The sequence below is a fragment of the Rhamphochromis longiceps genome, linkage group LG18 (genome assembly GCF_057381845.1).
Source record: "Rhamphochromis longiceps isolate RC_006_pf linkage group LG18, R_longiceps_female_GT1.1, whole genome shotgun sequence".
In the NCBI taxonomy this organism is placed as follows: Eukaryota; Metazoa; Chordata; class Actinopteri; order Cichliformes; family Cichlidae; genus Rhamphochromis; species Rhamphochromis longiceps.
Window position 1 is genome coordinate 25,453,268 of NC_140574.1, and position 68,284 is coordinate 25,521,551.

Here is a 68,284-nt window from a genome sequence, read left to right on the forward strand (position 1 = left end):
ATCAGTTCAGTAAAAGATAAACAATTAAAAGACAAAGCTCCAGAAATATCACAGGACAAACGCTGCCAGCACCCTTTTCTATGTTTTTACTCAGTTAGTGAAATTCCAAACAATAACACAAACTAGTTTCTTTTTTTCTTTTCTTTTATTTACTTCATCAGCTTTTCTTTATGACATATTAAAACAGACATATTATGAAAATTGCACTTCACCGAGCATATACTGTGATGTTTGGCGCCACCTGCTGGTTTATTAGGATGGAAACGAGGAGCTGTGGCTTGTCTACAAACTACATCCAGTCAGATACATACACTGTTGGACAATGACACTTTTTTAAAAAATGTTTTGCATCTGTTCACTGTCACAAAGGTGGCATATAATTTTAAATAAAAGTGTAGACTTTCATCTTTAATCCAAGGGGTCTAATCAGGAATTACTATGAGGTGCCGTAAGGGACATTATTACTGAAACGCTCTCACACACACAACTGAAATTTTAGCTCTCACACACACAACTGAAACGCTCTCACACACACTACTGAAATTTTAGCTCTCACACACACTACTGAAACGCTCTCACACACACTACTGAAATTTTAGCTCTCACACACACTACTGAAACGCTCTCACACACACTACTGAAATTTTAGCTCTCACACACACTACTGAAACGCTCTCACACACACTACTGAAATTTTAGCTCTCACACACACTACTGAAACGCTCTCACACACACTACTGAAACGCTCTCACACACACTACTGAAATTTTAGCTCTCACACACACTACTGAAACGCTCTCACACACACAACTGAAACGCTCTCACACACACTACTGAAACGCTCTCACACACACTACTGAAACGCTCTCACACGCACCACTGAAACCAGAGGCATTTCTGCTGAACAGGAAGTTGTTTCCTGACAAGGAAACTGATGGAAAAAGTGGTATATTTCAAAACACTACAAGGATTTCTACTCAGCAACCTGCTAGTACAGCAGTCCCCAACCTTTTTTGCGCCACGTAAACAATATAAGAAATAAAAAAACGATAAATACCATGAAAACCATAAATAGAAATGTGTTCGAATTTTTGTGGAGGAATAAAACCCATTACATAGAAAGATCTCAGCTTGTGAAGGGATACAATAAAGGTGGTATCAAAACTCCAGAATTGGAATTTATGGTTGGCACCCTTAGAATTAAATGGTTAAAATCTTGTCTGTCACAGCCAGACTCTACTTAGCTCCACATCCCATGATTCTTGTTTAATAAAATAGTATACAGGATTAGACTTTATTTTGAAATGTGATTTTGCGGCAAATAAAATCCCCATAAAGATATCAAACTTTCCAAAACAGACGTTGCATTTTTGGGAAAATGAGATTTACCCACAACTTCTCCCCATAATTCAACCTTATGGAATAATAGGGTAATAACACTTAATCAAAAATCAATTTTCAAGAGTGACTGGTTTGAACAAAAATATTATATTCATAACAGATTTGTTGGATGATAACGGTGTCATTCTAAGTTACACAGACTTTTCAGAAAAATATTGTCTAAACTGTTCTCAAAGAGAATATAACAAATTTTGTGAACTGGTCCCACTGCCTCTGCTTCATTTGATTAAAATTTTTATGATATACAATAATTTCTCATCAGTGCTCCCAAATTTATTGCTAGGGCAATGTCAGCTGTTTGATAAAAATGCAATAAGAAATTTGTTAGTAGTTTCTTCAAAGACAAAATATTTCATAGTTACAACAGAATGGTTACATGGCATGGTTCTAATTTAGTTACACTGGATAAAGCATACTAAAAATTTATGAAATAGCCTATTCTACCTAAAGTTAAAGAAACACACTTTAAACAAAACTAATACTGTGGCAGAATTTCTAAAAAAAGAGATTTGGCTTTGAGGTGGATCAGTGTTCTTTTTGTACTGATGAAAATGAAACCCTAGAACATCTTTTTTTTTTCCTATGCCCTATCACACAATGTATTTGGTGCAACTTAAAAAATTGGATTTCCCTAAATATTAATGATGTGCCACTGTTTGAATTACATCATAATTTTTTTATATGGATCATCTAGCATTGGATGTCTCAGACATTATTAACATCATCATACTTTTGAGTAAATATCATATCCATTGTGCTAAATGGAGGAACGCTAAGCCTTCTCTCCCTGGTTTTATTGATGATTTTAAGATATTTTTCTTTGCTAAAAAAGACAAAAAACACATATGCCAAAAAAAAAACCAGGATAATGCACGTCTCCCGCTATTCAAAATTTTGACTTATGCTGAGGCTAATATATTGTTAAGTAATGCAGCTGTCTCACTAAGGTCCAGAATCGATTTGTTCCACGATTCGATTCAATTCAATTCGATTTGATTATGGGGAATTTTGACAGTCAGAAATATTATAATTCAGATCAGTACATTTACATATTTTTGTATTTAAAAAAAGGAAGCTGACACACGCAAGACTTTATCAAAGGTGTGAGCATCACAGCAGATGCCTTTGTGTCAAAGTAGCTGAAGATAAAACACATAAAAACATGAAGGTGGTTTTCCTGGCCTGGGATTTTATAAAAAATATTCTGCAGTACATCAAAAACGAAAGAAAACCATATGAACGTTACCTCTGACGTTACAGCGGTTTTATTAGAGACACGGCTAACGTTTTGCATTTTGCATAATTTTAAAAAGTTTAAATTTATTCAGTATTGAACGGCAGAAATTAGGTTTTCTTTTCGGAAGTATGTAAAATGAAACAAAAAAAAAAAAAACAGCGGCCGACTGCGCTGTAAACAACAGTAGACTTGTGCATAACAAGCAAGCGAATAATACAGAAAACAGATTTTTAGACGGGAAACTGTTCTTGAAGTACAGAGAGAGAGAAAGAGAGAGAGAGGGCTGTGCATGACGTGCGATTTTATCGTGGTGGAAGCAAAACAGTTAGGGAATTCATGACGATGTTTATGTGAAGCGCAGTTTGGATCTTCTTTTGCTGCTGGTTCAGTCAATATTGTTTGGAGAGAGATAAAACTAACAGCTTTAGAATCGGCGCAAAAACGGGGTGAAAACAAAGCGCGGACCTGCCGACAGATCAGAGTCAGCGAGCTGTCGGCTTTCAGCCCCGACCGTGTCCGTGCTGTCGGGTGAGAAAGGCGACATCTCACTGATTCTGATCCGCGGGTCCGCGCTGTGTGTTTACGTCTTTGTGCAGAAGCCGTACCTGCTCTCATTTACTGTCTTAGCTGTTTGGTGGTTGTTGAAATTTTGTGAGGTTTCACCAGAGATTCTGGGATTTCGGGTAAAATAAATTTATATTAAAAAATCGATTCAGGATTTTAATGAATCGATTTCACGTTATCCAAGCCAGAATCGATTTTAATCAATAAATCGATTATAAAAACCCACCCCTAACTAACAGGTTGCTGAGTAGACATCTGTGTAGTGGTTTGTTTGAAATCTAACACTTTTTCCTTCAGTTTCCTTGTCAAGAATTAACTTCCTGTTCAACTGAAATGCCTTCCTGTTTAACTGAAATACCTTCCTGTTCAACTGAAACGCCTTCCTGTTCAACTGAAACACCTTCCTGTTTAACTGAAATGCCTTCCTGTTCAACTGAAATGCCTTCCTGTTCAACTGAAATGACTTGGTTTTTCAGTTGTGTGTGTGAGAGCGTTTCAGTAGTGTGTGTGAGAGTGTTTCAGTAGTGTGTGTGAGAGCTAAAATTTCAGTAGTGTGTGTGAGAGCGTTTCAGTAGTGTGTGTGAGAGCGTTTCAGTAGTGTGTGTGAGAGCGTTTCAGTTGTGTGTGTGTGAGAGCGTTTCAGTAGTGTGTGTGAGAGCGTTTCAGTAGTGTGTGTGAGAGCTAAAATTTCAGTAGTGTGTGTGAGAGCGTTTCAGTTGTGTGTGTGAGAGCGTTTCAGTTGTGTGTGTGAGAGCGTTTCAGTTGTGTGTGTGAGAGCTAAAATTTCAGTAGTGTGTGTGAGAGCGTTTCAGTTGTGTGTGTGAGAGCGTTTCAGTAGTGTGTGTGAGAGCGTTTCAGTAGTGTGTGTGAGAGCTAAAATTTCAGTAGTGTGTGTGAGAGCGTTTCAGTTGTGTGTGTGAGAGCGTTTCAGTTGTGTGTGTGAGAGCGTTTCAGTAGTGTGAGTGAGAGCTAAAATTTCAGTAGTGTGTGTGAGAGCTAAAATTTCAGTAGTGTGTGTGAGAGCTAAAATTTCAGTAGTGTGTGTGAGAGCGTTTCAGTAGTGTGTGTGAGAGCTAAAATTTCAGTAGTGTGTGTGAGAGCGTTTCAGTAGTGTGAGTGAGAGCTAAAATTTCAGTAGTGTGTGTGAGAGCGTTTCAGTAGTGTGTGTGAGAGCTAAAATTTCAGTAGTGTGTGTGAGAGCGTTTCAGTAATAATGTCCCTTACGGCACCTCATAAATTACAGCCACATTCAGAGGCTTAAAATTAACTGGAGGTGCAGTTTCCTGGCCTGGTGACGCCAGTTTCATGATTATTCCATGCATTTGGTATCTTTTAATTGAAACTCACAATATGATGAATGTCAAAAAGAAATGTTGATTAAAGTGAACGACGCTGTAATTGGGCGTATTTAACCAAGTCAAGAACACTCTTGAGGAGATGAGTGTATCAGTGTCGAGGTCTACAATCATGAGGAACCTTCACGGATGTCAATACAGAGGGTTTACAGTGAGGCTGAAACTACTGGTTACACTCAAGAACAAGAAAGCCAGATTAGACTTTTCCAGAAAACATCAGAGAATCTTTGGACAGATGAAACCAAGATGAACTTGTACCAGAATGATGGGAAGAGAGACGTGTGGAGAAGGGGAGAAACGGCTCATCTGATCTGAAGCTCACCTCATTATATGTGGAGGCAGTATTGTGACAGGCGGATGAATGGCTGCCAGTGGAACCGGCTCACTAGTGTTTATGATGATGTGACTGCTGATAGAAGCAGCAGGATGAAAAACAAGGTGTTCAGGGCTATACTCTCTGCGCAGATTCAGACAAATATTGTATAGACAACACTATTGTGTGAGCTGCCAGGGACCATTTTGGTTAATTCTTTCAAACTCACCAGGCAGCGTTTGAAATGGATGATGACTCAGAAGCATTCTGCCAAAGTAACTCAAAGAGTTTCTTAAGGTAAAGAAATCAGATATTCTTCAATGGTCAAGTCAGTCACCTGATTTTCAACCCAGCAGATGATGTTTAAGGACAAACTCGCAATCAAGCAGTAACTGAAGGCAGCTGCAGCAAAGGCCTTGGAGAGGGTCTCAAGGGGAAAACATATTTATCCATTTGTTCTACAGTATTTTCATCCAAGTACTAAAAACAATTCTTGTATTTAAAACTATGTGCTTTACTTTGGACCCGGCATTTCAGTCACATATTGATTGGTTTTAAAATCCACTGCGGTGTCGACAGAGGTAACACAAAAGAGACGGCACTTTTAAAAGAACTTACAAACGTACACAGCGCATACTTAACTTCACCTAATCTTCATTTTCACTATCACTAATCCCAGCTCGCATAGGCGTGATGACGCGCATTCTGGAATAATAATGTGGGCATTCATCGCCAAATTGAAGCTTATCACAGGAACATGTAGCAGATACTGACACACGGCACAAAAGCGAGTGTTCATGCTGTAGTGCTGTCCAGTAAACATGAGATGGATGTTGTATTCATTTTATTTGGATGGCAGAGAGGCTATATGTGGTTCAGTACAGACTTAACTCCTTCCTTGTCATCAGATCAAACATTTTTTATCAAGAGCGAGATAGCTTCTATCAATGCCCCTGAAAACATTTGTCATACGTACAGTTTTTCTTAGACTTTCAGTGCTGCGAGTGCCTTTGACAAAAGAAGTGTGTCTCTAAGCTGAGGCCTCAGACTATGAGGAAAGACTACACTGTGAGCTCTTCTGAATAATAACTAGTTCATCACAGGTAGCCGCTTGCCATTGCTACCTCCACATTCATACACATTTTACATCCTCACAAATAAACAGTACAGCGTTTACAAAGTCAAAATTAACCAAATGTAAAAAGTCATATGAATGAACATATAAACTTATTATAGTGTAAATGCAGTTGATAAAAAGAAATATAAAAGATAAATGAATGTTGGCAGTTGGCGAAACTCAACCCTCTTTGTCTAGGATGGCTTTCACATCAGCGAACACCTGGAATAGACAAAAAGCAACGTGTTAGAAAGCCTGAACTACTGGAAGAGCTGCAGGTGAAGCTTATCTCGCCGTCCGTGGCTATGTATTACTGTTTTTAAATGACAGGTGCAACAAAAACTCAATAAAAACTGGAAATCCAGTAAAGGTCGCCTCTTTGACATGCCTGAGCGGCTGTTCCGAATACTTCAATCAATCAATCAATCTTTATTTATAAAGCACTTTTCATACAGAAATGCAGCACAAAGTGCTTTACATGGTTAAAAGCAGCCCACCCCATCCCGCCCTCCATTTCACTCCCCACACTCTCATTAACATAAGCGGTCATGGATACACGCCCCCCCCCCACACACACACATTTACACTCGAAAAGTAAAATTGGGCAAAATTAGGCTGGGCACACATGAGCCAGGTGAGGAAACACTATAACAGGGAGCCGTCTGCACCGGGAGCTGGTCACAGACCGCAGCCTCCAGGCTGGGCACACAGCAGGAGGGAGGCAAAGAAGCCCCCCAGCCAGGCTGAGAAGAGCCACAGCAGCCACGGTCGATCACAACCCCGGTGCAGAGAGCCCCCTCCGAGGAAACACTGGAGATATGACCTAATAATAGTATATACAGAATAAAAAGATAAAATACAATAAATATTATGTAGAACCTAATTTAATAATATAAATAGATTAACAGGATAACATAGAATAAATAAACGCTAAGTAAAAGCTAAATTAAAAAGGTGGGTCTTGAGCCTGTTCTTAAAAACATGTACGTTCTCTGCGGCCCTGAGCTCCTCCGGCAGGCTGTTCCACAGACGAGGACCATACCACTGAAAAGCTGCCTCTCCGTGAGTATGTGTCCTGACTTTAGGAACAATCAAAAGGCCAGTACCAGAGGACCTCAGGGTCCACGAGGGTTCGTATGGTAAAAGCAGATCTGAGAGATAAGAAGGCCCGAGACCATTAAGACATTTAAAAACCAATAAAAGAACTTTAAAATCGATCCTGAAACACACGGGGAGCCAATGCAGCGATTCTAAAACCGGTGTAATGTAGGCCCGCCCTCTGGTCTTCGTCAGCACACGAGCTGCAGAGTTTTGCAAGAGTTGTAAAGTTGAAATATTCTTCTTAGGAAGACCAGAGAGCAGGGCATTACAGTAATCAATGCGACTGGTAATAAAAGCATGCATCAGCATCTCCATGTTGGCCCGAGAGAGAATAGGCGGGACTCTGGCTATATTCTTTAGATGATAAAATCCAATTTTGGTTACATGTTTAATATGTGGGATAAAACCAAGCTCAGAGTCGGAAATAACACCCAGGTTTTTCACTTGTAGTGAAGGACATAGTGAAAATGCCTGTAATTTAGACTCTCTGAGCCTCAGGACCGACGATTAAAACTTCAGTTTTGTCCTGGTTAAGCTGTAAAAAGTTTTCTGCCATCCAAGATTTTATATCTAGCATACAGTTAAAAAGGGCATCCATTGGTCTGGTGTCATCAGGAGACACGTAGATGTACAACATCAGCGTAACTGTGGAAGTTCACTCCATGCCTTCTGATGACACCGCCAAGAGGGAGCATATACAAATTAAAAAGTACAGGGCCTAAAACCGACCCTTGGGGCACACCACAAGTCATTTTATGGGCACTTTTGTGTCTGCGATGAGTGCTGGATGTCCGTCAAGTGTGTCCGAGTGGCAGATAAAAGTGGATGATGTCACATGGGTAACAAATCTTTGGATGCAGTAAATGACAGACATGCCAGGTAAACCCAGGACAGGTGGCCAGTCTGTCAAAGGGCTAATGTATATTCAAATAATTCTAAAAAAAATTTAGTTATTAAAAAAAACCCCTAAAATGTCTTAAACTCTCTGATTAGTGTGACTCAGATTTGGGTTTGTAGCATGAGAAATAACAAATAACTTGCTCCAGCACTTTTTTCTTCTTCCACTTTTAAAAGTGGAAAAAGGTCATTTTGTGCGCATGGACACGGGTACACCAAAACACTGTTTGGAAATTTGTGCGTGCGTGAAAAAAGTGTAAGATTTGTGTCTAGGGAAATGAATTAGTAGACTAAAGGTCATGACTATTTCATGAACTGCTGCGAGACGGTGTTAAATGTTTACGACAGGAGAATAGAAAACGCTGGGATGAAAGATTCCTCCTCTGAAAAGTTGAGTGAGAAGTGATGAGATAAGCTCTCATCACCAGCGATGATTTTCTCTGGGAAACTTTGGGCCCAATGTGAAACTGCAGAAGAGGCCTTATCTAAAAATAGTGATGCAGAGGTGCACAAGGAAATGAGCCTGAAAGGGAGATTGGTGGATTTACTGAACATCACAACCACCATATGATGGCAGCCTTGGCACGAAAACCTGTCAAAATACCTGTTTGCCCAAACTACCAGTTCCCCCCGACAATCCCAACAGCATTCGATCTAAAATGTGAAAAATTACAACTTGAAAACATCCTGGGTGCATGATGGGGGACTGAATCTACAAGTAGCATTCTTCACATAATCTCTCTCATATATCAGGGCTTGTTTGCCTTAACTGGCCTTAACTGGCCTCTATGGGAGGCATTCCTGAATGTTTTCCTGCAGCCGACGCTGTTTACTCACCTCATCCACTGAGCGAGAAGCATCTATAGTGTGCACCTTGCCTTGTTTCTCATACAGATCAATGATTGGTCGTGTAGACTGCAGGTAGGTTTGGATTCTGCAATGAAGAAAAATATGGCATGTTATCGGGGTCAGATGACACAAGGGACTCCAAGCAGACATAAATTAGGTCAAAAACATTTGTGCAGGTATCCACCAGTAAGTTAAATGGGGCAGACAAATCTATAGTGATCAGACATGCATGTTTTTCCTATAGAGGGGAAAAAACGAACACAGGAAATGGACGACTCAGTGGTATATTATTAAATTAAAACAGATTAAAGGTCTGACTCCAGATATTAGTTCCTCAGTAGAGAACTGCACCTTTTCTCCAGGCTCTCCCTGTTGTCATCTGTTCGCCCACTGCTCTTTCCTCTTTCTAGACATCTGTTGATGCAAACCTGCAGACAGAAGAGTCAAAATCAGTGCAAAATAACTCGCAAAACATCAGCTCAGCACAGCAGAACCACATTTCCACCAAAAGTACTTTTAAGAACTTTTAATTCCAGGATGTTTTTTCCCCACTGAAATCTAAAAACTTAAGATGATTTGCCAGATGTAAGAACATGCTCTTTTTACACTTTAGTTTTGTGGGTGACTACACAACAATTTGACATCACTCTACTTCAGCAGGTGGTAGCAATACAGAAGATGAGAATGAAGCAAATAAATGTTAAATGATTTCTCTGTATCCTCATTTAAACAGCAATCCCTGCTGTGAAATGGACAATAAAAGGTCCATGACTTACCTCATTGCTGCAGTCAAAGAAAAGCACAAATTTAACATCAGCTTTTCCATCCATGACACTATTCCACCCCTGAAGGTTGTCCTCGTTTCGGGGGAAACCATCGATGAGAAACCGGAACTTATTCTCGTTTTCCTTCATCGTCGCTTCCATGGCCTAACAAAACGGGAAGAACAAACAGGAAATATTTTGCATTTGAGATTTTTTTTTTGCATCTGTAACAGTTCATATCATGATGCTGACATACTTAAAATTAAAATTAGTCTCTCAGTGCAGCAAACAGACCACAGTCATCCAAGAAAGTGATTCTGAAACACTACCAGTAAACTCTAGCAGAAGGTATCTAACATACAACTACAATACATTTTTGTCTCTTTAGTTTAGAAAAACAAAGCAGTATAACCTGAATGATAAACAGAAAGAAATCATTCACATTACATTCAAATGACTAAAATGTCAGAATCAAAGTCGGGGTTTTGGAGAAAAATTTAAATATTAAAAGTTAAAACTCAGTTTTGTAGAATTTTTTTTGTTTGAACAAATAGTGTAAAAGTGTAGTTGAAAACAGGTCTGACCTGCAGGATCTCTTTCCAGGCGAACCAGATTTACAACCTGTATTGAATACACACCTTCCTGAGTAAGTTGATGGTGATTTCCACTGGGACGATTTTGCCCTCTTTGATGTAGTTGGCAATGAGCTGTCCAAACTCTGACTCTTCTCTGGCTCGCTCTTCCCTGAGTAAATCCCCAGCTGACAAATGGGTGTAGCCATAACTCTAAGAAACACACAAATTTCTAAATTGAATCAAGTAACAGTGATGAGAATCGAAAACTATTTTCCAGGTGTGTACATTTCTGTGAACACTGCGACAGCCTTTACAGACAGCATAAATCTTTCTAACTCGCAGGCTGAGCAGAAAAAAAGAGTCAGTCCTGAATGAAAGGAGCCTCTATGCCTCTAGCTGCCACAAGGCCCGATCGCTGCACTTGAAGCATGGCAGCCAACACCCAGTAACATCCGTGAACAAGGGTAGCTATAAAGTCTCTCTCTCAAAGAAGCTGTGTCTGCCAAACACACATCAAAGAATCCACGGCGGCCCCCAGTAGAGCTGCAGCTTCAGGAGCTTCAGACAAACATCAAAGCAGCAGCCTCATTACGAGTCCTGGCTTTGCTTTGCTGACTTTCAGGATGATCTGATGAAATAAATAAAATAACTTTTTGTTCTGGCCCGACTGAACAAATAAATTATGGGTTAAAGAAAACTTCCAGTAATATACAACAGCCTCTTTCCCCCAATACTTTGATTCTTTTAAAAAATGTTTTCTTACTACATTCCTGACAACAGATATTACTGACATGTGTTGACGTGTGCCTTGCCTTATCAGCAGGATGGGGTGATTAGTTCCTTGTCCAATACCTGTCTATGTCTATGTCATTATTTGTTTCTGATCGTTCAAAGTCAAGGCTAGTGTGGCCAAGTGCACTCCAGACTCGCACTGACATTACATAACCCCATCTGCACAGATAGGATGACAGCACTGAAGAAAAGTCAATACACTATCTCCTGTTTGTTCTACGTAAACAGGTATTATTTAGCCCATTCATCCAGTCGCAGGACTCCACAAATACCTTATTCTTTGCTGCTCTCACTCAATTGTGAAGAATTATTCTCATCGAGTCTCCTTGAAGAAATAAATATATTAAAATATAGCTCCTGCTTCTCTTTCGGCACTTAATCTGGATATCCTGTGAGGTGAACAAGCTAGCTGCCTGGCTAACGCACAGGTTCGTTTTAGAGGACAACCGGAAGTGACAGAAAACTGGGATACTATCCTATAATAAAAGATCCTACTGAAGTCGCAACAATAAAAAAAAAAGAGGCATATCCCCCTGAACCACATTTGCACCACGTCATTCACAACCCTGCTCGATGAAGAGGGCCGTTTTCATTGCCCTTTCTCTCATACCTCCACGATTTTGGAGCACTGAGTTCCTTTGCCGGCGCCAGGCCCGCCCAGCACGAATACAACCTGCGGCTTCATCACCAGCGACACCCGGTACAGCAAACTCGGGACCTTCTGCGACAAGTTACCGAACAAACGGCCGATCATAAACTAGCGCCACCGGCTGCGGGTACGACCCGGCGACGTATGGATATATAATGATAGTATTAATAAGCCGAGCTGGCCGGTGTATGCGTGTCAGTGAGAGTTGATGTCAAACGACACTACTTCCGCTATCGAGCAAATCCACCAATGGCGTCCCACTCTAGCGTGACGCATGCTCGTAGACACGCCCGCGTGCACTTGTTATTTTTTTTTTCAATGCAGAGGTCGGGTGACGCCCCTCCCTCCTCTACCTCCACACAGCATCAGCACCTCGAAACCGAACAACTCGACCCTCCGCGGGAAGAGGATGCTCTCCGGCCCGTGAGGCTGAGCGGCAACAACGAGATCGATAGCCTGACGGTATAGTCGCTGTTTCCCCGCCTGCACGTTTATGCCGCCTCGCTGCCTCCATTCATATTGCACCATTCATGCATCCCCAAGAATGGAAACTCGCTGCGAGGAAAGGGAAAAAAAAGAGAAACATTAAAATAACCCTCTGCGGCCCCGGTGGCTCGCTTTCGTAAGACATCGTCCTCGCTCGTTTTTTACTGAAGCTTCCTTTTCATGGCGGGCTTAAAGTGATGAGGACCCCCGATTCTGGCTTGTGAGGGCGCCTCGCGAATGTAGGGCTAGTACGGGAAAAGCCGAGCAAACAAAAGGCATCCAGACCCCCTCCTCCTCTGACGCACCTGGCTGCCCTGTCGCCACTTGACATGACAGCGCAGAGCCGGGAGCAGAGCAGCAGGATCAAGGGGCACCGACGTGCGGCCGGACGTGCGGACACGACGGGGAACACAGGAGCCTGCGGACGCTCGGCGGAGAGGCAGCAGCAGCAGCCCAGGGGAGGCCGGATTGCAGTTTCTGGGGACGAGCGCCAAGGGCAGTGCGGCAGTCAGCAGGCAGACCGGGGGGAGGAGGCTGCGAAGATCTGCGATACTTCCCCCCAAGTCAACACTGCTGTCTCACCTCCATATCATCCTAAAGATATTATGGTGGAAGTTTTCATTTTTCATCAATGGTGACTGTTGCTTATTCCCCTAGCTTTTTTTCTTCTTCTTCTCGCCCCTTTCTTCCTTTATCCAATCAGTGATTATGTGCAATTAAAGGATTAGATCTGCTCTTGAGGCAAGGGTGGAACCCTGAGGGGACTGATGTGCATACTGGCCAGGTATCATCGGCTCCCGTCTTCTCTGGCTTTGCTCATTCTGCTTGTCGCCTGCACTATGGGCTGTATTCAGAGCATCGCATGCAAGCCCCGCATCAGACGGGAGAACATTGTAGTGTATGAGGTGTCCGCCTCTATTGACCAGTGTCCCACCATCATTGAGGAGAACTCACCGATTGTGCTCCGCTACAAGACACCTTACTTCAGGGCCTCAGCGGGAGTCGTGATGCCACCAGTGCCCCGCAACGAAACCTGGGTGGTGGGCTGGATCCAAGCTTGCACCCAGATGGAGTTCTACAATACCTATGGCGATATTGGCATGTAAGTGTGTAGAAGACGCCATCAAACCTCTCTTGCTTACTGTGGGCCTCTAAGGTGTGCATGTGATTCTCTCACACACACACATCTAGACCAAAACCCTGTACCTGGCACTGCCACACACACACACACACACACACACACACACACACACACACACACACACACACACACACACACACACACAAACAAAGTCTCTCATCCTCTGCTTCTCTGTGTCCTCTTTTGTCCGCTGCTGCAGGTCCAGCTGGGAGTTACCAGAACTGCGAGAGGGTCGGGTCAAGGCCATCAGTGACTCGGATGGTGTCAGCTACCCCTGGTACGGCAACACCACAGAGACGGTCACCCTCACCGGCCCTACATCCAAACCGTCCCGTCTGACGGTCAGCATGAACGACAACTTCTACCCCAGTGTGACCTGGGCTGTCCCCATCAGCAACAGCAACACACCCATGCTGACCCACATCACCAGGGACCAGAGTTTCATCACCTGGTTGGTGGCCATGAACTCTGTCACGAAGGTAGGCCCGAAACACAGCGATCCTGCCTTTGGCCCACATCACGATAAGATGGGGGGAGGGGGGGAGAAAAACAGCCGTATATCTTCAGAAACCACTCTCCCATTTCACACTGGCTATGATGTAATCACTTTCTCCTGCACTTTCCCAGTCTGGTGTAAAGTTACAAAATATCTCATCATTACCTTCAACTCTCCTGATGTAGCAGCGGCATCAGAAGTCAGTCCAGCACAACATGTGAATCAGGATGTGTTGTCTTTTGAAAGAGATATTTTATTAAAGAACACGAGGAAAGCACGGCTGTTTTAGTTTTGTGTCAGCAGCTTGGTCTTAAAAGATCATCAGCAAGCACATCGACCATATTAACACGGTGGCTCTGTCTCCTCTTCCAGGAGCGTATAGTGTTGCAGACGGTGCGGTGGCGGATGCGGGTGGATATCGCCGTGGATCCAGACATGCCGCTGGGCTCTCGGGCCTCACTGGTGGGCCGCCCCTACCAGGAGCAACCGCACATCCTCAACTACCAGGAACCCATCCCTCCCAACGCGCTGGGGAGGCCGAACGCCAACGATGCCCAAGTGCTAATGTGGAGGCCGCGGAGAGGGGCGCCGCTCGTCGTCATACCGCCAAAATAAGAGAGTGAAATGTTTGCACACACAAAAATATGATTGTTCCCTTTTGGAAAAAAAATAAGTGGAGGGGGGTGTAAATGGATAGGAAAGTAAGCCCAATGGTTGGCCCCCCCCTCCACCCCTCCGTGGCTTCTTCTTCCTGAATGATTCAAATGGACTATCGCAATTAGCCGGTACGGATATTACATCTGGGATCTGACGTAGCACAAGAAGTCCACAGCAAACTATTTGTCAAGGACCTGGAGCTGCATCAAAGCTTGTTTGAACCCCCTCACATGCTTTGGACTGGAATATAGAGTTATGCCTGCCTTTTAGCTGAGAAGGAAAAGCTGTTTTTAGATGTATCGCAGAGGTATTAGACCACAACAAGAACTGCATCCTGCATCCTTATGTAGACCCTATTGCATGAGAATGAGAGGAACACACAAAAAAAACCTCTCCTTGGAGAACTTTCGAATAGCATTTGTTTTGTATAACTTGTTACCTGAAGACATTTTGATTGAAAAGTCAGCCAAAAAGAAAACAAAAAATACAGAGGGCTGGTAAACCTCATCAGTGCCAACAAAGGCCTTCAGCAATCTCAGTATTAAAGGATGTATACAGATCATTTAAAAGAGACAAAGTATTATACAAATCTTTTTAGGTGAAGAATAAACTCGTACATCGACCAGATTGTAACAACAGCACCCACTTGGCATAAAAGTCTGGGAGAAGAGAAAAAAAAACAGCCTGCTGTAGTTTTCACTTGAGTTCTGCTAATACACCAAACGTACGCACCCAGCATAGTTTCTTGCCTCAGTTGTGCAGCTGATGCTGTTTTGTTTTTTGTTTTGTTTGTTTTGGATGGGTGTCAGATTTGTCAGAGGGATGAGCCAGATCTGTTGCTACCTTAAATAAATAATGTCAGCTATGCGTTCAATAAGTGCAGCGTAAATGACTTGGAGCAGTGCCGGACAACAGATTTGAAACAAGAAGGCGATAGCAGTCGGCACATATATCACAGGTGGAGCGAGGCCAAACTGTCCCGAGGCTACATTTGATGTTGCACTACAATCCAGGGAATAGAAATGTACCCGTGATGGTTTTGCCGGTGTGAAACTAAGCCAGACACCATTTTAAAAATGGGTTTTATTTGGATCCGTGCCAGCGCTGCTTCTGTGACGTCATACTGATTATTTGTCCGGCAGATTTCTGCAGATAAACACGCAGATGAAGACTTTCACTGCGTCGTGGCCACGGCCCGTCCTGGGCCTCCGTCCAGGTCCCTGCCTGCCACTCTGCACAAGTCACATGACTCATCTTCCATCTGTGCTTCTCTCCAGGTTCACGCCTCACCTTCCCATATGCCCGCTCTCTTTTCTCCCCTGGCTGCACACCTCATACACGCAGGCTAGGGCCATACCGAAGTCACAAATCCTTTCTGAGATCCACAACTATGCAAACATTGTCTGTGTCTGGAGTAAAACTGCTGGAAACACTGCAAAATTAACAGGAAAATAGGCTAAATGAGTTCTCCCACCAACGCCCTGCCATCTTATTTTATGCTGCTTTTATCTGCTGGGATCAATGTTGAATAAAAATGATTGTTGCTACCAATTAAAAAGTACACAGAGGTTAAAATAGGTCATATTAATTCAGTGTATCTTCATTGGTCACAGCACCTCGGCTCATTCAGCCATCTGTTGCTATAGAGACCAGTTTGGTTTTCCTGAGTGCACTGCAACTGGAACTGAAAAAAAGAAAAAGAAAGAAAACGAAAAGAACTGTTCAAAATATTCATGGGTGTGCCGACATCTGTGTGCGAGGATTAGAGAGAGTGTATGTGTGGGGGCGCTCACACACACACACAGACGCAGGGAGACTTTGATGTAAGATGAGATCAAGGCAGCGCTGGTTGTTTCAGCATAAAAAAAGAGTTTAATTTATTCATTTGTTGTTACATAAAGAGCTTTTCTTTTTGTTTTTCTGAATTTAAATAACTCTAAAACGAGCGCTTTTGATATACATGTTCAGACTGTGAGTAGCAAGGTCAAAGCAGTCGTTTCAGTTTTATGTGAAATTTCATCTCTTATTTTTTTTTAAAAAGGGAAAAAAGGACATTCAGCATCTTTGGACAGAGGTAACCCCTCCTCTTTGCAGCACGTTTACTCCTCCTTCCACCACTAGATGGAAGTGCTGTCAAGGATTCGCCTCCCGTTTGCTTTGTAAATGAATACACAGTATTTCTTATCGCAGTTCTTTCGTTCCCAAACAATGTTTTTATTATTACTTAGAAAACCTCCCACTAATGTCAAAGAAAGAAAGAAAAGTACCAAAAACCACACGAGCTCCTCGTACTGATAATACAAACAGCTCTTTTGCCCTTTCAGAAAAAATGTTCAAGCATAGGAAATAAAAATGTTTTTGCCCCTTCAAAACAAACTGAACACCACATGGACGACAAGAACTGGTTATTTAAACAGACTAAATGACTGACTTATAGAAAGTTTACGAAAGGTCCCAAAGTGCCCAAATGTTTTTTCTTTGTGATTTACAATATATGCTTTGGTTTGTTTGTTTGTTTCTGAACGAAGACGTTATCTGTCTTATCCAGCATGTAACATCTGGTTTATGACTGAGGTTCTTTATTGTTTGCCATATATATGTTGTTCTGTATGAAACAAAAAAAACAACAAAAAAAGATGAAGTCAGTCTGACCGCTTCGCAACATATTTTAATTTTTCTACGTGCTTGGCAGTGTCTGGAATATGTTAAATGTAACCCATCTTAAGCGTACACTCAGCGGCAGCTTCATTAGGTACACCTGTCAGACTGCTCGTTGGATATCTACGATCATCCAATCACATCGCAGCAACTCTGCTCATTAGGACATGTAGACTTCAGGATGAGATGCTGAAAACTGAGTGTGAGAATGTGGAAGTACAGTGATTTCATTGACTTTGCACAGGCTGGTCTGAGTAATTCAGAAACTGCTGGTTTATTTTTACACACAACTATCTCTACAGTTCATAAAGAATGATCCAAACAGGTAAGAAAACTGTGCACAGTAGTGAAAATGCCTTGTTGAGTTCAGAGGAGAATGATCAGACTGCTTTGAAATGACAGGAAGACAACAGCGACTCGAATAAACACTTGTTACAGTCAAGGTAGGGAGAAGAGCATCTCTGAATGCATAACACATCGAACCTGCTGTCAGCTAAGAAACTGGGGTTACAGTTAATACATGATAGTTTTAGAGGTATTTTCCTAGCACGCTTTAAGCAGAACACAAGCCCTTGTATGTATGACAGCCCTGAGTATTGTTGCTAAACCTGTCTATCCCTTTACGACCCATCTTCTGATGCTTCCAACAAGATAATCGACCCTATCATGAAGCGCAAATCATGTCAAACTGTTTGTTTGAACATGAGAGCTCGCTGTACTCAAACAGCCTCCAGTAGAGCACCTTGGCAATGTGGTGGAGGATCCAGACAGATTATAAAAATCTGATATGACGCGCTCCTTTGTTATTATTATTTTAGCACGTGCTTGTGGGGATCTAGTAAGTGCAATATGCTGTTGTGCTTTTTCAAAACTTCTCTGCTGATATCTAAAGAAACACTTTCCATTTGCCCCCGCGACCCTGAAAAGGATAAGCGGAAGTGAATGGATGGCTGGACTTTCCATTTGCACTAAAATTATGTGCCACTTCTTCAAAAGACGTGATCATTTTAAAATTACAATTCTTTAGCAACCCAAAGCTTAAATGTAGCATCTGTACCTCCTGAGGTGGAACGTCACAGTTCTAATACTGACACACGTGAACTAGTTTCACATTAGTTTGCCAGCAAGGATATGGTTTGCTTATCATGTCCTCCTGTTCGCCTTACGCCGTTTGCTTTTCTGTAGTGTTAAGTTTACCTGACATGCTCAAAACAATAGCTTTCACATGAGTCACTGCTAACATCCATTTTGCACTTTTTCAGAGAAGGCCCACTTCCAAAAGACTGTATTTCCCAGTAACTTGTCTTTACTTTTTCTGTAATGAAATTGTTCATGTGGCAAATTCCTGGTCACAGTTCGTAGAGCCACAATTCACGCAAGTCTCTGATTACACTTTGTTGGTGCTGCTGCTGGCAGGTTTCTGCTCATAGCCGTAAAGAAATGTGGCAGCAATAACCAGCACTGCACCTAGAAAAAATACGCTGAGAGACACAGAGAAAAAGAAAATGCATTAAGTTGGAAGCACAACACGTGAGGCAACTTGTGTGTATGACAGTTATCACTGTTACTATTACTAGTTCTGTGTGGAGCTTTGCCAAGATTTTGAATACAGTGCCTTTCAAAAACATTGCTGCTGATTAGTAGTTGCCCTCTTCAGGATTTCTTTCTTGTTATGTTATGACGTGACTTAATTCTGATTTTCCACATTGTTTTTGGAAAGCTGACATGTTCAGTATATTCATCACACGCAGGCCTGATTACTGCCAGACCAGCTGAATTGAGAAATCCCTTAAACAGAAGCTGGATGGTGAAGTGAAGTAGGCTAAAAGATCTCAAAAAGTCATCTATTAGTCTGGAAAGGGGTTACAAAGCCATTTCTAAGGCTTTAGAACTTCAGTGAACCACGGTGAGAATCATTATCCACAAATGCAGAAAACTTACAACAGTGGTGAATCTTCTCAGCAGCAGTTATCCTACCAAAATTACTCCAAGATGATCAACGGTCACAAATGAACCTAGAAGACCATCTAAAGCAGAGTTAAACAACTCCAGGCCTCAAGTGCTGGTGTCCTGCAGGTTTTAATGATTAGTTTAGTGCCAGGCCTCTGGAGAACTTCAAGACATGTTGAGGGGGTAATTTAGCCATTTAAATCAGCTGTGTTGGATCAAGGACACATCTAAAACGTGCAGGACACCGACACTTGAGGCCCGGAGTAGCCTACCCCTGGTCAAAAAGAACTGCAGGCCTAACTTGTCTGACTTAAAGTCACTCCACAAGTGAACAACATAAAAGAGACTGTGCAAAAATAGCATCAGTGTGAGAGTCTAAGGCAAGAACCAGTGCTGGCCAAAAGAACATAAAGACTCATATTATATTTACCAAAAATATCTTGATGACTCCCAAGACTTTTTAGAAAATATTCTGTGACGAGACGAAAGGTGAACTTCTTGGAAGCTTTCATTCCTGTTACATGCATCTCCTAAAAGAATTTCATACCAGCAGTCAAACATGGTGGTGATGTTCGGGGGCTGTTTTTCTGCTTCAGGAATTGGACAACTTGCTGTTCCCTGATGGAACCATGAATTCTGCTCTGTACCATAAAATCCTGAAGAAGAATCTCCGGCCATGAGTTTATGCCCTGAAGCTCAAGGTTTCTCGGCTTATGCGGCATCACCATGTCTTGCAGTCCTTGCAGATTGCTTCTGCCGAAGGCGGCACAGCCACTTATTACGTTTTAATAACTAACCCAGTTATTTACTTGGCTTATCTTTTCTAATTCTAAAATTCGTTTGATGATCTGAAACATCTAAATTTAACAAATATGCAAAAAACTACAAAATCAGGAAGGTGGCAAAAACTTTTCACTGCACAGTTTAACATGTTTGGAAGCAAAGACTTGCTGATTAGTATTAAAATAAGGCAGATTTTTATTAGTTAAAACCAAAAACGCTAAACTGGAGTTTGTGATGGAAGAACTATTTTTTAATCAACACAAAACCTGATGAAAATCCACAAATGTGAAGGTGGTCAGCGCAGTCAGGTGACTGTTAAAAGACATCTGGATTCTGTTTTAACTGGTTTCCTGATAATCAGTGTCAATTGCTGACACACAGGTAGGTCCAAAAGTTTTTGGATAATGATAGTTTTTAATAGCACGCCTCGTTACACCACCACAGTGGATTTTAAATCATGATTGTTTTCTGTAAAATAGACTGTGGTGGAGGCAAGAGGCAAAATTACAAACAAAGTTTCTTTGTCAGAAACTTAAGGACCTAAATGTATTTCAGCCTGTAGTAAAGCTGCTAGATCTAAAAAAAAAAAAAAAAAACCCTCAAGAATATCATGTTTTCCACTGATAAAGTGTTAGCAAATTAATATTTTTTTTATTGTGCATAAGCGCGCTTGTGTTTACCTTGTGGGATTAAAGTCCTTCAACAGGAAATACGACATGAGTGTAGACACCATGATTGATAGAGAGGTGGCAAATCCTTTGAGGATGTTGTCAGCATATTTAATGACTACAGCCACGATCAGCCCGCCGAGAGCCTGAAGACATGCAAACAACACAAAGGCAGACATGAACAACTCCACAAAGACTGCCATAAAACTCATGGAAGTCAAATGATGTACTGTAGTGAAACACGATGGCACAACCTGTAAGACGACAACTATGCAGGTAATAGTGTTGTATCCCTGGAAAATCCCCTCCTGCTTCAAGCTTTCGCCATCATACACCACCATGCCTGTCAAGCCAAACACAAAGCTGAACAAACCTGAAAGAGACAAGAGAAAGTGATAAAGATCAGGTCCTTGCTGGGACAAGTAAGACAAAGGTGGTGTTTTAACTAAGGAGCAATATAAGGCAAGAAGAACAAAAGGAAATGAGCCATAGCCATGCTGTCTTAAAGCAGACTGCAGTCCTAAGATGCCATCAAGTTTTATCAATATACAGCCCATAAACTCACCTTGAATGTGCACCTCCTCAGTTCAATCTTTATTGTTATACACATAGAACAAAATATCCCAAGAAACTCACATCCATATGCCAAGAACAGTTTTACTTGCCAAATCACCAAATCAGTCTAACGTTGTGCTTGTACAAAGGTATATATGTATATATATGTATATATACATATATGTATATATATGTATATATACATATATGTACACACACACACACACACACACACACACACACACATACATATGTATATATATATATATATAAACACCCAGCACGCCCCTGCGGGCGGTTTATCCTTCAAGCTCGGGTCCTCTACCAGAGGCCTGGGAGCTTGAGGGTCCTGCGCAGTATCTTAGCTGTTCCCAGGACTGCGCTCTTCTGGACAGAGATCTCCGATGTTATTCCCGGGATCTGCTGGAGCCACTCGCCTAGCTTGGGAGTCACCGCACCTAGTGCTCCGATTACCACGGGGACCACCGTTACCTTCACCCTCCACATCCTCTCGAGCTCTTCTCTGAGCCCTTGGTATTTCTCCAGCTTCTCGTGTTCCTTCTTCCTGATATTGCTGTCATTCGGAACCGCTACATCGATCACTACGGCCGTCTTCTTCTGTTTGTCTACCACCACTATGTCCGGTTGGTTAGCCACCACCATTTTGTCCGTCTGTATCTGGAAGTCCCACAGGATCTTAGCTTGGTCATTCTCCACCACCCTTGGGGGCATCTCCCATTTTGACCTCGGGATTCCAGGTTATACTCGGCACAGATGTTCCTGTACACTATGCCGGCCACTTGGTTATGGCGTTCCATGTATGCCTTGCCTGCTAGCATCTTGCACCCTGCTGTTATGTGCTGGATTGTCTCTGGGGCATCTTTACACAGCCTGCACCTGGGGTCTTGCCTGGTGTGATAGACCCCAGCCTCTATGGATCTTGTGCTCAGAGCTTGTTCTTGAGCTGCCATGATTAGTGCCTCTGTGCTGTCTTTCAGTCCAGCTTTGTCCAGACACTGGTAGGATTTCTGGATATCAGCCACCTCCTCTATCTGCCGGTGGTACGTACCGTGCAGGGGCCTGTCCTTCCATGATGGTTCCTCGTCTCCCTCCTCTTTCTTGGGTTTCTGCTGCCTGAGGTATTCACTGAGCACTCGGTCAGTTGGGGCCATCTTCCCAATGTATTCTTGGATGTTCCTTGTCTCATCCTGGACTGTGGTGCTGACACTCACCAGTCCCCGGCCCCCTTCCTTCCGCTTAGCGTACAGCCTCAGGGTGCTGGACTTGGGGTGAAACCCTCCATGCATGGTAAGGAGCTTTCTTGTCTTTATGTCAGTGGCTTCTATCTCCTCCTTTGGCCAGCCTATTACCCCAGCAGGGTACCTGATCACGGGCAGGGCGTAGGTGTTGATGGCCCGGATCTTGTTCTTACCATTCAGCTGACTCCGCAGGACTTGCCTGACCCTCTGCAGGTACTTGGTGGTTGCAGCTTTTCTAGCAGCCTCTTCATGGTTCCCATTTGCCTGTGGGATCCCCAGGTACTTGTAACTGTCCTCTATGTCTGCAATGTTGCCTTCTGGTAGTTCAATCCTCTCAGTTCTGACTACCTTCCCTCTCTTTGTTACCATCCGACTACACTTCTCCAGTCCGAACGACATTCCAATGTCATTGCTGTATAGCCTGGTAGTGTGGATCAGTGAATCGATGTCTCGTTCACTCTTGGCATACAGCTTGATGTCATCCATGTACAGGAGGTGGCTGGCAACTGCTCCGTTCTGTAGTCGGTATCCGTAGCCAGTCTTGTTAATGATCTCACTGAGGGGGTTCAGGCCTATGCAGAACAGCAGTGGGGACAGAGCATCTCCTTGGTAGATCCCGCACTTGATGGTGACTTGTGCTATGGGCTTGGAGTTGGCCTCTAGTGTTGTACGCCACATCCCCATTGAGTTCCTGATGAAGGCTCTTAGGGTCCCATTGATCTTGTACAATTCTAGGCATTCCAGTATCCAGCTGTGGGGCATTGAGTCATAGGCCTTCTTGTAATCAATCCAGGCAGTGCACAGGTTGGTCAGTCTGGTCTTGCAGTCTCGGCTGATTGTTCTGTCTACCAGTAGCTGGTGTTTTGCGCCTCTGGTATTCTTGCCAATTCCTTTCTGTGTCCCGCTCATGTATTGACCCATGTGCCTGTTCATCTTAGCCGATATGATGCCTGACAGGAGCTTCCATGTAGTACTGAGGCAGGTTATTGGTCGGTAGTTGGAGGGGACTGGTCCCTTCTTGGGGTCCTTGGGGATCAGGACCATCCGACCTTCAGTTAGCCATTCCGAGTGTCTCTCGTTAACTAGCAGCTGGTTCATTTGTGCTGCCAGACGCTCGTGGAGTGCAGTCAGCTTCTTTAGCCAGTAGGCGTGAACCATGTCGGGCCCTGGTGCTGTCCAACTCTTCATACTGGAGACCCTTTCTTGGATATCTGCCACTGTGATGGTTACTGGACCCTGTTCAGGGAGGTCGCTGTGGTCTGCCCTCAGATCCACTAGCCACTGAGCATTGCCGTTATGGGTTGCGTCCTTCTCCCATATGCTCTTCCAGTATTGCTCCGTCTCCAGCCTTGGTGGTGCTGTTCTCTTATTATTATTGTTCCCTTGCCACTGAGAGTACACCTTTGCTGGTTCTGTGGAAAACAGCTGGTTTATTCTCCTGCCTTCTATCTCTCTGGTGTACCTCCTCAAGCGGCTGGCCAAGGCTGTGAGTCTTTGCTTGACAGTTTCCAAGGCCTCAGGTATGGACAGCTTGCTGTATTTCTTATGCACCTTCTTTGTCGCACCTTTCTGCAACTCCGTTAGTTGGCTAACCTCCCTCCGTGCTACTTTGATCTTGCCCTCTAGCCTCCTTCTCCATGGAGGGTACTGCCCCTTGTGGCTGTTCAACTTGTAGCCAAGCATCTCACTGATCACTGCTGCCGTACTGTAGATCAGCTTGTTAGTGTCGGTAATCGTGGTTGTAGGTATTGTAGGTATGTAGGTATAACATGTCCTTCTGTTAGCACATTAACTTACAAATGGAGCCTGAGGCTTGTAAACGAAATGCTGTCCAAACTCTGCAGAAACCCCTGGTATAAAATGAGATTTTCCCTGACTGAATGTCAACAGTTAGATGATGTTAAATTAGATACAGAGAAGTCTTGCATGTTGCACCATTTTTCATGCTTACAGCTCTTATTTAATTTTGCACTGAATTTCTTATAATAGTCTCTCTTTAGTTTTACTTAGAGTCATGTTATTATTGGATACATTGTAGTCATTAAGCCGACCATGAAATCCTCTACATACCACAGTATTCTAGAGTCAAATGCAACCCCATCTGTCTGACAGCTAAATGATCCCTAGCGCAGCAGCGAATCTACAGCAGAACAGCTGAAAAATAAAAGAAGTCCAGACCTCAACCTGCCTGAAGTGCTGCGGGAGCTGTGCACAAATGACTGTCTGCAAACCTCACTGTAAGACAGAGTAAAAGTAACTCTGCAACAATGTGAGTGACTGATAAAGTCATTTTAAAAACAAGTGCTACAAGTTCTTGCAAGCTGCTAAATCATGCGGTGTACTTTCACAGGAACTGCATAACTTTCTGAGAAAACGTTTGTTTGTAACGAACCATACATTCCTCGCTCAGCCTGTCATATAAATGGAGGTATAGCCACTCACCCAGCTGTATATTACGAAGCCACAGACTCTGGCTTGTCTCTTTGAGGATCTTCTCAAAGTAAACTCCAGCAAAACCACTGGACACACAGGCCATCAGCACAGCGATCAGGCCCACAAACTGGGAGCTTTCAGACATTACATTCTGTTCAGAGTCACCCAGAGACTCGACGGGCAACTGTGAAGGTTGAAACACTGATGAGCGTGTGCAAAGGCATAGGCTTTTATCAAAACACATGAATACACTGAGACTCCAAAAAAACCATTAGAAAGGTAGAAATGAAACATTAGTAATAATTGTGGTGACGGCGAGCGCTGTTACCTGCACCAGAGTGACCCCGGCCATGAGGAAGAGCAGGGAGAGCCACTGGTAGCTGCCTAACTTTTTCCCGAGCATGGAGACAGAGAACAAAGCTGTGGTGAGGATCTTCAACTGGTACGTGACCTGTTAGACACAAAAACACAAGTGATGCTTTAAGTAAATGATGGATTACTCCCATCCTCACTACAGCACATAAAAATTGATACAGTACTGGCTACAGTCTGAGTTACAGTAGAGTTGATCAAGTTGCTACCTATGCTCCTTCTTTTTCTTAAATAACATCCTGTTGCTTTCGATTTCTTCTCTGCCATATTTAATTTTTCTTGTTATTTACACTCTTACTTTTTCATTTTGACTGTGTCCACAATTATATTTCATGCTACAGTCATATTTTCCTATCTTTTATTGTGCTCTTCAAAGCATATCGCATTTTTCAGAGTGTTACAAACACAAACTTTATTTATTTATTATTTAGCACACAATAATGGGTAGTATAGAAATGCCACAGTTACAGAAAATGCATTCATATCCAGAAATCTTCTTTCCAGCTACTTCTCGTTCTTTTGGAAGATCTACTGTATTCTAATTCTTCATCTGTACTTTGATGCCTTTCATTCAGCAGCCCACTGTGCAGGGGTCAGGACAGATCTGTTTAAAAATGGAAGAGACACGCCATTTCTAAGAATCCTCTCTGTGATAGATAAGAGGACACGTGTTTGCACTCCAGAAATAAACATTGAACTTGTTGTGCTTCATTCCTATTGGGACAGCTTCATTTGCAAGGTTTTTGTCACTGAGTTGCTGTTAAAAGGATGATCTGAAATGTTCCCAAGTGCCTCTTATTCACTTTCTTCTTCAAGGACAAATGGGTAGTATTATTAATTGGGTAATAATAGTCTCACAATTCTACTTAAAAATGCTATTGCGTTATTCATTTATGTAAAGAACTGCGTATATGCGAAAAAGGACAGAAACTGGAACTGGATGTCATGAACGTATAAATCTTGGTGTTCATTTGAAAATGGTTACTTTGTGACAAAGAAGAAAAGTGAACATGGCCTTTTTACCAGCTAGTCGTCTGTATTTTTTTTAAATTATTTTTTAAATTAATTTTCCAAGTTCACAAAACAGTTTCAGTCAGTTTGAATTGTTTTCCAAAGTATGTTTTTTTGGTTTATTGTTTTTTTTTAGATCACTATAGAGTTTGTTCACATCCAATTATAAATGTTATTTATAAAAAATATCATTTTAGAAATGAGGGATGTGAAGCTTTAATTTAAACAAACATATTTTATATGTTTTATGATTTTTTTCCAGTGTTCCAAAACTCAATAACTAGCATTTTCCTCTTTAATATTTACAGAATATAGCAGAGGGTATAGCTTTAGTACCACTTAAATTAATCAAACAAGCCTTATGAGATTAGAACAGATGACATCTGTGAGATAGATTTATGTAAATATTTACCAGGATATCCACTGTACACTGTGAATGCAGAAATGTACACAATACAAACCAGCCATGTGAAACCATAAAGAAACCAGTTCACGCACACAAACTCAGTGAGCTTGAACAAGCACATTCATTCATTTGTATGTAACCTGATAGGTGGCTGCGTCCAGGTTGGACAGGGCAACATAGAGCAGATTGTTCTGCAGAGTGTAGATCCCTGCAGGAACGGCCAGCTTCACGAGCTCCACGGGCTTGTTCAGAATCTCCTTGTTCAGCAGCTCGTACATTGCCGTCAAGCTAAAATCTAAGAGAAACAGAGAGAGCGCTGTCAGTAATTTAGAAAACGAGTGCTACAAGTTTGTGCTGTTAAAGGTGGTTCTGCAACCTGCTAAATCATGTGGGGTACTTTTCAACCTATGAAGTTTATTAACTAGACTGGGGATTTTCTACCCAAGTAGGATCCAAAACTGATTTTCCTCCTTACTCACTGTTCTCACTGAAGATGAGGAGAGTGCACATAAAAATCTTGAGCACTTCAGCTGACACTACGGCAGAGGAGGCGAGGTAGCGAGGACCGTTCTCCTTCAGGGTACGGGAGTAGCGCATGGTGAGAACCAGCAGGGTGGTTTGCAGCACCAGAACCCCCAGAGACACGTATTTTAGCCTGGAGGAAAGCGCCATTGTGGAGGAATGTTCGACTCTGCAGAGAGACAGTGAAGGAGCCTTTTAGGGTGGACAGGAAGAAAATGAAAAAAAGAAGAGTGAACTGAAAGGTTCATTCAGCTTGTTCACACAAACATAAGGACTCACAGAGAGCGTCCTGACACGCTGAGCAAGGCTGCTGCAGTGTCCTTGAGCTAGAAATTGACTTCTGCCTCGAACACTTAAGAAGTTGCAGAAATGCACGAGACAACAGTGGAAGAGACTGAGGATTAACAGGCTGTGACTGGTCCTTCACAGACACAGTCTAACAATAAAAAGTAATGGGGAACATGTCGGAAACAGCTGTCACCTTTCCTTTGTCTTGTTATTGGAAATCTGTCCTCCAGCAAGACAAGTGCAGATTTAGTGCAGGAGAGGAACGTGTCGGTCAACCATTGCTGAAACTGTTACACGACCAGCTGGAAAACCATAGCCTCCATCTACCCTGGCTAATGACATAGCTGTGCACTACTTATCCACACTCGCACCAGAATTCTAATAACATTCGATGGCAGCTGTCACAGGTGTCATTTATAAAAAAATACAAATCATTTCTCGTCTAAACTTGTCAGAGGTTTGTGGCTTAAAGATGAAAAAGCACAGCAAATTGTAAAGTCCTAAAATTTAAATAAATAATTTAAAATTAGGAAGGATTTTATACATGAGTGAATTAAACAAGTGTGAACCTTTAGCTGACAGTGATGAGACAATTGCTAACCCGTCTCCTGACTCTGGCATCTGGGGCGTCTGAAGAGAAACAGTCCTCATTCTTTTATCTTTTATTTCCAAATTGAGGCATCGTCCACTTGCCTTCATCACAAGACTCACAGAGTCAGCTCACCTTCAAGTAGTAGGAGGAACTGCTCATTTTCTCACAAGGTGAAAGTGTGGGATCGGCTCAGGTGGACTGTTTGCACAGCACGATTATTAGTTAATCCCTGTTAACAGCGAGGCCTCTGTTTCTCCACTGTCTTCAGACAATTACGCACACCGAATCTGACTCACGCACAGTTTGCAGTTCCTTCTTGTTCTTACTGATTCATGACATCATCTCAAACAAACGGACCTCGAGCAAAAGTAATGTCAGAGCAAACTTGTGACTCTGTTATGCTGTGAAGCATTTATATGTGTTGTATTTGAACAGGGATTTAGTTTAAAAATTCTATTTAGTTTTTTCAAAAAGGGATGTACAACTAGCCAAGATGAACGCCTTGAAGTGGTGGCAGAGAAGGAGGTGCTATGTTTTCAGCACAGTGACCTCTTTATGTAGGAGCTCTGCTTAGCAGAGGGGCACGGCTGCACAGTCCCTCTCTGTTTCTGTGTGTGTCAGTGTGTGCGTGAGTGCCCTCCTTACAGCCTGCAGTGTCTACACCCAACACATTCTGCCAACTCTCTCCAACTATATTTCAAACTTTTTTTTTTAGGTAGTGTCATCTGTGTTCTTGCTTATTCACGTCCATCCATCCATTTTCTTAAGTGATGGTCCTCTTCACACTCCCGATGACATCTATGGCCACTTTAGAATCACTAAAGCTAACATGCATGTCGTCAGAGTGTGGGAGGAAGTACCTGGAGAGAACCCACCCAGACATGGGAGAGTGTGCAAACTCTACACAAAAGAGCACCAGCTAGCTGGTGCATTCAAACCCAGGACCATGTTGCTGTGCGGTGACGATGCTAACCACTGCAGCCCGAATATTACAGATGTAAATATGCTCACGCTTAACCTACATATGAATGAAAAGAAAATGGACAGTATACAGTATGTGATCGTGTCACGTTCAAATTAGTAACATCATTAGTATTACAACCTTAAAAATGTCTCACTGTTACAGCTCAAGGTTTAAAAGATGTAAAGAAAGGTTATATTTCTATATGCAAACCAATTTAAAGGCAAACTTTTACCTAGATAAAGAAAACTATTCTCCACTAAGTCATATTAATTTTAATTCGAATATTTGAATGACTTAGACAAAACTATAATGTAATTACCATGAACAGTTCACCTTTCCGGCATTTTGCTACGTGCAAATAATATTGATCTGCTGGCTGGTGGTGCAGTGGTTAGCGCTGTCGCCTCGCAGCAGCAGGAAGGTTCTGGTTGTGAAACAGCTGGTTGGCTCAAGCCTCTTTGAATTAAATTTGCATGTAGGTGCTTCATGAATATCAGCTTAAATTGTTACCTGTCTCTCTGCGCTACCCCTACGATGGATCTGGACCATGTTTATCTTTGTAACGTTGTATCTACATCTCATATGGAGGGCAATAAATACATGAATACAAATACATAAGGAATGATAAAGAATTGGAGACTGAGGCAAAGAGTGACTCAGACCCTACCAACCTTCAGACGTCACTTTTATTCTGACCAATACTACACACCTGTAAATCTTTCTGATTGCATTTTGCTTTGCAGTTTGGAGGAGTTGGAAATTCTGCCCACAGACATACTTACAGTACTGTGCAAAATTCTCGAGTCACACTTAATTTTTTGTGTTTTATATAGAAAATGGGAACTAGGGCCAACTATTTATTGAAAGATGCAAACTGAACATACAACATATAAGGCAAAAAGAGAGCTTGTACACTTCTAACTAGCTTTACTCCCAACAGAGCCTTACAGTGTCTTCAGACCTTCTCCTCCTTGATGATCATTTAAATCAAATATTTAAATGTTACTGATGAGGCTTCAGTGAACAGTAGGATCAGCTGAAGGGCCAGATGCATCTTGCAGGTCCTGTTTGAGGTCTTTGCTGGATTTTCCTAGTTCTTAAGGACATGAATCTCAGATACTGATGATCTGCGGTAGATAGTTTTTCAGGGCAGATGCTTTTTCCCTTGTCCTCCACTTGTTTGATCGTCTCACATTTTTCTAAGAACACACTGTACACGATGTTGAGATATCCCATGTTTTCAGCTTATAGTTCTTTGGGAATCACCTTATTGGTACAAAAATATTATTTTATTTCTGTCAAACTCTGCTATTTGTGGTGTTTTTCACTGATTCAATTAAAAATGTTGACTTTTCTTAAAAGGGGATGCCTAAAGATACAATTTAAAGTTGGTTCTTTTCTACGTTATCTGTTTTGTGTAGATACAACACTGGTTCATCCTTAAACTTAGGTGCCTCTTTATGCTTGAATCATGCATAGGTCAGTGTAAAATGACTTAACAAACCAGTTTCTCTGAAAATAAAAAGATGGATGTTGAAAGACCTTAGAAAGCCTGGAGGTCTGCTGTTCAAGGCCCCTTTAAAAGTTAGAATGAACTCTGCAAATATATAGAAAAAAATTATAGAAATGGGCAGTGACTCAAGACTTTTGTACAGTACTGTAAACACATGTCAGAGTACCCGTGACTCATGATACCCTGGTGACAGCTACTGTAACAGGAAGTACACCAGGAAGTTTTAAGTGCTTTAGCACACATGCAGATTGGGAATGTGAAAAGACCAACACTGCTATCACAGCTGGTAAATATACAGTAGATGAGACTATTTAGAAATACAAATTCATTAATGAAACACATTTCCTACAGTAAAAAAAAATTTATATTTAAAGTTATCTGCAACAGAATAATGAGACATCAACATTAATTTGTCACAGACTTATCAACAACCCACGCAGATTCACACTAGAGAACAGGAAATCTTTTGCCAGCTCCTTGAAATGAGTTTATAAACAGCTCTTCTCTGCCATAGAGAGCATCTCATTGAGTATCACTGAGTATCAAGCTGTCACTCAACAGTCAGGTTCAGCTCAGCATTGAGATCAAGTTACAAACTGAGCTGTTTGCACTTTTTAACTTTTTCAAGACACATTATCAGTTTAAGACGTGCGTGCGCTTTTTCGTTTGGGGGCGAATATCTCAAACGCACAGTTCTGGATGCGAATGATCTTTGCGTCTGCTTGCCTGTCTGAGTGCTGATTGGTTGATGAGTGGGCCGGAAAGGAGCGACAGCGGAGTTCACCGAAATTCGGGAGAAGCAAGAATCATAAAAAATAAAACACGAAAAAGCACAGACGGTGGACACTTTTAATTCCTTTCAGCACTCGCTCCCACTTCAGGGACTGACGGGCAGGCCGACAACAGCACCAGGAAGAGTGACACACAAACCGGTTATTCCGCGTATTTGATTCTGAAGCTGATAAACAACAAACGCTCTCCGCACGCTCACGGGAAATCCGAAACTGCCAACGCACTACTCCCGCTCAAGCGCATAAACCCGGACTCAAAGGGACAGTGTTTGGAGACGTTGTGCCACATTTGGGGGCTTTTAGATTTTCAGAGAATTCACTACAACAGGACAGGGTAGCACAGCACTGGCAGAACTTCCAAGTCAGTGTGAAGAAATGAAGTCTAAAGTGGAGCTTTGCTCTGCTGATATCTTGAGAAAAGGAGTAATATTACATATAGTGACGTGGAGCAGAGCTGACCTCCATCACCAGAAAACTTTGACGTATTTGTTTGGCGGTAGTTAAGCTGAGCAAACATCACACTCGTAAGGATGCGGACCTGTTGAAGGGCAAACCCACATGTGAAGGGAAGGTGTGAAAGTTAGAGTGAGTGAATGTATGTGCTGGTTATGGTTCCCCCAAATGTTGCTGATAGTGAAACACGGTGTCTCTGAAGGCATCTTCACAGATTTAAAAAGGAAGCAGAAGGTGTTCACTGTTAAAGTTAGCCACAAAAGATGTCTCCGCAGACAATCGGATGTTTAACAGGCTTTTTTAAACAGCAAATTCTTATCTCGGTGAAACTTACCTGTGGGTCTGGAGCTAAGCTTAGGGTGTAGATGACAGGATGTGGGCGCCCGCACTCTTGATGGTCCTGTCCTCGCTTTCTCTTTACTAAAGATTGACTCTCATGGCGCTAAACTAACAGTCAGCATAGCTGTCTCAGCTGTAATTCACGGCACGCTTTTGATTTTTACGCATATAGCAGACGCGGTGCCTCCTCCTCTGGAGGCTACACTCAATGAATGAACCCACGTGTAGCTGAGAAGGACTCAGTTTAGAAGTTTGGTGACACCTGCCGAAATATGACAAAGTAAACAAGAATACACCGAAGGGGGAACAGTTTCACACCAAAGGCCCCTCTTTTGTCCTCAACATATGTAACATATTTTTTAAATATACATAATAAAATGTAATAAATACCCCTAACAAAGGCTAATCACTAAAACGATATTCACATGCACAGCTTTACACCATATTTCGCTGGAATAGTTATTTAAAGCACTTCAATTCCCCTCTGATTCAAGAGCTATCTGTTAACATTTACTGGGCTGTAAAAAAAAAGAATTCAGATATTATCAGTAATTTAAAAATTCATACATCGAAGGAACTTGCTTTAAAACAGATTTGCTACATAAGTACATTTATTCTTTAATTACTGTTATTTCTACAAATGGTAAATAAATGGTAAATGGTCTGTATTTATCTATAACTCTAATAATAACAACCTAGAGTGACTTTCCAATCACATTTGATATTTGTGAGTAAGCAAACGATTACGATTACATTAGTATTAAAAATTATTATTTTAAAAAACCACGAGGTTTCTGTTACAATAAAACACGGTAGCACAGATGATAAATCTGTGCTACCGTGTTTTGTTAGGTTGCGGGGTGGGGGCGCTGTTGCGGGCCACCACCTTCAGTTCTCGATGACGAAGAAGAAAAATAACAGCACGTGCTTCCTGTTTCTCCAGAAGTGGCGTGAAACGCTGTGAAAATGGTTCGTAAATTAAAGTATCACGAACAGAAGTTGTTGAAGAAGGTCGACTTCATCAACTGGGAGGTAGACAACAACCTGCACGAGGTCAAGGTGTTGCGGAAGTATCACATCGAGAAAAGGGAGGACTACACCAAGTGAGTCTGTGGCCGCTAGCTAGCTTTTAGCATCGGTTATTTACACTGTATAGACGTATAAACACATTTTTATACCATATTTCAGCTGATATTTACAAATCACACAGACACCATTTTTTCCTCCTGTGTCTCAGGTACAACAAGCTTAGTCGGAATGTCAGAGACCTGGCCAGAAAAATCAGAGACCTGGATGAGAAAGATGGCTTCAGAGCACAGAGCACACATCAATTACTGGAAAAACTGTAAGGTTTTGGATATTACAGTTATTTAATATGGATAAAATCCTCTTAATGTTAATTCAAGCTGACATCTTTTAACTCTGCGCTTGTTTCCTGTGTGGTTTTGAGCAGATTTTGATTGCTGTGTTGTTTATTGTTTTCTAAACCTTTGTTGATATTACACAGAGAATCTTTTTCTTCCTTCACCTCAGATACAGCATTGGTCTCATCCCCACCAGACAGAATTTGTCCCTCACAGAGAAAGTCACAGCTTCTTCATTCTGCAGGTACATTTATGTGTATATCTTAAACTCATAAAGTGTACTGTACTGTGGAAAAGTCTGGAGGTGCTCCTCATTTTTTATATTTTGCTTCTGAGGCGCCAGAATTTCATGTAATTTTTAAAGTGGTCTTGTGCAAAGTTCTACAGGCTTTCTGAAAGTTCGTTATTGGAGATTGGCTGCTTTTTCACTCATTCTTAGTCCAGTGCTTGTGCCTGATCATTTTGTTTTGCTAAGCCACTTAAAACTGACTTATGAACTGTTCAAGCATAAAGGCTCTTTTGTCACTCCTGGCTTTGAGGCTACATTTCAGCCAGTGGTGTTGGGGATCTTGTCAAATTTCATTTAATTATGAACACAGAAAACTACCATCAGATTTTGATCCACCATGCAGTACCACTTGGAAAACAGGTGATTGGCAATGGCTTCATTTGCCATTCAAGGCTTCTATCCATACCTGGATAGAAGAACACACTATGCAACAGTATCAGTCGTTGATTGGCCTCCCCAGAGTCTGGATCTCAGTGTGTGATCATCTTGATAGAGAACAGAACAAACGTCAGCGAACATCCAAGGAAGAGCTTTGAATGTTCTTCCAGAAGCAAGGAGAAATATTCCTGAACACAAAGAAATGACAAGCAAGCTATGTTGAAGCATGAAGGTGGTCAAATTTTGAGTTTCAAGTTTGTTAGAATTGTACAGACTGTTTATTATATACTGTATTTCAATGCATGTTTGGACATGTTTCATTAAATCTCTGCATGTATTTCTCATCTTCCTAGCAAAATATAAAGAAATGAGAGGTGGCTTGAGGCTTTTATACAGTGCTGTGTATAAATGCAAGCCTCTATGTATACTTTGTCTGTGTGATTCCTGCAGGAGGCGGCTGCCCAGCATCATGTTGAATCTTCGTATGGCTCAGAACCTGAAGACGGCAATTACTTTCATCGAACAAGGGCGTATCCTTGACTGCTGTGTTACTGTAAATTGTTATGCTTAACACTTCAGATTTGTCTTCATTCAAGGATTAAAACAGATTCAGTGTTGTCCTTGACTCAGTCACAGATGTGCGTGTTGGCCCGGATATTGTTACAGACCCAGCGTTTCTAGTCACAAGGTTGGTCTCCGGGTATTTAGTCTTCTCACAATATCTTTACCAACACAGAGGGCCTTTGACACAGATGCTTCACTATACTGCACATGTGAAAATGCTGACACTATTACTGTAACTTTTTTAAATGTAAGAAATATGGAAGATTTCGTCACGTGGGTGGACTCCTCGAAGATCAAGCAGCACGTGATGAATTACAATGAAGAGGTGAGTGATTTGTCAGAGTTTGTATGTACATATTTCAGTTACGAATGATTATCTGTTACTTAAATCGACAGTTTTCAGGACTGAATCCGAATTCTGATGCCTTGAAGCTCATCACTGTTTCTCTTTTGCAGCGGGACGACTTTGATATGATGGCATAAATCTGTTCTCCCAAAGTCATTCATCACACTGAGCGATGGAAAGAAGATCTCTGCTTTTTTTACTTTGCTGAGGAAAAACTACAGTGTGGGTTCCTTTTATTATGTAAACTGGGGAAAAAGTGAAAAGTGCTCCTGCGTCCCCAGAACCCAGGACTTACTCGAGCAGTCCGGAGAACAAAGAGGAATTTTACTATTGTCACACTTTGACAGAAGCTCTTGTATTTGAACGGCAGCTGTAAAATGTGTGTCAGTGAGTGTCCAAGTATAACTGATTGTAAAAGTTGAGGTGAGTCTGTATTGTTGTCACTAAAGCTGCAGAAACGCCACTACCACAAGATTTTGTAAACTTTTTTTTAAAAAGATGGGCATACCCTAAACCTACATTTATTCTAATGACCAGCAGGGGGCGACTATGGTGTTTGCCAGTTTTATAGAAGTTTATAGGAAAATGCCTCTTAGCGCCCTCTTTTTGTAACCTCAATAAATGATTCCCTGATGCGTTCATGGACTCAATCACCAGTTCTCAGCCTTAGTTAATACAGCGTGTTTATTTTGTAAGTCATGGTCCTTGTTGGTGTCCAACATCCCTCAGTTTTATTGTGTGAAGGGCAAATGGCAATGGCGAAAAAAGCGTAGCTCGAATTTTAAAAAATAAAAAAGCTTTTCGAACTAGCAGATCATGTCACATATATACACACACACACACACACACACACACACACACACACACACACACACACACACGTACGTCTTTAATACAGCAGTAAGCCTTTGTCGTCTTTGTTCATTTGGGGATCATAAAGAGCAGCTTAGCCTCTGGTCTGACTCGCTTTTTTGTTTTTCTTATTTGTTCTGTGTTTGTGTAAACACGAGCTCCTTGGTTTGTCTATACAGGGATTAACAAATTTATTAGACCCTTTGTACTAAAACAAATTACAAATATTTTAGAAATTTGACAAAAACCTTTTTAGTACGACAAAACATTTTTATTTATTAGGCAAATGCACTCAAACATTCAAAACAGAATTTTTTGTTCAGGAATGCAAGTAATTAACTGTAATTTGACATCTTTATCACAAAATAAAGTGCTCGTCTATTTTTTTCTGATTTTTATTTGTAAAATTGAACTGGAAAATGTGTTTAGTTATATTTATGCACCTATACATACTGGTGGATAAAAAGTTACAACAAACATATCAAAGATGATTTTGGGAATCACCAGTACTCTTCCTGATATTCTGGGGGGGGGGGGGTTCGTATCAAACAAATGTAAATATCAGACAAAGATAACACAAGTAAGCACAAAGTGCAGTTCCTAAATGCTTAGTGTGAAGTGGAAAAAAATCCAAACCTACATGGCCCTGTGTGAAAAGTGATTGCCCCCTAAACCTAATAACTGGTTGGCTCAGCCATAGAAGCAACAACTGCAATGAGTCTTTCACGTCGCTGTGGGGGAATTTTGGCCCACTTATCCTTGCAGAATTGTTCTAACTCAGACACACTGGAGGGTTTTCCACCATGAACTGCCTTTTTAAGGTCATCCACTCATGATCTTAAAATCGGATTCAGGTCAGGACTCTGACTGGGCCACTCCAAAGTCTTCATTTTGTTTTTCAGAGGCGGACTTACTGGTGTGTTTTGGATCATTGTCCTCTTGTAGAACCCAAGTGTGCTTCAGCTTGAGGTCACGGACACATGGCTGGATATATTTCTTCAGGATGTTTTGGTAGAAGGAAGTCATGGTTCCATTTATCACAACAAGTCTTCCAGTCCTGAGGCAGCAAAAAATCTGCAGACCATCACACAACTACTGCCATATTTTAATGTTGGCATGATGCTTCTTTTCGTTTGGTTTCCTGTTCTTCGTTTTCGTCTTGCAACTGTGCCATGGATGCCATTTTTGCTCAGTCTCTTTCTTATGCTTGAGTTATGAACTCAGACAAGTGAGGCCTGCAGTTCTTTGGATGTCGTTCTGTCTCTTGTGGTCTTTTGTAATCTCTTGTATGAGTTGTCGCTGTGCTCTTAGGGTAATCCCCCCACCTTCATTTAGAAACTGCATTTTGTGTTTGCTTGTGTTATCTTTGTCTAACACTTAAATTTGTTTGACAATCTGAAACATTTCAGTATGACAAACATACAAAAAAGAAAACCAAGAATGGGATAAAAGACTTTTCCACACCACTGTATAAACAGTGTGTAAAATAAGTGTTGAACATGTCACCAATTTTCTAAGTAAATACATTTCTAAAGGTGCTACTGACATGAAATTCCCACCATATGTCAGTAAAAACCTGTCCAATCCACACAAGAACATCAAACCACAGATGGTCATAAATTATGTGTAGTAATGGGAATGATAGAGGGGGAAAAGTGTTGTACATACTGAAAATAATTGAATGCTTTGTACAAAAGCCTTCGTTGGTGATTACAGCTTCAAGATGCTTCCTGTGTGGGGAAACTGAACAACACATGGTGAGAATTTCATAGCAATAGATCCGCTAGAAATATATTTACTTAGAAAATTAGTGAGGTGTTCAATACTTATTTTACCCTCTTTGTGTGTATATAGAAAGGGCCTGCAACCTTCATGATGTTCACATAAACTGTCATATATAAAACTCAAACAGATTGATTTCTTGGTAAATATTCAACATTTTTAATAACACTTTCTCACACTTGTTTAAACTTTAATTACAAACATCACAGTTTTAAGACTCTAACATCTGGACATGCTTACATGGACTCTCCATCAGTGCTGAAATGCTGCCAGAAGCTCCACCAACCTGTTTATGAGGGAAAGCCAATGTGAAGCAAGTTGGCTAAAAAGGAAACTATTCTGTAACTTTATATGTTTATCACTGGTCCGGCTCACTTCACATCAAAGTGGGCTGTATATGGCACACAATGTATGATTAGTTTAGGTGCCGGTCGAGGAGACGTCCTTGTCCCAGCGTCTATCAGAGCCACCAGAAACGCATGTAGATGATGAGTGTGATGAACACAGCCACAGCTACAGCCTTAGCATAGCCGGGGGAGGTGTTGACATCTTTGGCGTTGCTGCGACAACTTTTTGAAAAGCTGCTCAGGTTGCTGACTTTTTTGGCAATATCTGAGGGGATAAAATCGAAACATTGGGATGAACTGAACATCTCTGAATACATGTACATTGTAATTTGTAAATTGGAATAATAACAAATTGTCTACATAATTCTGAATAGAATCAGCACCTCCCATTTGATGGGATGTGTTACCAACGCCTGCTACACTTACCACAGAGAGGGTCTCTCTGCATGACTTCAGCAATATTTTCCGCCATTATTTTCTGAATATCTTCCAGCTCTTTTTTAGTACTTGCCAAGGTCTTCCGGAGTTTGATCGACACAGATGGCTTATTCACTTTTTGGATATATGTGTCTGGAACAAGATGTAAGATGCTATAAAAATGTTCATTTTATTTGTTTACAGGGATTAGCGCCATGTCTCTGTGTGATAAAAGATGTTGGACTTCAGTCTTACCAAACTCTATGAAAGAGTAGGGCCTGGATACTGTGGGTACTTTTTTTCCATACTGGACATAAAACTCTTTGCTGAGGTCTTCGAGGTATTCAAAAGCCATCGTTTTGGGAAAAGAAGCCTCGCAGAGGATAATGTAACACACACCCTGGGATATTAAAAAACTGAAACGAGGCCTAACCATTAGTTATATTTGACTCAAGTTAAACCTCACCAAAATTATCAACAAAATGTGTGATCTTACTGAAAGTTCTTGTCCCCGGTATCAAGGGTACAACGTTCTGGACTCTGAGCGTCCAGTTTACGGCACAGCTGCTTGGCCTGGCTCTGGTACAGCAGGAGGTCCCTTTCTGACTGACAAAGGCAGATAAAAACAGATTTGAGCTCATTCTTATCTCACTTAAAGTTAAAATGATTAGTCGTTTATGCATTCATCACCAAGTACCCACACAGTGTAAACAGTATAAAATTCAAGAAGCAATGCCTACAAACTCAGAAACTTTATTATACACCTTGCTAGTACCATGTTGGATCCTTTTACCTTTCAAACTGTTTTAATTCGTTATGGTGCAACGTCAGAAGGTGCCGGAAACTGTCCTCAGAGATTTTGGTCCAAGTTGACATGACAGCAACTCAGTTGGTTGCTCAACCATTATGTGACTCTTCTGTTGTATCACATCCCAAAGCTGCTCTATTGGATTAATATCTGATGTCATGTTCAAGAAACCAGTTTGATATGAAATGAGCTGGGGGACATGGTGTGTTATCCTGCTGGAAGCAGCCATCAGTAAATGTGCCAATAAAAGGGTGAATGCAGTTAGCAACAATGCTCAGGTGGTGTTTAAACGAATCAGAATCAATCAAGCTTTATTTGTCACAAGCAGGTTGCCGTGCAGTGAAAATGGGACCCCCCTCCCCTCCCCGACCTTACACACATAACATAGACATCACATGGGGTTACAAGTCGGAGATCGGTAGCGTTACAGAAAAGAACACTGAAATGTACACAACAACGGGAGGGTACAAGAGGAAAAAAAGAGACCTCCACTCATGCTGTGCTTCCATGGTAGGACAGCACGAGAACAGGAAACAAAAAAACTCCTCTGCACAAAAAAAAGCACATGAATGGCCACAGCACAACATTATGACAGACATGACAAGCCACAGGGTTGGGTAGGGGATAGGCGATGCTCAGCTGTGCCAATATTCTCAACATTACACCACCACCAGTAGAATAAACCACTGACACGAAGCAGGATAGATCTATGCCTGCATGTTTTTTATGCTAAATTCTGAGCCTACCATCTGAATGTTGCTGCAGAAACAAAGATTTATGAGACCAGACAACATTTTTCATCTTCTGTTGCATGACTTTGGGAAAGTTTTGTGTAAATTGTAGCCTCAGTTTCCTGTTCTTAGCTGGCAGAAGCAGCACCCAATGCGGTCTTCTGCTCCTGTAGCCTGTCTGCTTCAAGATATGATGTTTTGTGCATTCAGAGATGCTTTATTTCATACTATGAATTTGAAAAACTGTTATTTGAGTTTCTGTCGCCTTCCCTGTCAGCTTGAGCCAGTCTGATCATTATACTGCTCACTGGCTATTTTTCTCTTTCTCTGGTCATTCTTTATAATCCTCTCCCGTGTGGGGAAATCCCAACAAATAATCAGTTCCTACAATATTCAGAGCAGCCTGTCTGACAACAACAATCATTCAACATTCAAAGTCCCTTAAATCACCTTCCTTCCTCATTCTGATGCTCGGTTGTCATCTTAACCATGTCTAAATGCATAGAGTGCATTGAGTTGCTGTCATGTGTTTGGGTGATTAGATATTTACATTAATGAGCAGTTGAACACATGTACATAATACACTATCTGATGAGAGCATGTATACATTATTCTCATCAGAGAGTCGTTCACACGTGGAACCTGCAAAATGTCTGTGTGGAGGAAAACTGAGATACATTTCTTTTTCATGCTTTTCCTTTTAAAGCTTTTTGTGTGAAATTACAAAATATTTACAAAAATATTTGCTCTCATTCACTGGAAAATCACAGTCTGGTAGTCTCTCTATCTGGATTATTTGCATAATTAAACCTGATAATGGGGTACTTTATAAAGAGGTAACGGTGTGATCTGAACCAGCCTTGTTAATATTGCATCTGATTATTTCTTGTAATAAAATGATCCCCACAGTTACAGGCAGAGATAGACTCCTAAGTTTCGCATCATGTTATTAGCACATATTCCATCACATTAGTACTTTTGCAGGATTTTCTGGGACCAGAAAATCTTATATTCAGCTCAACTTTCAGTCGCTTCTCATTTGTAAAACATCTTACACCTAGTGCTGCTCAATAAATTACAACTTGAGCTGAAGCTGCAATAAACTCATGGATCATCCCCTAGAGCACCAAGTGTAAGAAACAAATCCTTTTCTAAGAGGAGTTTGGTGTGCAGGTATCTTCATACTGGGGTCCTCAGCCTTCATTCATACCTGTTCATCCTCCTGTACAGACGCAGCGAGCGGAAGTCCATCTGCCACACGAGTGATCATTGTCAGCAAAATCATGGTGTTTTAAGTTGAGGATCTGCCGTCAGCTAGGGGAGTTTATTATCCAGCCGGGAGAGCGTATTGACTGTCCGATGGAAATCGAGGGATGGCTCGTCTGCCTGCAGTGAGCTCTGCTGTCAGTCAGAGGCAGTGTGCAAAGTATGTGATACAACTGGTTTATCACCTGTACCGATGGTGGTCCATCACCCAGCAGCGGAGAAGAGAAAAAAGTTACACTGTGCACCAGTTATTATTGTTAGTTTTTATTGTTTAAATTCTATCTCTCTATCTACAGTTTCCTCACATTTCTTAAGAACACACAGTACACCATGCTGAGGCCAAGTTTCTAACTAATTGCTCTTTAGGAATCACCTTGTTGGTGCAAAAATACTATTTTATGTTTGTCAGTCTTGACAATCTTTGATATTTTTCACTGATTCATTTATTCATTATATTTCTTTGCAACAGGAAGCTGTAACAAAGTGCCTAAAGATATAATTTAAAGTTGGTTCCTTGGAAGCAAAATAAATACAAATGAGGAATGTCTCGAGAGTTTTGCACAGTACTGTAAACACATACCAAAGTACTCATAACTAATGACATCCTGCTACTGCAACAGGAAGTATATCAGGACGTTTTAAGTACTTTGGCACACATACAGACTCAGAAGGTGAAAGACCAACGTTGCTATCACAGCAGGCAAATAAACAGTAGATGAGACTATTTATAAATTCAAACAAATTAATGAAGCATATTAATCAAAAACATTTTCTGCAATAAAAAGAGGATATTTAAACGTCTCTACAACCGATTAACGAGGCCTTAATATTATGTTGGCACAAACTTACAACTTAGTCTAATTAAAGAACAGGAAACCAGAGGGTGATGCCACAGTGGCTGGCTGTATATCTTTTATATACAGTTTAAAAATGAACAGAGTCTTTGTTGTCTTTCTTCATTTACAGTCAGAGCTCAGTGATTTTCATAAAAGTAATCATAAAAAGCAGCTCAGCCTCGCTGGTCCGACTCGCTTTTTCTGTTTTTCTTGTTTGCTCTGAGTTTGTGTAAACACGAGCTGCTTGGTTTGTCTAAAGAGGGATTAACAAATTTATTAGACGCTCTGTACTAAAAACAAGAAAGCACAAATACTTTAGAAATTTGTTAATTGTTTAAACCAAGTTGCAAACTTGTATGTGATCAATTGAAATAGCAGTTAAAGTCTTTACAGTTCTGAAGAAATTTATTAGATGACCTGACCTAAAAATAAGAAAGTACAGTTTATGAATCTGTCAAAAACTTGTTTAAAATTAAACAGAGGAGAGAGAAATCAATCAACCACAACAATTAATCACAAAAGCACAGCTGGATTTTATCAGACTACCTCCAGAATTGGGAGTGAAGAAGATGGAACAACCTGCCCGAACTGATCGTAGTATCACCACGGGCGTGTTGTTCGTATGAGAGTGACCAACACAACCACACTGGCTGACACAGTTGGATTGATATCTGGGTAATTTGGAGGCCAAATCAACACGTCAAACTCACTGTTGTGCTTCTCAAATTCCTGCTTTGTGGCAGGGCGCATCATCCTGCTGAAAGAGGCCATAGCCATCAAGGAATGCTGTTTACATGAAGGGTGCACATGGTCTTCTACTTAAGAAGGTAGTACGTGTCAAAGTGACATCCACATGAATGACAGGTTTCCCAGCAGAGCATTGCCCAAAGCATCACACTGCCTCCACCAGCTTGCCTTCCTCCCATTGTGCATCATGCTGCCAGGTGTTCCCTGGTAAGTGATGCTCCTTTTATTCAGACACGGTTCTATCAGGACCAGCATGAACTTTTTGGGTAATTTGAGCTACAGTAGCATATCTGTTGGATTGGACCACAAGTGCATCAGTAACCCTGTCGCTGGTTCACCACCGGTCCTTCCTTGGATCACTTTTGATAGATACTAACCACTGCAGACCGAGAACACCTCACACCTGCTCATTTTTCCAGCTTTGAGGACAAAATGTTCACTAGCTCCCTAATATATCCCCACCCACTAACAGCTGCCACGATGAAGAGATAATCAGTGTTATTCACTTCACGTCAGCACTGAAGCCTTGAAGATTTTCACATAAATTGTGTCATATAAAGAAAAGTCAAGCAGATTGATTTCTTGATAAATATTTAACATTTTTAATAACACTTTCTCACGCTTGTGTAAACTTTGTAAACAAACATTCACATTTGATCACAGTTTTAAGACTCTAACCCCTGCACATGCTTACATGGATTCTCATCAGTGCTAACACGCTAACAGAATCTCCAACATCAGTGTGTAGAAACACGAACTCTTTCTGCTCTTAAAGGTCACCTGTCATGCTTGTTTTCTCTTGTATATATAACAGTGCAGATCTCTAATCTGGTCACCTCGGGCACACAGCTCTGCCTGTGAGCACAGACCCACCTGCTAATGAGCAGCAGCCAATGAGAAAAAAGTCAGCTAAAAAAGGTGAAGCTTGCATGAAATTTAATTGAGGCCCAGCGTAAGATCAAGAAGCTTCATTTGATCTTTGACTCATGCAAAACTGCTCTGAAGCTATAAATATGAAACCATAAATGAGCCTGATGGGTCCCCTTTAATGTTTCCAGTATGCACATTTACTATATATAAAAGCCTTTCTATCACACAAAAGCCCATTAAACATCCCAATAAAGACTTACAGCTCAGCTTCTATTGTATAACCCACGACTGAGTAAATCACAGAAAGAACGTCTACATTCAACACAGGTCCGTAAGACTGAAACAGTCTTTAAGACTGTTTCAAGGCACCCTGGTAATAACAGACTGTAACATGAGTTTAAGTGCTCTTCGAGGAGAAACTCCAGCTTCGTGTCGAAATCCTTGTCTGGACGTACATCAGAGCCACCAGAAACGCACGTAGAAGATGAGCGTGACAAACAACACTGCCACAGCCGCAAACTTAGCATAGGTGGAGCGAGTGTTGAGATATTTGGCATCCTTGTGGTACTTTTCTGCCATGTTGGAGAGATTGCTGGCTTTTGTGCAGATAGCTGAGAAACAAATAGGATGAAGGAAACATTAATTTTGTTCTGATTGGTAATTTTGATCAGAATCTCCCATTTGATGGCATGTGTTACCAACACTGGCTACACTTACCACAGAGAGAGTGTCTGCAGGACTTCATCAATATTTGCCACCATTATTTTCTGAATATCATCCAGTTCTTTTTTAGTACTTACCAGAAAGAGCTTCTCCTCTCTGCAGGACCTCCTCAATATTTCCAACCATAATTCTCTGGATGTCCTGCAGCTCTGTGTTAACACTGCTCAAGGTCCTCCGAGCTCTGCTGTCCACATATGACTTCTTAACTTTCTGGATGTAGGTGTCTGGAACAACATGTAGGATACTATAAAAATTTTCTTTCTTTTTGTAGAAAGTGAGTAGTGTCACTTATTTGTTTGCGATGCATCCAGAAAGTATTCACAGCACTTCCCTTATTCTAAATTTTGTCACATTACAGCCTTATTCCAAAATAGATTAAATTCATTTTCACCTCAAAATGACATAATAGCAAAGTGAAAAAAGATTGAAAGTCCTGAAAATTTGTAACAAATAAAACAATCTAAAAATAACACACATAAATATTTGCAGGCTTTGCAATGACTCCCAATTTTGAGCTCAGGCGCATCCTGTTTCCACTGACCATCTGTTAGATGTTTGTACACCTTGATTGGAGTTCACCTGTGGTAAAGTCAGGTCATTGGATATGATTTGGAAAAGCACACATCTTTCTATATAAGGTCCCACACTTGACAGTGCATGCAAGAACACAAACCAAGCCATGCCCAACTCCAAGGAGTTGTCTGTAGACCTCCAAGACAGGATTGTGTCGAGGTACAGATCTTGTGAAGGGTGCAGAAAAACAGATAGACAAAGCTCCAGCATTGCTCTGTGGGGAGGGGGGAATCTTCCAGAAGGACAACCATTTCTGCAGCACTCCAGAAATCAGGACAGATTGGTAGAGTGACCAGAGGGAAGCCACTCAGTAAAAGGCACATGACAGCCCACCTGGAGTTTGCCAAAATGCACCTGAAGGACTTTCAAACCTTGAGAAACATAATTCTCTGGTTTGGTGAAACAAACATTGAACTCTTTGGCCTGAATGCCAAGCATCATGTCTAAGCATCACCTGGCCAATACCATCGCTACAGATTGTCGCTGCTTTAAATTTCTGTTGCAGACTTTTTTCACTTTGCCATTGTGGGGTATTGTGTAAAGAATTCTGGGGTGAAAAATAAAGTTAATCTATTCTGGAATAAGGCTGTAACATGAAAAAATGTGGAACAAGTAAAGAGCTGTGAATACTTTTCAAATGTACTGTATTAAAGGATTTTTAACACCAGTCTCACCAAACTCTATGAAAGAGTAGGGCCTGGTTACTGTGGGTATTCTCCTTCCATACTGGTCATAAAACTCATTGCTGAGGTCTTCGAGGTATGCAAAAGCCATCTTTCTGGGAAAAGAAGCCTCGCAGAGGGACAGGTAGCATACACCCTGGGATATTAAAAGGCTGAAAATGAGGCCAAACCATTAATGATTTTATGACCTTTGTGATTCAAGTTAAAGCTCACCAAAATTATCTACAAAATGTTCTATGCTGAGTGATCTTACTGAAAGTTCATGTCCCCAGCCTCGAGGGTGCAGCGTTCTGGACTCTGAGCGTCCAGTTTACGGCACAGCTGCTTGGCCTGGCTCTGGTACTGCTGGAGATCTCTTTCTGACTGACAAAGACAGATAAAAACAGACTTAAGCTCATTCTTATTCATATTTAATTACTTTAGTCGTTTGGTCATTGCATATTACCCACACAGTGTAAACAATATGTTCAAAAGGTCATTCATTGATCTGTAGTTTCATTACAGAATCACATCCACAGAAAAGCCTGTAGCTGGATACAGAGAATTAAACCTAACAACCACTGGTGATGCGGCCTGCTCTCTGCAGTAATCAGGGGACTCAATTCAGGTTCACAGTTCAGGGATATTCAATTACTGTTTGGACCTTGTCCCTTTCCTCCCTATTACTTATGTGGATCCATGAGAATGTAGGAATTTAGTTATTGTCCTGTTCTGTCGCTGTAGTCAATGTTCACACGTGCTCACGTCCAAACATTCAACAACTTGCTGAATGTTTGTTCACAGTATTGCAGCTTCACCAATGTTCATAAGTTGTCTATTGCCATAGAGTGGAGATTTCGTTTTCTCCTTAAGTAAAGCACGCTAAAGACAGAAAGAGTTTGCATTTGTGCACTTTATACTGCGTAATCCATGCCATCTTATATTGTTGCTTTGGTTTGCTGTTTTTGGCTGACAGGAGTGGTACCTAGTGGGGTCTTCTGCTGCTGTAACCTTTTTGCTTCAAAGTTTGACGTGTTGCACGTTCAGGGACGCTCTTCTGCATAACATGATTGTATTAATTATACTGTTGCCTTACCGTCAGCTTGAACCAGTCTGGACATTCTAACAGTCACTGGATATTTTATGTTTCTCTTTTAATTTCTTGTTTTAAAACCTAGAGATAGTTGTGTGGAGAAATCTCAGTAGATCAGCAGGTTTTTAAAATCCTCAGACCACCCCGTCTGGCACTCCCACGCCACGTTAAAAGTTACTTAAATCACTTTTTTTCCTCCTGCATTTGATGTTCGGTTTTTAAATACAGCTATTAAATAAAGTATCACTTTAAAGTTCAGATCCCCACAGTTGCATACAGAATAGTCCACCACATTAAAATCTAAACTAACAGGTTTCACAGTTAAATTTAAAAAGACATGACATTAGCACTTTGTAGACATTTTTCTGTCGACTGGGACCAGAACAAACTGCTCTTATGTTCAACTCAACTTTCAGTTGTTTGTATAAAATACGATACACTCAGTGTTCCTCAATAATTACAACTTTAGCTAAAGCTGAAATAAAATCGCGACATTATCTTCTAGAGCACCAAGCGTGTAAAAAAAAGCACACTATTATTGTTTAAAGAACAGTTTGATGTGCAGGTATCTCCATACGAGGGGCTCAGCTTTCATTCATACCTGTTCATCCTCCTGTACAGACGCAGCGAGCGGAAGTCCGTCTGCCACACGAGCAACCATTGTCAGTAAAATCATGGTGTTTGAGGTCGGGGATCTGCTGTCAACTGGAGAGAGTCAACTTTATAACTTTGTACGTCTTTTTTGCCTGTTCGATAACGCAGGATAAACGCTAAATGCGTTGGACGGAAGCTTACGGTGCGCCCGCGAAATAGGTCCGACTGGCAACCGGCAACATTCACAAGACCGCCCTACCCGGAGTCGTCATTTTTCAGTCGCGTAGAGGTATGCTGTGGTTCCTGGGACGCTAACTGGGTTTCTTTGTGTGTATTTCCCCTGAAAAACAAGCCCGCATGAGCCGTGTTTTGAGTCGCCGGTGTATCCCCTGCCGAGCAGGCGCTGTTGGGTCACTCTGAGCGGGTATGGGGTCACGAGCTCCAGCAGCGCGTGCAGTAGACAGCTGGCAGACGGAGCGCCTGCACCTCCACTGCTGATGCCCGTGTGTGCTGGGCTCAGACATGCAGATGCGGTCTGGCTGGCTTCTCCGTCTAGACTGAAGTCTCCCTGAACTAAAAAAAAAAAAAAACAGAGAAGCATGGACACACCAGAGAGGTAATCTAGCTCCGAGAGCGCAGCACTTACAATCTCATTTTTTGCTTTATTTTTATTTTATCTGTCTGAGGTCGTTTTCCTGTTGGCCGTGGAATCGTAGGTCCCCCCCCCCTATTTGTATAAGTCCCCTGGATGAGAAGATTGTGGCTATTCTGCGGCTTTAAAAGCAGTTCTTCTCTATTTGCTTGTCTACAACTAAATGTGTCGCGAGGAGATGTCGCTTTTTAATTTTTTTTATTGTATTTATTTATTTATTTATTTTTATCTGTGTAAATGTGCAAATTAAAGCCAGTCGTAAGAAGGCTTGTTTAGGGTGCGGGAACAGCTGAGTCCCCTACAGCTGGACCCCGCAGGATCATTCATAACATAAGGGGATGAAGCACTTTGTATTTTCCAGAGCCTAATGCAAAGCACTTAGCGTGCGATCAAGTGATTAGGTGTAACAGACTGTTAGCCATATTTCTGTGGCTCCTATAGCCCGGTGTAACGGTGAGGATGGGAACATTTGTGCGCAGTCGCTTTAATCCTCTGAGCGCCACAGAAAGCCCCCATTCGCTAATAAAAATGACCCGGCGGCTTGGCACAGTGGCATCCCAACACCCTGAATGGCCTTATTGTTGCGGTGCAGCTGGCACCGCCGTGCGCACGCTGTGGCTGCCAGAGCGACGTGTGCGTGATTCATAACCAGGAGAAACCATCCATTATACTGTCTCTGGTAGAATAGTTGAAGATGCCCGCGTGTTTTAATTCTAGGGTGGGGCGCTTCATGACTAATTGATTATGGAAACAGTGATTCTCATGGCTGGAGTTCGGGGACATTAAGGCTAGTTTGCATTTCTTTCCTGTGCACTGATCGTGATCCCCAGAGACAAAATCTTCAGTTTCCCCCCTCCTGTGTGATCCCTTCGCCTTATCTAAGTATGGGTCGTCACTTCCTCATAACTGTCCTCCGCTACCCCAGGTGTGCCTGTCATGCTCGGGGCTGAGGTAAAGAGCAGCTGAGGAGAAGAAGGAGATGGGCTGCACTTCGGCCAAGCAGGTGTCTGCCGTGCCCAACGGTGAGGAGGAGCAAAATAAAGCCTACAGCAACGGAGACCTCCTGTCTGGTGAGTCTGTCTATGCAAAAATTACCTTTACATTCATATTTCTCACATACCTGTTCAGGTACTTTCTGAAAATACTGTAATTTCTAAGATGACTTTAGGTCTGTTAGGAATAATAATAAGACTGTCAGCGAATGTGCCACAACATTTTACTAACAGATCTGTAAAATGTGAAAAATACATGCTATTAAGGGTTATTATAGTAACAATTTTTTTAAATGAAATGCTTAAAAGAAATAAAGATGAACTACCTTTAAGTTTATCCTTTATTGACACAGCAAGCATGAGGAAGCTTTGCCACATTTTCTGAGATTCAGGATGTTTACCTGACTGGGAGTCTTGTGTTTGTATTGTAATGTGTTCTGAACTTTAGTATGTGGCACTGACAAACAGCAGTTTGGTACAATAATAATGTAACAATAACTTAACAACAACAACAACAACACATTTATATAACAATGTCACAAGGTGCTTCAAATAAAAAGTTTAAAACAAAATCAGAGAACTAGTTAAAAACATGAAATAAAAAGGCAAGGCTAATATGAACATACTAGAGGGGGCTAACAACATTTATTAAACATTTTCAATTAAAACATTTTAAGAGGTTTTAAAGCAAATTAAGACATTTCCATTCTCATCTCAGACAGCAGACTGTTCCACACTTGGCAGCAGCCCTCTGTTCTTTATTTATTAGTTGAGGCCTTGGAATAACCAGCAGAGCCGCATTCACCGATCTAAGTAAACACTCAGGCACATAAGTGGTTAATATGTTTCTGATGTACTTTGGAGCAAAGCCATTTAAAGCTTTAAAAGTTATAAGTAAAATTTTAAAGTCAGTATGACTTTGAAAAGGCAGCCCAGCTCCAGAGTGATGTGTTCCCATTTCTTGCTTCCTGTTACGATCTGAGCAACACCGTTCTGCCTCATCTGGAGTCAGTGAAGTGAGCGCTAAATGATGGCACTGTAAAGAGCCTTGTAATAATTAATGCAAGAAAACAAATGCATGTGTAGGTAGCAGATTTTTTTCACATCAAAGCTGCCATTGTTAGCTTTAAAAAGAACATAGACAACTAGTATATGATATAATTAATGCAGATGAATAGATTTTTAAGTCTGATGGGTTATTGTACAGCAGGAAGACATAGACCTGTGTGTCATTTGCATATCAGAGTTAATGACTCTGTCACTGTGAACGATCAGGCTGAGAGGAAGCGCGTTCCTTTAAAAAAAGACGTGGGCTAAGGACCGAGCCCTGAGGAACGCCACAGTTAAAATCAGTCACAGAGGCATCTACATGTAAATGCGCCTCAATAACAGTTTTTGTTGACCTGGGTTCCACAGGAGGTCTCGTCTGAGCTCCTCGTCCATGTAGACATGATTACATCACATCGCTCCTGCTGAATCCCCCCCCCCCCCCCCCCCCCCCCAGTTATAGCACTGCAAACGTGGCCAGCAACAATACCCGGATAGGCTGTGGCATCCAAACTATGGCTGAGTGGGTTTTTAAGGAGCTCAAAATACGCCAAGAAAACATTCTCCACTTCATTACCCCACCAGCAGCAGCCTTTACACAAGGCAGGCCTGGTCCACTGATTCATGCTGTTGACACCAAATTGTGACCCTCCAATCTGAAGACTCAGCAGAAATCAAGATTAAACAGAGCTGTAATGGTGTCTGTGCCTGCTGCAGTTTTCACAGTAAATATTGGTTATCTGAGATTCTGTAGCCATTCAATCACAGTCTGGCCATTGTCCTTTAATCACTCTCATCAATGGAGAGTGATTAAAAGCTGGAGCGCATGGAGGATGCGCAGTGCAGGACAGCTGCTCATTGGATGGGTTTTTAATTTTCCAAAGCATGCTGGGTAAACAAAGACTTGTGTTGAAAATCCTCGAAGATCAGCCGTTTCAGAAATACAAGCCAGTCCATCTGGCACTTACAAAAATACAGCGTTTGTGAAATAAGTGAAGTGATCTGCATCAGCACGAGCTAATGTATTACACTGCAGCCACACGATCCGGCTGATTGGGTAATTACATCAAGAAGCAGGTGTACAGCTTTTCCTAATAAAAGGTGTATTGGTTATATTAAGGTATATATAAGTAAAGGTACAAAACATGTCACATCTGTTTTTGTAACAGTCTAAATTAAAAAATTTAAATAAAGAAGTTAGTCAAACCTGTAGTCAGGTAGCTGTATGAAACCTGTAACACGCAGGTTATCGTCTTACATCTGAATTAATGTGATTGCTTCTATAGATGAACAGTAACAGTCTATGTGCCATATCTATATTTTCATTTCTTCTTTTCCAAATGTGCAGCGTGGGAGAGGTTGAGAAGAGGGGGACTGCTCATGTGTGAGGCAGAAAATGGAGAGGAGAATCAGGCTAACAGCTCGTGTGTTTGCAGCTTGCCAGCCATTGTTAAAAGAGGATTTAGTCTAGAGTGTGAGAATTCAACCACATAATTACTTTACCAAGTACTGAACTGTGAGAACTATTAACCTCGGAGGATTGTGGTGATCGGAGCGGCCATGAGTGGGTCATCCTCTGCGTGCCTGCTGTCTGCTGCTGCTGTTGCGTATTAATCAGAGATGTGCTCCTCTGTCTCCCACTCTGTCACAGATGAGTACAAGATGAAAGGAGTGGAGAAAGTCAAGTACATCAGCGGAGAAGAGGCGGGAGAGGACGGCCAGGAAAGCACGGTGCGTGGTTTTTCTTTTGTCCTCTGTGTTTTTTATTTTGTCTTTAGTGGAGTATTTAATGGCGGCTTGTAAAAACACAGTCAGTTTGTTCGGGGTAAGTTGTGACGCGAACCTCAGGATCACACGAACTCAGCTGAGGCTTTAGAGCACCGTGCAGCATCGATTTGCATGTTAATGAGGAACTACTGTAACCCAATAATGCAGGAGGACAGAGGAGCTTCCATATATACTTGGCACCGATTATATAAAAGTGATACTTTTGGATAGAAAGTGTTTTTTGTTACATTTTTTCATTATTTGACAGGCGATATGGACATTATGAAAATTTCTTAATACAAAATAAATAAATGAAAATCAACATTAAACTGAATGAGCTGATATTTTAATTTAAATTTACTTCTGCCTTTGTAGTAATCTCCCTATTTATCTTTTTATGTTAACTTCCTTATTACTCCCATTCTTTTTATGATTTTAAATGCATTTATTTCTGAGTTATGTAACCCTTTTCATTTTCTTTCGCTTTCCTAAAATACATTTATTTCTGTTTTTCTTTATGCATTTTTGCTCCATAATGTAAATGACAAGGCTACGTGTCACTTTGTTAACCTTTCACCCAGTTTTACAGTCATCCTTTGTTCCCACAACACTAACCACTCAGATGATCACAAGAACTGAGATACTGTATCTAGCCAACAGAGGAAAAACTGCATATATAAATAGGTATAATACAGTGGCCCTCATAGGTCAAGCGCACAGCAACTTAAGAAAACATCTGCAAATAGAAAAATGCTTCCAAAGCACACAAAACACAATGGAAATAGCAAAACTGCAGCAAAAGCTAAACAAGTGATAAAAATAACAAAAAATGGAAGTATTTCTGGGAACAGATGGACCAGCTGTGGAAGTGGTGAACACTTCTGGTATGTTTTGGGGGATTGAAATATATTTATTTAGTTATTGGTGGCGCTTTATTCTGTTTGCTGGTGTTTTCTTAAGTGTCAATGCGTTTGACCTTTCAGGGCTACCATAGTAGGTAAAGGAAAGTTACAAATCTGAAAGCAATAGCATAAAATTAATAAAAATGCAAACAAAAACAAAAGCAAACATTTATTTTCAGTTTCCTTCTATTGCTTTTAAGTGCATAATAATTTCATTGTTGAGTCAGTCATTTTTACATTTTAGCACACTGGGATCTCCATAATTCAAAAATGATTTAGTTTTGCATTTCTGTGTTTTTCAGGCTTCTTTATAAAAGAGCAGAGGTGAGCATTTGATGGTGTTGTTCACTGTCCTCAATCATTTATCTGTGTGTTTGATACTGCAGGAAGTAAGTGCTCTCCTTGATAAAGCTCCGCACGGAGATGAAACAGGATCAAATGGAAATGGAAAAATTCTGTAAGTGACTGACTAATGGTTTTATTTGTGCTATCATGCTGTCAGCCTCTAACCTGGTCTCCTTCCCTCCTCGCAGGAGCATCCACTCCTCGGAAAGTCAGCAAGAATTCTTCCGGATGTTAGATGAAAAAATTGAAAAGGTAAAGAATGACAAACCTTTACTGGAGATCTATTTATGTTTTTGTGTCTTTGTAAGGAAAAAACAGGTTAAATAACATAATGGAAGTTAATCCTATTGGTGCTGCAAATCTGTAGCAAGTGAGGACACAGCAGACGAGATAATGATACTGCAAAACAATCTCAATCTGTCACGTCCACTCTATTCTCCCACTGTGGTTATTTAAAGGGATATTGGCTGTGCTGCCAGATCCTGAAATATTATACCACTGTGTGCCACAGAGCTCAAAAATACTTTAAAAACCTATACGAGAACATTTACGTCACTCTTTTGCAAAAGAACTGTGGTTTATTTTGAGATTATCCCACTGTCCTGCTGCTGGAAAAACTCATAGAGACCAAAATAACTGTTAATGTGTAGCTGAAAGTCGTCATAAACGCCTGCTTCAGTAAGATTTTCCAAAATGTAAAGAGGCCTCTTTAAGTGCGTGCCTGAATTTCCGCTGCTTGACTCCATTTAAGCTGAAAAAAGTCATTTCCTTTCATTCATGTTTGACTGAGACCTTGCTGCAAATATTTCAACAAAATGCTGCGTTATCTTTGCACGGTGGGGCTGCAAAATAATTTAGCATTCCTCCTTGTCAACACATGCACAAATGAACCGATTAGTTGTGTGCATTAGTCATTTTTTTGCAGACTGAAAGCATAACTTTGTGGTGACTGAGTCAGACTCTAGGGAATTTGCAGTGGCATTGTTGTTACTCCAAAACTTTGTTGCTTGTTGCTAAACACTTAATTGGCTGAAAAAGCTGAGAGGAGACAGCAGCTCATACTCATAACACTAGAAAGCTAGAACAAGAAAACTAATTAAAAGGCATTGGCTTTCACATTTTTTATACCTTAAAGCAGAGGTGTCCACCTCCAGGCTTCAAGTACCAGTGTCCTGCAGGTTTTAGATATCACCCTGGGTCAACACACCTAAATCACATGATTAGTTCATCACCAGGCCTCTGGAGAACTTCAAGACATGTTCAGGAGGTAATTTAGCCATTTAAATCAGCTGTGTTGGATCAAGGACACATCTAAAACCTGCAGGACACTGGCCCTTGAGGCTTGGAGTTGGACATCCCTGCCTTAAAGCATGCTGGTAAATACCCATAACTAACTGGGAGCTTTTATTTTGAAAAGCAGTGACTCTTAAGATGTAAACTACATGGTTTTATTTTGAAAATACCGTAGTGTCAAAGCATCTTGATGTCTAAAGAGTAATTGGATGTTTTATGGTGAAAAGAAAAAAAATGTGACTTTAAAGCACTTTATTAGATTTTATTTATTTTTTAAAATCAGATTTCATCCTAACAGAGGTGCTTTCTGCTGCCCCCCTTGTATTTCAAGGGGTTGCCACACTGGATGAATGTGCATATTAATTTGGAACAGACGTTACCAGATGCCCCTGGGACCGGCCTAGGAGTGCATTAGCTTGCGACCACTAAGGCTGGACGTGTTTCTCGATCTTTGCATGTAAGGTGAATGTGTTTACCACTACAGCTCTGAGCCACCAGCTGTGGGCACCTTGGTATTTTCCCATATATATAAGTGAGGGGTTCTGTCATTTCCACAGCTGGTCCATCATGTTATTGTCTCCCCAAAATCTCACAAATACAGTTTGTGAGATTTTGGGTGTTTTTTCTACTTCCCTTGTGCATTTTACATTTGCCCCACCACGATACATGTCGGTTTACACAAAATGTTATAACTGTAAAACTAGTTGTATCTGGCTAATACCTGAATACTCTGCGCGTGTGTCGTATCCAGGGCCGGGATTACTGCTCAGAAGAGGAGGATATGACATAACCCGGTTGTCACAAATCCACACGTCCCAGTATGAGAAACTGTCCAGCATTATGGATAGACTGTGTCCCAGAGGACTCTTTGATGTATGTGCACGCCCGAGAAGGAAGGAGTATTGAAACTAGCACTTTTTTCTTTTTGCCCTCCTGCCACTACCCACTCGTCTGACCAAGTTCCAGAAAGATCATGACAGAAATCAGCGCCGTGGTTCTCCCAAGAGTGACATGAGATTTGAAGCCATTACAGGGTAACGGAGGATCTAACACTTTTCTTTCCTTGCTGGAATTTCTCAGTATAAATAGCTGTCACCGAGACTTACTATACACATGTGAAAGACGCAGGCTGCTGTCAGTGTGAATTTCCGGCAACAGGAACAACCACTGCTCTTGTGGACACTGACTCAAATAGAAAATAATGCCCTTGCATCGTTTAATCCTTGAAAGCCTCTGCGACAAGTCAACGGGTTGGAAACTTCCTGCATTCCAAGACGCAGTACAGACCTCTTTTCTACAGTATGTTGGCCACTCCAGTGTTTGTCTGCTCATATTTGTTTCTGTTCTGATGTAGAGTATTTATGTTGAATAAGGCTCAGGGTTGAAGTGTTGTAATCTTTGTCTCATGTAGTTAAGTCTTTCCCCTCATTAGAACACTGTTACACCATTAAAAGACGCACACACACACGCTGTCACACATGGGTTACAGATAGAGCCCTCTCTAGTGTCTGATTCATATAAGCCTAAGAGGTGAACACCACAACTTCACACAAGTCTCATTATGTATCTAATTCACCGGTGTTATGTTGTTGTGTTCGGTTTCTTTGTTTTGGGGTTTTTTTTTTTTTGTTTTCTAGGAAAAATAAAAGTGATTTAAGTAATTTATTCCCATTGTTGTGTTGTTTTTAAAACAACCTGATGGCGATAGCCATGATGAATTATTTTACGCGATGTATTCATTACCACATTACTATGTCAACCACTTGTAGTAAATACAACCGTACTATAAAAGTGCACTGTAACTAGTGAAAACACTGGAATTGGGAGATACAATCATTTGTAGACAGCTCTTTGAGATGGACTCAGTGTTGAGAGTTATTGCAGTATATAGGAGCATCAGTACTTCTCTGTAAAACCATTTTCATCCACTCGTCTTTACAACATTGCTTCAGTTCATGAAGGTTTAGTCAGGTTGAGGTCTGGACTTTGACTTGGTCATTGCAACACCTTGATTGTTTTCTTTTTCAGCCGTTCTGTTGTAAATCTGCTGCTGTGCTTGGAATCATTGTACTGCTGCGTGACCCGTTTTTTTGCTGTCGCTGAGATGGCCACGTTTTACTATAGTATACTTTGGTGGAGTTCATGGTCGACACATCAGTGGATGTAAGGTGCTCCTGTAGCTACAAAATAAGCCCAAATCATCACCCCTCCACCACCGTGCTTGACAGTTTGTAGGCGGTCTCTGTGCTGGTATGCCGTTTGGTTTTCAACGTGTGGAAAAATATCTCCACTTTGGCTTCATCTGTTCAGAGGACGTTGTTGCCCAAGTCTTGTGTTTGTTCAGATGGAGCTGGGCTGGCATGTTCTGTCAAAGTGAGCAGGTCTTCTGCCAACTTTTCCAAACAAGCTGTACTTGGTCAGTCTGTTTCTAACTTTACTGTCATGAAGTTTAACATGTTACACGCTGAGGCTGATGTAGAGTCTGAGATTGCACGGTCTGAGTTTACTGAGATGTCCACTGCTTAGATCGAATCATTATGCATCTTTCTCACAGGAGGAGGATGGACATCAAAGTGTTTGTAACTCTTCCCAGATTGATGAGCAGCAATAATTACTTATTTAATATCACTGTCGACATCTTTCATTCTTTGCGCTGACAAGATCGTCAGTGCTCTCTGGTGGACACAATATTTAATGGCCTCAATTTCAAAATCATTGCAAGCACAACTTGTGCTTGTTTTTTAATTAATGGCAAACACACTACATATACACCAATACAGGCATTTCTGCACTGCACTCCAAAATTAATAAAGGAATTTTTTTGTTACTTATAAAGTCTACAAACTGAAGCAGGAAACAATTTGCCACTTTTATCGACAAGCTGAGTTAGTTGCTAACTCAGCAGCCATTTTTGTTACTAACATTAACAAAAGCTCTGCATTTAGTAACACCTGTTTACTTACCATTTCCAGCCAAAATGCCTGCTGTGGAAAAATACCTTTAACATTCATAAAATCCCTCAAATCACACTTCAGCGTTGGCACCAAGTTTTTAAAGAATAAAACAGAATGTTTACCTTAGGTCCTTTAAAAAAAAAAAAATTAAAAAAATTAAGAAAGAATACATTTGAAACTTAGTCTTTCTCACACCTGATGTTTATTTCAAAATAAGGCACAATTGTTTTAAAAAATAAATAAAACAATCACTGACATTTATAGTAGGTCTTAATAATTGTGTTTAAGGGATTATTGTCAAAAACCAATGTGCTGACATGGATTACAAACCATAGGCGTAAATTTCAAGGGGACACGTGCACCTCCCCAAAATATTAGACTTGAGACACTATGACCTTGTGTCTCCTTTTTGTGTTGTTTTTTTACACAAACAGAGACATTTCCCTCATGAACAGATGCAGAAAAGTTACAGAATGAACCAGAAAGTAATGAAATGAAGTGTCCGATCTAACCAACTGGACAGCTTTGGAAAATTCAAGGAGTGCATAGATTATGAACTTTTAGCTGTATTTTCACAAGTGTTACAGCTTTTCCATTCACACATCAAAGTAATTAACTTTCAGATAAACAATTAAACGACAAATAAGTTTCTGTTTTCCTACTATCTACTATAGAAATGTCTGTTTTTGTTTTACAACAAACAAATAAAGATCATTTTCCTTGAATTAACAAAAAATGGATATTTTATATTTGCAGGACAGTCTAGGTAATGAACTACCTTTTCAGGAACTACTTTTCCTGTAATTTATCACATATACTCACTGGCAAAGCTGTAAGCTTTGTGGATGCTGACTCATCCGGCCCCATTGAAAGGTTTCTTTGGAGGCATGGAAACGAGATATGGCATCCCTGATTTCATTGTGAAAGCTTCTAGTCAACTCTGTAGTGTGCATACACCGCAGCAAACAAACCAAACCACTCCATATATTGTAACAGGAGCTCAACTGTCATTAAAAAAGGAATGATACTTCTAATCTCTGCACCCTTTTCTTAAGGTTAATTTTATCTCTTTTCGCCTTAACCTCTCAACATGCATCTGAGGTGAACTTCATGATGCCAGAGGTTGCCACAAGGTCATCCTAACAATCACATACTCCCCCTGAAGGGGTCCTGTGGGGCTCTTTTCCATCTTTGAGCGATTCATCACATTCTCAGTCAGCTGCTCAGCGCTGCTGCCGCCTCTTCCGGTGCTGCCGGCGTCCCATATCTTGAAAAGGTCCTACAGGAGGGTCTGGTGTCACCAGGCCATCCGTCATCCTCTGGTAGACCAGCGTGGAGTCAGCTGCTACTGCACACAGCAGCACAGGAAAGCCCCTGTCCAGGACGTGTCGTATGCTGCATAGCAGAGAAGGAAGAAGCCGTAAGATTCAGAGGTTTGGCAGGGTAACCTGTGAGGGTAAAAGTGTGGGAGCTTGACCAGTGTCTTAACACCTTTTGTGAGTCACAGACTGGTGAGCGGGCAGGGGGAGGATCGTCAGAGTGGGCGCTCCTTCCTTCTCCCTTGCTTCCAGCAAAACCACCTGCAGCTCAGAACTCTTCACGCAGGACACCTCCTTCCAGCGCCGCACTGCAGAGAGCAAGAAGCTCAGTGTGAGTGTGAGCCTAAGTTATGACATCAGGTTTTTCTTCCTGTAAGAAAGGAATTAGAGCTGGGAGATGTAAGGAGTCCAGGATACGCTACACAGGGAATCTCAAACTGACTCCCGTGTTTCAGAACCCTGCCAAACTCACCCTCAGTAAGATCCATGTATACAAGAAAAGCTGCATGCACCTGAGCGCTGTCCTCAATCTGCAGGTCCTTCATCTGCTGGTACTGACACACACACACACAGATTACTCACAGTACGTTCCTGGCAGACTCCCTGCCTGCACACACAGAGCTGCTCTCACACTCACCGCGGGATGCTGCAGGATCCAGTTCGGAGGAGGACGTTTCTCTCCGCCTGACGCTCCCGACATGTTCGTTACTAAACAAAGCTGCAAGCGATCACCGGCTCAGTTACCACTACATGACGCCATGCTGTTGTAACGGCACGCTCTCACCCAGTGCGACTGTTAAAATCGTCCGTGCGGAAACGTTTTTGTTGTCCGTGCAAAACACGTACGCAGACAGGAGACCGCTCTCCTTTCTATGGGGCGCCGTTTGTAAAGTGAAACATGCTGAAATTAACGGCAACATTTTTCCACATTTAGCTCAAAACAAGTCATTTTTTACAACATTTAGTAAACCGGAGGTTTTCGGGAAGCTTTTATTTTGGTATTTCCGTTGATCCGTACAATAAATTTGCATATTAGCCTAAACATTTAGATTTAACATTTAACATTTAGATTTAAATATAATATTTAGATTTAACATTTAGATTTAATATTTAACATTTAGATTTAATATTTAACATTTGATGAAAAGTTACAAATATTTTACTAAATGTTGTAAAAAATTACTCGAAAAAACATGTTTTTGTAAGGTTTTGAGCTAAATGTGGAAAAAATGTTGCCGTTAATTTCAGCATGTTTCACTTTACAAACGCGCCCCATACCTTTCGGGGTCTGTATTCAAGTCGGTCATTTTTATTCATCATGCTAGTCCTAAAATTAACTTATAGGTAAATACTGGGCAAAAGTTTTGAGCCACACATCCTTTCTTTGTATTTTGCTTCCGAGGAGACTGACATTTCTGTTATTTTGAAAGTGGTCCTAACAAGACTTCCCCAGACTCTCTGAAAAAATTAGCAGTTTTAATTTAATTTTATGTATGTATGCAAAATATAAAAAGATGAGTGGTGACTCGGGACTTTTGCTCAGTACTCACTAGTTCCTGCATCGTTATAATTACTTTACGTATTACTGACATCTAATAAACTGACTTCCACCAACCGATCTTATAGAAAGAAAGAATAAAAACTGCACTTACAGCTGCCAGATGACTTTATTCATTTTAGCGAGACATTATCTCATCGAAAAATAATAAACAGTAACATTAATGGTGATATTAAATCTGCAGACTCGCAAAGCCTGGTGATCTTTAGATGTATGAGTGCCACTGCCACAAACACTATTAGAGACATTATTGTTAAATGACCTGGAGCCTCTTATCCACACACTGACAGAGACATTACGATAATTCTGCTTAATGTGGTTGATTCCGTAACCAGAGTCTTTATTCAGTCTTTGATCACTTTTTCATTGAATCATATTTTGTCATTTTTGGTTTCGCAATCAGAGCCCATGCATCGCTCCCGTGTCACTTGCTCTCTCTTCACCCTTTCCTCTTATACACAATAAATTCTCCTGAAACCAAGAACCTGTGCTTAAAAATAGATTTACTGTATTCCGGTGTTTAATGTCAGTTGTGTGTCCAGTTCACAGTTTACAGTTCTACGAATACTTCACCTTAAAAACAAAAATCCAACAACATTTATTGACATCATTTAAGGCTGGGGAAACTGGAAAGCCACTTATTCGCCTGAAATCTGAAACCAGTCTTAGACCAAAGGGAGAGGATGTCATCCATAGCATTAATGCTACACTGACAGCTGCGAATGGCAAGTGTGACATTTGAAAATCTCATAAATGTGAGCACACATTTTATCCGTAATAGTAAAAATGCCCACAAGATTTCTGGATTTCTGATAAAACTGGTACCAGTTGGAAGTTTTTTTGACAGTTTGAAACTGGGTGCTGATGAGTTAAGTTCCAGAGGAGCACAGCAGACAGACCTGGCTAAGAGAGCTCAATCACTGGCTGGAAGGTGAAGCTTGAGAAGTTCTCGTGCATATTGTCATACTGGAAAGTCCGGCCTTCTGGTAGGTAGTGAAGAGCATATGAATCTGAGAAATGCAGATTCATAGTATAAGGCTCTTTTGGGATAATTCTGTTCTGATCATTTGTGCGCTGGAAAAGCCATTAAAATATGTTTTTAAAAATGTATTTGCTTGCTCACATTTTTCACAGTCCTCCTCTCAGCTGCAGGCTGTGGCTATAGACATTCAGACGGTGACTGTGACTATAGCTGAGGTCGTCTGCTTCCTCTGACACTGCAACATCTGGAAGCACGTGCAGACTTAAACTGTGCACTGAGGACTTTCATTGTTAAAAACAGCTTCCCTATAGTCAACAGGGATGGACTTAAAATGATGATGGCTGCTGTCGCCCTCTAGGTGGTGCAGCAAGAACTGCAATAGGTGCCCCCCACCGCCCCCGCGAGCTTCTGAGGAAGTAGGATTTCGACATGTGGCTCATCATGAGTCCCAAATCCACCTCCTCTGTGATATGAACTCTGAGGATGTTTACGTGTGCCATGTTGAACTCACTGCCTGGGCTGCGGCCCCATTTAACTCTACTCATTTCCTTTCCTGTGTGGTGTGTGTGCTTTTTCTTCTGAGATGGAACGCTGTCTAGTCCCAGCTTCAGATATCAATAAAAATAATATTTGTGTACAAACCTTCCTGGAGTGTCGGTGTGAATTCTTTTTTAAAAGGGGACGAAAAAAGAAAACGTTTAAGAGCCATAATTATATAAACAGACCAGCTGATCCAGAGTCAAGTCAGAAGTTGTTTGAGGACTTCCTAGTAATCCTGGCTTCCACACCTCAAGACTGGCAAATCATAGTGTATGAGTTTTTCCAAAATAAAGTTTGCTTAGGAACAATATATTGTGTGTAGCCATGATTAAACGTCCAGCCAAGTTTAAGTGATAAATGCCTGGAAGTGCTCCTCAGAGTTAACATGCAGGAACATATGGCAATGCAGAAGGGTGGCTGTCAAGAAGTCATTCTTAAGGAAGGAAAACAGGGAAAAAAGGCCGAAATATGCCAAATTGCACAATAACTGGTCTGGAAATCAGTGGGAACAGGTGCGATGGAGAGATTACTCTAAATTTACAAGTTTTGGTTGAAATCATTGTCATTGTGTATGGAGGAGGCCAGGAGAGAGCTGCAACAGTGGGTGTCTACAGCCATCTGTAAAACACGGTGGAGGCTCTGTCATGGTTTAGAGCTGCATTTAGTAGTGTTGGAGATCCTGTTAATATTGATGGAATTATGAATGCAGAAAACTTTTTAAGGTTGACGGTGACAGAAACTGAGAGACTATATATAACCTACATTCAACCTTTGTTAGAGCTATAACGGAAAATGAAACAACGGGACCTCTTTTTTTTTTTAACTATCTTTACAATAATGTACTTCACAAACTGCTTTGAGACTTACTTTGAACGCACCAAACTCTGTGTGTTCAGGTGTGACGTGTCCTCTGCTGCAAAAGTGCTGAGAGCATTGTACATAATGGAGTCAGTAACATGGCCCAACCTATATTTGTGTGGGGCTCTAATTATGGGATACTGATAATATATAGCATCATAGTTTCCTTTCGTGTTATGTAAAGATCTACTTATAGGGAGAGAAGTATCTTTATTAAAACATGAATTCCAAGTCTATTATTTTCTGTTTTATTTAATCTGGTGTGATAACTGTAGTAATGACAGTCAGTTTGTTTTATTAGATAAAGGCAAGAAACATAGCTGTTATAGATGCTGTGTTATAGAAGTCTATTATAATTATATTATAAATATAAAATCAGCAGTTAAAGGAAGCAGATGTTTTTGCGTGGTGGCGACACTATGAAAATGCATTATTGGAGTGAACTATGCCAATTCAAGAGAAAAAGCTCTCTTGGAGACAAGAAGGAGTCCTTGATCATATACTACAACTCCTCTCCTCACAGTAACACCACATTTAATACCACGTTCAAATGCCATGTTAGCTAGAGCACTGAGTCACGGGAGGTACACTGCTTTGCTTAAAGCCACCTGAACTGTGACCTTTAATTGAGGTTTCTGCTCACTGAAATAGTTGACATTTCATAAAGTATGACATGCTCTTTGAAAACCTTCAGGGAAATACTACAGTCATATACTGCTATTAACCTATGATTAGCATGCCTATTAGCATATTAAGCTATGTTTTTAAGTGTAGTTGAAAGTAGCTTTAGCATCATAGTTTTTGAGAAGTTATTGCTACATTTGAGTTGTGTTGTAGTTCATTTATAGCATAAAGATAAATGTTTAACAAATCTGCTGATTAACCTGGAAAAAAACATATTCTGTAACAACAAATGTGCTTGAGTTTGTATACAATACATGGACTGTATGTAGGTACGCGTATGTAGATGGAGTTATGATATATTCAAAGTGAGCATCAGAATGGGGAGGATGGTTGCTGGTGCTGGACGGTCTGAGTATTTCACAAACTGCTAATCTACTGGGATTTCCCCCACACAACCGTCTCTATGGTTTACAGAGAAGAAGAAAATATCCAGTGAGCTGCAGTTTGCTGATGCTAGAGGTCGGAATAGAATGGCTTTAAGCTGATAAGAAGGTAACAGTAACTCAAACAAGCACTTATTAAAGTCTGTGAGAGACCATCTCTGAACCTTGAAGCAGATGGGCCACAGCAGCAGAAGACCACAGCAGTTGTCACTCCTGTCAGCCGAGAACAAAATGAGGCTGCAAATTACACAGGCTCACCAAAATTGGATAAAAATTAGAAAAATATTCTGTTGTATGTTGAGTGTCAATTTGTGCTGTGACATTTGGATGGTAGCTTTTGGCATAAGAAACACAAAAGCATGGATGCATCACATCTTGTATCAACAACTCAGGCTGGTGATATTTTCTTGGCATACTTTGGGGTACAAACTGAGCCTTGTATGAACACCAAAGCCTACTTGCCAAAATCCATTCCTTTATGGCCACAGTCTTTCCATCTTCTGCCGGAACACAATGTCATAAATACTCTCAAACTTGTTTCTTGAACAATCTTGAGTTGAGTTCACTGCACTCAAATATCCTCCACAGTTAACAGATCTCAATCCATTAGAGCACCTTTGGGATGTGGTGAACCAGGAGATTTTCATCACGGATATGCAGCCAACAAATCTGCAGCTCAGTTCTATTCAATTCAATTCATATAGCACTAAATCACAGCAGAGGTCATTTCAAGGTGCATTACATTGTAAGGTAAAGATCCTACAATAATACAGAGAAAACCCCAACAATCAAGCCACCATCTCTGGACGAGCACTTGGCAACAGTGGGAAGGAAAAACTCTCTTAACAGAAAGAAACTGCCAGCAGAACCAAGCTGGGAGAGGGGCAGGCATCTGTCCCAAACAGCTTGGGATGAGGGGAGGAAGACTATATGGACCAAAATCTACAGGGAAGGTTTCCAACACCTTGTTGAATCCATGCTACAAATAATTAAGGGCGAATGAATGAAAAGGAGATTTGCAAAGTGTACCTATTAAAGTGGGTAGTGAGCCTGTTTATCCCTAAAGGGAGGGTTGCTCATAATATCATTTTAGTGTGAAAGGCATTAACTTAGTTAGTTGGATACTAGTTAAAATATAATATTTTAAATCTTTTTAGGCGAGTTAATAATACCCTAAATGGTCCGCAGAACAAAGCACATTAGGACCATAATTCATGTAACATATTTACTATCAACAACGAATAATTAGGAAGCTGATTTAGATCTCAAATAATGGCAAACTACTGGTCATACAGAATAAGCGCTATATAATACAGCCAATGGGCTACTAATAATTCACACTAACTAATCCACCAGTGTGTGAATGTGAGTGAATGAATAGTGGAATTGTAAAGCGCTTTGAGGGTCTCGAAAAGCACTATATAAATGCAATCCATTATTATTATTATTAATACTAATAATATGCAATAGCTAACAGTTATCACTTGTAGCATACAATACAGTATTGCTAAGTTATTTATATAATTTACACCGTCTTCATTAGACAGATGAAAAAAAAATGCACAAATAAAAGATGAACTTAATTTTTATTTCTTAAAAATAGCACAGGTCAAGCAAACATTGGAAACATTTAATATTAGTACTGTTCCATATCACAAAATGAGTTATGAAAAGAATAATTAAACCACACAAACCATATAAGTTTTTCGATATGTAATAAATTAATCAGCATAACATAAGAAACAAAACCATGCTTTGTACTTCTGTGTCGCACAGGAAATATTGAAACTCCAATGCCGAAAATTTAAGACACCTGAGAATATAAATATCAAAACAGCTTGCTGCAGCAATTATTTAGTTCCACGGTTCCTCCACATCTAAAGCTTTGATAAGAGGACTTTTTAAAAAATTACATTAATGTAAAAATTAGCATCAATTTAAAAAAAAAAAAAAAAAGAACATCCATTTCTGTACAATGTGCATATCTGAGATAGTGTGGTGACAAGAAAAAAAGAAAATGCCTTTTTGCCCCCAGCTCTTGGTGAGGCGGCGCAGCAAAAATTAAATCCGAAATGGACTCAACTCCAAGCCACATTCAGTGATGTGAGCAAACAGATTTTGGATTGAACATATTCAATCATCATTCTCAGTGAAATGACAGTCTGCAAATATTTTTACTTTGTATTTAATTGCCCCCTTTTTCAACTTCTGCTCCAGCGAGTAGTGAAGTTTAACCCTTTGTAGATCTGAGCTTTAATGACTATGGAGATTAAACTGCTACTGTCTATTCACAACAACAGGTCACTGAGGAAAAGAAGAAGCAGCTACACAGGTAGTAAAGGTGTTGCATATTGAGTCAGTAAGGACGAGGGTACGTAACAGGCCATCTGGCTGATAAAAACAACTCTTTTCTTAAAAATCCAAGGCTCGATGGTTTTATAGGAATTTCTGAAAGACTGGTTGGATGGATTTTACACAGACACTGCAGAAAAAAAAACAACTGTTTTGACTGTGAGGTATGTTCTTCTTGTGACAATATAGCTTGAGAGTCTATATCAGACGCGTTTGCTCCTCTGATAAACAGTCCACTCGTTCAAGGTCACTGCCAGCAGCAACCGAAAACTTTCAAAAGCTCGGCATTCACTTCAAAGAAAACAGCTCCAATTAAAATGAAATCGATGGGAAAACGAAGACGGCGTGACACGAATCAGCGAGACAATCGCGCCGATCTTAATGTGGAGGAAAGCGAAACAGATCTGGGGAAGCCAATCCCATCTAGACACATTACACAACAAAAGAGATGGCCTGGATGACTGAGAAAACACAAAAATAAGGAAAGGAAAAGGCAGGGTTTTTTTTGTTTTGTTTTTTTAAAAACCACTGGTTATCAACACAAAGTTCCACAGTGCCCACTTGGAGTAACACAGTAACAGTGCAAGCCATTACACTATCCAGCAAAATATACCTGTGAGAAAAAAGTGCTTATTGCATAATGAGTTTCTGTTATGCGCCTGCAAGAGGGCACACATACCTATACAATGATCCAACTGTAAACATGGTGCAAAGTAGTTATGACATAGTTTAAGGCTTTCAAAGTTTCCTGAAGAAGTGTTCACTGAGTTAAAGGAATATGTCCATAAGCGGGACAAACAGTGGAAATATTAAAAAAAGAAATAACACATGCACACACACACTCTCTATTCAGACCTGGACACTACAAGTGGGTCATAAGTACATAAAATACATTACAGGTTTGACTGATTTGGTAAATGGTGGATCTAATATTTTGGATGGGTTCATTCCTGAAATCGAAACTGATCATTTCATATAGATTTAGGTGCCAGCGTCCCTAAATCTACCGAACAGGTTCCGATCAAATCCACATTTGTGTATCACTATTCAAATCAAACACCGGTGGAACTTTTATCATCAGGGATGCACTGATATACAAGCAAAAACTGTGACTGGCCGATGACCGATATAAGACTGAATCTACCGATAGTTATCTGTTGTGTCAAATTAACTGGGATCTACTTTGTTTCCAGGGCATAAAAGAGTTCATAAACAACAACAAAAACTAAACACAAGAGTAGAAAAAATACTGGGCTTGGATATCGGGGAAATTTTGTGTTTTTCCGACATTGGAACCGACCTGGAATTTCACAATCAGTGCATCCCCAAGTATTATTAATGGCTGCTTCAGTGACACGACTGCACAGCCCACATTTATAATGTGTAGATGAGGGGAAAAAAAAACGTTCCACTGATCTAATCTTCTCAGAATTTGTTTTTGGTTTCCACATAATCAGTTACAGTAAGATTTTGCCCCACCCCTCTCCCGATGCTACTCATAAGACTCTGATTTATCTGCTGTTAAAAGAAATAACTGGCACGTGTCTATATTTTGTCATCTTTCTCCCTCGATGAGGAAGTGAATGCTTTTACTTTGAAGGCAGCAGGCTTAAAAACAAAACGAAAAAAAAAATAAATTAAAAAAAATCAACTTGCATACAAAACATTTCTCATTTCTGTCAATACAAAAAAAAAAAAAAAAAAAAAAAAAGGTAAATCTAAAATAAACCGCACACACCAACACTCACAGGCAATGCCATTCTATCAAGCATACGTACTGTATGTTACCCCTAATATAAGGACTACAATTCATCACGTGTATTATTCTGCTAGTAGCATTACCATTTTTTTTCTACATTAAAAGCTTAAAGCTTATATACATTTGCATCAGGTTTAGACATAATACTGCTGTGTATTATGTGTCAGCATTTCATTGATGATAACTGGTGGAGCCTTAATGATGGCGTGCAAACAACTCTTCTACATTGAAATTCGATCCACTTTCAGGCTAAAATGAGTATTTGATCTACACTTGAATTGGATATATGTGAAAAAATATTGACTTCAACGGAGATGGTTACTGAAGCCGTATTAAAAAAACATGAAGGAATGTGTCACCGCTAGAACTTAATATCAGCAAAGCTACAAACAAACAAAGATTTTTAACAAGCATCTATCCATCGCCTCACTATCTAACATCCCAATATTGTGCTACTCATGGTAAATAAAGGTTACTAACAAGGTAGAAATGAACCACAAGAAAACCAGAGGATTATTTGGCTGATGATGATGATGAATGTGCAGATTTGTACAGACAATAATATAAAGAAATCCCTGCAATCTGTGAAAGTGTTTCAGTTTGAGACGATGAGGTTACCTTCAGGGTTGGGTTTGATTTTAATCGACTGAAATCTGCTTCGTGATTCTCGTTCTTATCGAATCCTGAGATCAAAATTTTACGAA

General features: G+C 41.0%; 9 protein-coding genes across 15 annotated transcripts in view; 3 read left to right on the plus strand and 6 right to left on the minus strand.

Moving 5' to 3' along the window:
- Positions 1-5,697: 5,697 nt before the first annotated feature.
- On the minus strand, positions 5,698-11,843 carry cmpk1 (cytidine/uridine monophosphate kinase 1). The gene is made up of 6 exons (XM_085390089.1): positions 11,576-11,843; positions 10,237-10,383; positions 9,611-9,763; positions 9,186-9,262; positions 8,823-8,919; positions 5,698-6,209 (listed from the first exon to the last, which is right to left on the minus strand). Exons 1-6 carry the CDS (start codon positions 11,717-11,719, stop codon positions 6,168-6,170), a joined length of 660 nt encoding a protein of 219 aa, XP_085246215.1. The 5' UTR covers positions 11,720-11,843; the 3' UTR covers positions 5,698-6,167.
- Positions 11,844-11,973: 130 nt separating this feature from the next.
- fam78ba (family with sequence similarity 78 member Ba) lies at positions 11,974-15,671 on the plus strand. The gene is made up of 3 exons (XM_085389186.1): positions 11,974-13,202; positions 13,441-13,720; positions 14,110-15,671. Exons 1-3 carry the CDS (start codon positions 12,868-12,870, stop codon positions 14,350-14,352), a joined length of 858 nt encoding a protein of 285 aa, XP_085245312.1. The 5' UTR covers positions 11,974-12,867; the 3' UTR covers positions 14,353-15,671.
- A 1,751-nt stretch (positions 15,672-17,422) lies between these two features.
- slc35a3b (solute carrier family 35 member A3b) lies at positions 17,423-32,156 on the minus strand. Of its 4 annotated transcripts, XM_085389652.1 has the most exons (8): positions 31,947-32,156; positions 26,969-27,180; positions 26,630-26,784; positions 25,029-25,151; positions 24,710-24,884; positions 20,708-20,826; positions 20,466-20,599; positions 17,423-18,533 (listed from the first exon to the last, which is right to left on the minus strand). In XM_085389652.1, exons 2-8 carry the CDS (start codon positions 27,159-27,161, stop codon positions 18,440-18,442), a joined length of 993 nt encoding a protein of 330 aa, XP_085245778.1. In that variant the 5' UTR covers positions 27,162-27,180; positions 31,947-32,156; the 3' UTR covers positions 17,423-18,439. The 4 variants fall into 4 exon arrangements, with proteins under 4 accessions (XP_085245778.1, XP_085245774.1, XP_085245775.1 ...); XM_085389648.1 differs by having other exon boundaries at positions 20,466-20,826; XM_085389649.1 differs by having other exon boundaries at positions 20,466-20,826; positions 26,969-27,203.
- Positions 32,157-32,847: 691 nt separating this feature from the next.
- Positions 32,848-35,773, plus strand: imp3 (IMP U3 small nucleolar ribonucleoprotein 3). The gene is made up of 7 exons (XM_085389983.1): positions 32,848-33,054; positions 33,189-33,296; positions 33,485-33,559; positions 34,433-34,512; positions 34,619-34,670; positions 34,799-34,871; positions 35,003-35,773. The coding sequence occupies exons 1-7, from the start codon at positions 32,918-32,920 to the stop codon at positions 35,027-35,029; spliced, it is 552 nt and encodes a 183-aa protein (XP_085246109.1). The 5' UTR covers positions 32,848-32,917; the 3' UTR covers positions 35,030-35,773.
- A 1,989-nt stretch (positions 35,774-37,762) lies between these two features.
- LOC146648411 (vesicle-trafficking protein SEC22b-B-like) lies at positions 37,763-41,273 on the minus strand. Of its 2 annotated transcripts, none has more exons than XM_085388714.1 (5): positions 41,040-41,273; positions 38,787-38,896; positions 38,546-38,706; positions 38,300-38,443; positions 37,763-38,138 (listed from the first exon to the last, which is right to left on the minus strand). In XM_085388714.1, exons 1-5 carry the CDS (start codon positions 41,112-41,114, stop codon positions 37,987-37,989), a joined length of 642 nt encoding a protein of 213 aa, XP_085244840.1. In that variant the 5' UTR covers positions 41,115-41,273; the 3' UTR covers positions 37,763-37,986. The 2 variants fall into 2 exon arrangements, with proteins under 2 accessions (XP_085244840.1, XP_085244841.1); XM_085388715.1 differs by having other exon boundaries at positions 37,763-38,123; positions 38,285-38,443.
- Positions 41,274-43,256: 1,983 nt separating this feature from the next.
- On the minus strand, positions 43,257-47,431 carry LOC146648412 (vesicle-trafficking protein SEC22b-like). Its single transcript, XM_085388713.1, has 5 exons — positions 47,201-47,431; positions 45,781-45,890; positions 45,519-45,679; positions 44,349-44,495; positions 43,257-44,159 (listed from the first exon to the last, which is right to left on the minus strand). The coding sequence occupies exons 1-5, from the start codon at positions 47,273-47,275 to the stop codon at positions 44,005-44,007; spliced, it is 648 nt and encodes a 215-aa protein (XP_085244839.1). The 5' UTR covers positions 47,276-47,431; the 3' UTR covers positions 43,257-44,004.
- Positions 47,432-47,461: 30 nt separating this feature from the next.
- LOC146648413 (uncharacterized protein C1orf21 homolog) lies at positions 47,462-55,856 on the plus strand. 2 transcript variants are annotated; one of them, XM_085388716.1, is made up of 6 exons: positions 47,462-47,809; positions 48,771-48,915; positions 51,536-51,615; positions 52,940-53,010; positions 53,087-53,150; positions 54,490-54,914. In XM_085388716.1, the coding sequence occupies exons 2-6, from the start codon at positions 48,825-48,827 to the stop codon at positions 54,604-54,606; spliced, it is 423 nt and encodes a 140-aa protein (XP_085244842.1). In that variant the 5' UTR covers positions 47,462-47,809; positions 48,771-48,824; the 3' UTR covers positions 54,607-54,914. The 2 variants fall into 2 exon arrangements, with proteins under 2 accessions (XP_085244842.1, XP_085244843.1); XM_085388717.1 differs by lacking the exon at positions 54,490-54,914 and adding an exon at positions 54,943-55,856 and having other exon boundaries at positions 47,467-47,809.
- A 1,472-nt stretch (positions 55,857-57,328) lies between these two features.
- Positions 57,329-59,267, minus strand: tsen15 (TSEN15 tRNA splicing endonuclease subunit). Its single transcript, XM_085389172.1, has 4 exons — positions 59,102-59,267; positions 58,937-59,018; positions 58,637-58,772; positions 57,329-58,540 (listed from the first exon to the last, which is right to left on the minus strand). The coding sequence occupies exons 1-4, from the start codon at positions 59,162-59,164 to the stop codon at positions 58,369-58,371; spliced, it is 453 nt and encodes a 150-aa protein (XP_085245298.1). The 5' UTR covers positions 59,165-59,267; the 3' UTR covers positions 57,329-58,368.
- Positions 59,268-65,829: 6,562 nt separating this feature from the next.
- The window catches only part of LOC146648415 (Krueppel-like factor 9), a 6,167-nt gene continuing 3,712 nt past the window's right edge, over positions 65,830-68,284 (minus strand). For both annotated transcript variants that reach the window (XM_085389480.1, XM_085389479.1), the window contains one exon: positions 65,830-68,284. This exon is cut by the window's right edge and continues 1,076 nt beyond it. The gene's annotated coding sequence lies outside the window, so the exon portion shown is untranslated.

Coding starts and splice junctions, on each gene's coding strand:
- cmpk1 (XM_085390089.1), bottom strand. CDS start 11,719: ATGATCGGCCGTTTGTTCGGTAACTTGTCGCAGAAGGTCCCGAGTTTG. Junction 10,384..11,575: donor AGTGCTCCAAAATCGTGGAG/GTATGAGAGAAA, acceptor TGTGTTTCTTAG/AGTTATGGCTACACCCATTT. Junction 8,920..9,185: donor AGGGAGAGCCTGGAGAAAAG/GTGCAGTTCTCT, acceptor TCTTCATTGCAG/AATCCAAACCTACCTGCAGT.
- fam78ba (XM_085389186.1), top strand. CDS start 12,868: ATGTGCATACTGGCCAGGTATCATCGGCTCCCGTCTTCTCTGGCTTTG. Junction 13,203..13,440: donor ACCTATGGCGATATTGGCAT/GTAAGTGTGTAG, acceptor CCGCTGCTGCAG/GTCCAGCTGGGAGTTACCAG. Junction 13,721..14,109: donor CCATGAACTCTGTCACGAAG/GTAGGCCCGAAA, acceptor CTCCTCTTCCAG/GAGCGTATAGTGTTGCAGAC.
- slc35a3b (XM_085389648.1), bottom strand. CDS start 27,161: ATGGCGCTTTCCTCCAGGCTAAAATACGTGTCTCTGGGGGTTCTGGTG. Junction 26,785..26,968: donor CCTCATCTTCAGTGAGAACA/GTGAGTAAGGAG, acceptor TGTTTCTCTTAG/ATTTTAGCTTGACGGCAATG. Junction 24,885..25,028: donor CCGGGGTCACTCTGGTGCAG/GTAACAGCGCTC, acceptor CAACCTTCACAG/TTGCCCGTCGAGTCTCTGGG.
- imp3 (XM_085389983.1), top strand. CDS start 32,918: ATGGTTCGTAAATTAAAGTATCACGAACAGAAGTTGTTGAAGAAGGTC. Junction 33,297..33,484: donor CATCAATTACTGGAAAAACT/GTAAGGTTTTGG, acceptor CCTTCACCTCAG/ATACAGCATTGGTCTCATCC. Junction 33,560..34,432: donor ACAGCTTCTTCATTCTGCAG/GTACATTTATGT, acceptor TGATTCCTGCAG/GAGGCGGCTGCCCAGCATCA.
- LOC146648411 (XM_085388714.1), bottom strand. CDS start 41,114: ATGATTTTGCTGACAATGATCACTCGTGTGGCAGATGGACTTCCGCTC. Junction 38,897..41,039: donor CTGTACAGGAGGATGAACAG/GTATGAATGAAG, acceptor TGCCTTTGTCAG/TCAGAAAGGGACCTCCTGCT. Junction 38,707..38,786: donor ACCGGGGACAAGAACTTTCA/GTAAGATCACAC, acceptor GCCTCGTTTCAG/TTTTTTAATATCCCAGGGTG.
- LOC146648412 (XM_085388713.1), bottom strand. CDS start 47,275: ATGATTTTACTGACAATGGTTGCTCGTGTGGCAGACGGACTTCCGCTC. Junction 44,496..45,518: donor CTACTCTTTCATAGAGTTTG/GTGAGACTGGTG, acceptor ATGTTGTTCCAG/ACACCTACATCCAGAAAGTT. Junction 44,160..44,348: donor GAGAGGAGAAGCTCTTTCTG/GTAAGTACTAAA, acceptor TTTGTTTCTCAG/CTATCTGCACAAAAGCCAGC.
- LOC146648413 (XM_085388716.1), top strand. CDS start 48,825: ATGGGCTGCACTTCGGCCAAGCAGGTGTCTGCCGTGCCCAACGGTGAG. Junction 51,616..52,939: donor AGGACGGCCAGGAAAGCACG/GTGCGTGGTTTT, acceptor TTGATACTGCAG/GAAGTAAGTGCTCTCCTTGA. Junction 53,011..53,086: donor AATGGAAATGGAAAAATTCT/GTAAGTGACTGA, acceptor CCCTCCTCGCAG/GAGCATCCACTCCTCGGAAA.
- tsen15 (XM_085389172.1), bottom strand. CDS start 59,164: ATGTCGGGAGCGTCAGGCGGAGAGAAACGTCCTCCTCCGAACTGGATC. Junction 59,019..59,101: donor GGATCCTGCAGCATCCCGCG/GTGAGTGTGAGA, acceptor TGTGTGTGTCAG/TACCAGCAGATGAAGGACCT. Junction 58,541..58,636: donor CAGTCTGTGACTCACAAAAG/GTGTTAAGACAC, acceptor TCTGCTATGCAG/CATACGACACGTCCTGGACA.